This window comes from Phocoena phocoena, chromosome 14 (assembly GCF_963924675.1).
Source record: "Phocoena phocoena chromosome 14, mPhoPho1.1, whole genome shotgun sequence".
NCBI lineage: Eukaryota > Metazoa > Chordata > Mammalia > Artiodactyla > Phocoenidae > Phocoena > Phocoena phocoena.
The window spans coordinates 17,212,878-17,284,966 of record NC_089232.1 but is presented as its reverse complement, the minus strand read 5'-3'; positions in this window follow the sequence as shown (position 1 = coordinate 17,284,966).

Here is a 72,089-nt window from a genome sequence, read left to right as displayed (position 1 = left end):
GGTTTAAATGAGAAGCCACTGAATTTTGTAGGTTCATTCTTCATATTAAAATATTGCACATTGATATGCATTTATTATTGTGTTTTCACAGATGTGTTGTCCAATACTAAACATGAACAATATAATGTTTTCAAAATAAATATCAGGTTGTTTGAAAATACTTTAAGGCATATTTTAAAATTTGACTTTTTCATTACAAGAATCTTTGTTTTCTAATTATGTATTCATTCATCATTCATTTAGCGATTAATATTATCATAACAAATCACAGAAGCAAACTCACTTTGTTGACTTCACAAAGTAAAATTGAATGATGTTAAAAAGTTAAGAATTGTTGTTATTTGATTTAGAAAATAGGAAAATCAAAATGTCTATCTGTTTACATCCAAGTTCTGGCAGAGAGGAACAGAAAGATGATGAAAGAGGTTTTTTTTGGATCACAGAGATCACAGAACTCTAAAAACGTTATGTAGTGCTGGAGTTGAGAGAAACATCAAGGACTTCCTTTAATGATAAACTAGTGGTTTGGGAATATCTAAGTCAAAATACATGGAGCTAAAAGTAGTGGTGTAGTTATTTTCCTTTCATAAATTCTCAGTCTTGAAAGTTTTTATCCCTAATTTTCATATATTATTTATACTGAAAGTTACATCTACATATATATTAATAAAAGTTTTTTTTTACATTGGTGGAGAAATAAACAACTTTATATGCAATAAATGATCAACACTTGCAGAGTAACTTGGATGCACATGATGTTTTCTTGACTTGACCAGGCAGTAGTGCTACCACTGGAAACAATGGAAATTATGTGGGGAAGACGAAGTTGAGCTTTGTTTGACACACATCAATATAGGAAAATGTGAAGTTATTATTGTTTAATTTCATATTATGTTGTGTTAATAATTAAGGAGGTTTGTCATTTTATCACCTTTATTAAATTAAAATGGATCACAAATCAATTGAGCTACAAAGGGTATAAAATATGTAAAAATTACATTAAAGATAAGCAGGTTTCAATTATTTTCTTCTTCCATGATTATCATCTTGTATTCTGCTTTATTTGGAATATGCTCATCCTAGTTGCCAGAGGAAGGAGGATATATTCCAGTTAGAAAAGTCAAAGTTCTAAAGCAATTCAGAAATTCTTTATATGATGAAAAACTGAAGAAATACGGAGAGTTTAGATGAGAGAAGATTGTGAAGTATTATAAAGATCTCACTGAGAAAAAAAAAGGGACAGAAAGATGTTAATCATGTAGAACCTTCTCTTACTTGAGAATTTTCCACATTTCTATCATCATTTAAAGCTTTGCTGATATCATCTCCTCTACATTGCTTTACTTGATCATTTCTTCTTGGTGGGAGAGGGATGTTCATTAATGTGTGTATTATGTTTATAAATATACCTATAAAAACACTTTTTATCTTTATGATCTGATGATACTATAATAAATGAATCAGTGAGTTTTTCAGAGACAAAAGCTGTATTTTTTCATTAACTTATTGCAGGTAGAGAATGAATTGTTAATAAGTACACATATAGGGAGTAATTGAGTTGATAAATGAATGACAAGATTAATTTCTATTTGAGACATAAAATAGATTGCCAAGAATCACAAAGACTTAACATTTTAAGTGAATTTTCTATTGTCCTCTTGTTGGATGCTAGTTTTTTGTGCATCACTCTTCACTATATAGAAAAATATGTGGAGGAAATTCAAATATTTGCAGATGCAGATGCAGCAGTGTATGGAAAGAGGCAGCAATAACCATACATGCTTCCTACACTGGGGTGAGAGTTGGCAAACTGAAAGTAGAACTGAAGGGAGATCATTGTGACTATAGGGTTTGGGGCAAATCAGTCCAGCAGATGTTATCAGATCTGAATCAAACATCAACTTCATTTGCATATGTCTATAGAATACTTCCTCTGGGGGCTTCCCTGGTGGAAAAGTGGTTAAGAATCTGCCTGCCAATGCAGGGGACATGGGTTCGAGCCCTGGTCCGGGAAGATCCCACATGCCACGGAGTAACTAAGCCCACGTGCCACAACTACTGAAATTCATGCACCTAGAGCCCGTGCTCCACAATAAGAGAAGCCACCTTAATGAGAGGCCTGTGCACTGCAACAAAGAGTAGCCCCCACTTGCTGCAACAAAAAGAAAATGTGTGCACAGCAACCAAGACCCAACATAGCCAAAAAAGAAGAAGAAAAAAAAAAAAACAAAAAAAACACTTCCTTTGGAAGATGTCACCAACAAGGATACTTCACTTAGGGAGAAAAAAATGTGAAAACACCCAGAAGTCATGCCTGAAATCATTAAGAAGCACACAAAATTGGGTGACAGAGGAAACACATACAAAACTCTACAAAACGTTTAAAAGATGGAATATCACAGAAACAAAGTTATATTGGAATAATTGTAGGAAGATATTGGACTCTGAACTTATGCATGTTACCCATAAAAATTATGAAAGAACTAGGTGCACTCTTTCCATGCTTTTCTTATCCTTCTGGGAGTTCTGTCAATCTGAAGCAAGACAAAGCCAAGTTTGACTGTACTATGTCTTAATGGCACCAGACCTCATGTTGTTATCAGCAAAGAAACTGAGAATTTACTCAGATGAAGTAACTCACAACCTTATATATACAGATATTCTCCTTTCCCTAAATGTACAGATCACTTCCCACCTCTGCCAGCACCTCAGCAAATGTCAGCCATTTATATTTTATTTTTTATACATTCAAATGACTTCTCTGATGTTTCTTTCTGTCCATTATGACAGGAATGGACATTGATAAAAACACATTTAAGTGGAAGTTTTGAGATATTCATGGCCAGGGTACAGTTAGCTCTAAGACATTTTAAAATGGTCTTAAATAAAGATATTACACTTTTAGAATATTTTATAAATAGGAATACGTATGATAACTTCTCCATATCTTAGATGTTTATGGGTTTTTTTTTTGTTGTTATATCTGATGCCATAACAATCCTCCAGTCTATAAAATTACTAGTGATTTTAACTCTTAAAACACTAAGGTAGGGCTTCCCTGGTGGTGCAGTGGTTGAGAGTCCGCATGCCGATGCAGGGATCACGGGTACGTGTCCCGGTCCGGGAAGATCCCACATGCTGCAGAGCGGCTGGACCTGTGAGCCATGGCCGCTGGGCCTGTGCGTCCGGAGCCTGTGCTCCGGAACGGGAGAGGCCACATCAGTGAGAGGTCCACGTACCGCAAACAAACAAACAAACAAACAAACAAACAAACAAAAAAACCAAGAAGGTATTTAAGAATGATAAAGACTAGTTTCTCTCCTAATGGGAGGCACATTAATTGGTTCAAAGAGAACTCAAGTATGCCAATTCAACTGACATAAATATGAGTAAAAACTAATAAAATCCTCTACTGTAATATTTCACTATCCTCTTTAGTTCAGATCTTCCAGTTCTATATAAATACATCCACTATGTAAAGACAAACGAGGAGAGATGAGAAGACAAAACATGATAATTAGATATTTGTTCCCCATTAGAAATGATGATTCTTGGAAGAGTCATATGACACTTCTGTCATTCTGCACAACAAATGTAGAACTTATTTTGTTCATTTGATTACACCTCCCCTGAAAAATGAATATTACTTGGTTGTTCCCCTCTCTAATGCAAATCAATGTTACCTAAGTTCTATGCATCACATTCAGAAGACGTGAACGTCTCCTGAAAATATTCTAAGACAGGATGGTAAAATGTTTACTACCATGTAATTTTGTCATATCAATGCTAAAATAAGTATATTAAGGCCTAATTCTAGAAAAAAAGACAAAGTTTAATGTTAGTCCATCACTACTTAACAATCAGAGAATTTTAACAAAGAGACTAAAGATTTATCCAAGACCTTCTCTTTTAACTCAAAAATCTTTCTTTCCTTTCCTGTATAATTAGGTGTTTTTTATATTGACACAATGAAATCAATCCATGCCTGTCATTGCACTAGTGAAATTTGGGAAGCAAGGAAGACATATCTGGTGACAATTTGAGTTATGTAAAACACAGGATATACTTCAAACTTGGATACACTGTGTTTACTGAAAAAACAAAAAAAAAAAACAACCTAAAAGTTGAGGGTTATATTTTATTATGTGGACAAATCTGAGATCTGAAGCCTGGGACACAACATCTCGGATAATTCTGAGAAACTGTTCTGAAGAGGAAAGGGGGAAAGCAGGATATATAGGAGTTTTTGCAACAAAACCAGGTAGTCAGAACATCAAAATATTACTATTAATAAAAGAAAACCAGATACCACAAGTTAAGGAATTTAGCTCTTTTCTACATATGGGAAGATAAAAGTGTCTGGGTGCAGTGAAATCATTCCTTCGCTATGCTCCTCAACTATCTGGGGCGAGTGGCCTGTGTTGTCTCATCCTGAGTTTCCTCAGACTGCACTGTTGAGGGCGGTTGCAGTCTGAGGACTGCTAGATGGTGGGCATTCTTTGTTTCCTTCCTGAGTTTCCTCAGGGCTCACCATCAGGGTGACTGTTATGTGCTGGCTTGATGGCTGCAATATGCTTTGTTTACTGATATGGCAGGCAGCATTCTTACTTCACAACTGTAGCATAGGCATCCTGGAAACATAGATTTTTTTTTTTTTTCAAGAAGGAACATGAAAAGGATTCAATATATCTAGTTTCATGAAGAAATTACCAATAATATTAACATATTAGAAAAAAATATGAAAACTTATTTATGTTCTTTCTTCTCTTCTTTGCATACAGGATCCTCTACTATCCCATCTGAAGACACTTCTATGTAGTGGCATGTAGTAGCATCAAGATATTCCAAGCCATGGTTCTCTACTCTGCCATACAATGCAGCACAGCTTTTACTTTCAGTTAAATTTCCAAAGTGATAAATAGTTTAAGTGTTTGTGTCCAGGGCACAAAGGTACAAAATAAATTGCTTGCTACTTAGAGATTTTCAGATTCAAAAAACAGGTCTCAGATGATGTGGGCCAAAGAGTACCTTCTTAAAAATTGCTTTTGAAGAAAAATTGCAACTAAGAACACTGTTGTGAAAAAGCAAACCCCTATAGGATTTTGAAGATCCACTAATTAAAATTTCTAAAATTATTTTAATTTCTAAGAGCTTTTGGCTATTTATAGACTACTTGAGTTCAGTACTTTCCAAATTTTCAAAATATAAAATCAAAGATATCAGAGGGAAAAAACAGCTTTCTTAAAAACAAAAATAATTGGTTAAATATGTGAAATATCTTTATTAAACAATTTTCATAGAAATCATTTTGATCAATAGAAAAATCCTGCCAAGGTATCATGAAATATTAAATGGTTTCTGTAAATCTATCAGAACAGTCAGCTAATGAAGACATTTTATACTGCTTATTAATCTTTACCATAACTTTACCTTATCTTTACTTGTAGACTTTTCTATTATCATTGCAAACAATTCTCAAAAGGGGGAAATCTATTTATTATATAATTGAGTCACTTTTTAATAAAAAACTGAAAGTAAACATAAAGGATAGCAGTCATCAGTTGTTTTCAAGAAATGCAGTTTGACTGAAAATAGCTAAATATTTGCATGAAGCTGCGATTTTCCATTTTTTTGAGATTGTACATCACTGCATGAAGGGGTAGAGAAAACAGTGACCACCAAAGTTTATAATCTCACTAAAATAATCACTAAGAATCACTAAATCTCTCTGTTTTCAAAGAAAAATAAAACATTTCCATTGTCCCACTGACTTATTTGTATTAAATAAGGCATAAAAATATAAATTATTTGGAGATTTCATTCCTCCAGACCATTTTACCTAGAGGAAACATTTTGCAGCAGCGTTTATCTTTGAATTCCTTTTTGATAAAGAAGGAAAATGTTAGATCTAGTCACTTTCAGTGACTTCTATCTGAAATTTTAGCTATTCTTTTACCTTGAGTTACTACATTGCAGCATGAATTTGTGGTTTGAATTTCCTCCAATGTGAAAAAATCAATTTATTTAACTTTTTTCCATATTTCTCAATGCAGATGGTCCCATTAAGCCATGCTTAGACTCCAAAAGCAAAGAAAGAGAAAAATAATACATTGTCATTTTGACTCACTAACTTGATCACAATTTGTTACATAGCAATAGATAAGGAATACATTCACAATCATGGCATTCCACACAGCATTTCTTCTGCCCAAATAACACATTTTACTGCAAATGAAGTGAAACAATGAGATCAAGGTCATCAAACTCACTGGTCTGATCATACTATCCATCACCTTAAATCAGTGATCTGATGAAGAGAAATGACCATTTACAGATTTAGTTATGCCATCTTGTAGGGTTGTAGTTGATCTAATTTAACCATTATTAAGAAGTCATATCTCCTATAGCCAGGATTCATGGATCCAGGAATCAAGAAAGAGAAATGGAAAAAGGTTATTTCACTGTTACCCTTAGAAAAAAATTCCTCCTCCCCTCTACTTGGGCTGTACTGGTTTAGAAATCTTAGTTCCCAAGGGAGGAATGTTTTCACCATGGGGAACCACAATGGTTGCACTGGAAGTTAAGGATGAAAGTCAAAAGGATCCCTTGGCCACTTTGGACCACTTCATCCCAGTGGAGCAAGAGATAAAGATGAAGTTTATTCCTGTAGTATAGGTGATTGATTCTGATTACCAAGAGGAAATCGGGTATAGCAACACATTTCGAGTAAAGAGAAGCACTTCTGGAATGTAGAAGAGTTCCTGGAATGTTTCTTAGTATGTCCCTGTACTGTGATTAAAGTCAATGGAAAACTAGAATAAAGAAATACAAGCAAGGTTACTAATAGCCCATATCTATAAAGAAATAAAAAATTTAGATCACCTCACTGGGTAAGAAAATTCCTTTTATAGAGTGCAAAAGGAATATAGAATGAATAGTTGAATAAGATATTTATGTAAATTACCACTACAACGACATAAACAGTTGTAGAAATAAGGACTAAAATCTTTAAGAATTTTTCATATTTCAAGTGAATACGTTCGTGCATATATTTATCTTTTATTTCCTTCCCTTTTCCCATCCCTCTTCAATCTGATATAAGATGTGTTATTAGTAGTTGATCTTGTTATATCAGTATTTCAGTTACAAAGAGCAGGTTAGGGAGAAGAAAAATTGTTAGCACTCATATACAGATACAGAGATACTTTGTCCTTTTTTGTGAAAAGGGTTAGTATAGGTTTAATTATACAAAGTGTTAATGATATAGTGTTAGGTGATAGTATGATTTTCCTATTGACTATATTTGGAAGTAACATGGGTAGAAGAGGTGTATGTGCCAAGTTAACCAGTTACAAACTATGATGGATTTATACTTATCAACCTGCCTAACCTGAAACTATGTTTCCATACAGTTCTCATTTTGTTTCTAGGCTAGATTTGGCCAAAAGGGAAATTATTACAAGATTTTTTACGCTGAAGCAGCAGCCATGGTTCTCTTTGGAAGGTCAGTGTAAGGTCAGACGTTGTTGCAGTTCTTTCATGTTGTTGCAACACCTGGTTGCTATTAGGCAGAAGCCAAGCATGCAGTTTTTCCAGAAAAGGTTGAAACTCTTTTGTCATTCTTTTTCTATCACATGGAGCATGTACGTGTTTAACTCAGAAAAAGTCACATACTTCTCCTGTAAATGAACTGTGTCATCAAAGTTGGAGGCTTGAAAATAGAGACAGACCTAAAGAGTTCCGTTCATCATGGATTCTAGTTTTCTAATTCTCTCATTCATTTCACATCCAGTTTTCCTTTCCCACTGCCTGCTCTGCAGACTTCAGGTTCAGGATGAAATGCAGTAGGAATCTCTGGACATGAGCTGTTTAATCATTTTCCACAATTGTATGACGTAAAATCTCTATAAGGCCCTTATTCTATTACCTTCTATTATTTCTGCTACCTCGATGGAACCCTAATCATTATGATCTACTACAAACTTATTCCTGATTCTAATTATTCATGAATTGAGTTAAAACTGTTATTGGTTATGCCTCTGTTACCTGCAGGAGCCTAGGCTACATATTATGGGAGAAAATCAGCAATTACATTTTAGATGTTTATGTTTTTTCTTGAGCAAATACAACATTTATACACATTATATGACTTAAAAATACCTGACCATATGTGTTAGTGGAGTCAAACAGATAGTAAAATCAACAAAAGCAAGAGGGATGAAAACTAACTGGAGGGTGGAATAATCAACAAATAATATGGAGACATGATTCTTTTGAAGAAGTAGCAGGATTCATCAGGGCTAACAGTTCTCATGGATATTACCTCCTATAGGCTGTTTGCTATCCATTTACTTGCTATGAATTTCCATGATTTGCAAGAAATTTTGACCTTTAAATTATTATTTTCATTATGTTTTCCTTACTTAAAAGGATACAAACCTATAATTCTATTCATGATTTTATAGTATCTATCTCTACTTCAAAATTTCTTTGTTTTTTTTGACATTGTGGACTTTTTAATTGTACAAAAGGTTAGTTTAGTTCTTTCTTATTTATTTATTTGAAGTATAGTTGATTTACAATGTTTTGTTAGTTTCGGGTGTACAACTTAGTGACTCAGCTATATATACAAATATATATATATATATATATATTCTTTTTCAGATTATTTTCCCTTATAAGTTATTATAAAATATTTGAGTATAGTTCTCTGTGCTATACAGTAGATACTTGTTGGTTATCTGTTTTATACATAGTAGTGTGTATATGTTAATCCCAAACTCCTAATTTATTCCTCTCCAACTCCTTTCCCTTTGGTAACCATAAGTTTATTTTCTACATCTATGGTTCTATTTCTGTTTTGTAAATAAGTCCATTTGTATCTCTTTTTTAAAAAAATTTATTTCTTGATAAATGAGTATAAGATCCAGGGGGACTATGACTTTGTTCATTATATTCATTAACATATCCCCATTCTAAGGTTAGGGAGAGGATAGGCTATAAAGTCACAGATGGAGGTGTGTGTGATGCTGGGAGTTATGGCTGTTTGCATCTGATTGTGTCAATCTTCCCACCAGAAAAGCAAGGCCAGAAGATGGGAGATGCGGTGTTAGAGGTTTGAGGAAAGAGGGAAAAGTTTGAAATATTCTTCTAGGAAAATAAATGAAAGTAAAGTATGGGTAAACGTAATTTTATAATTGTTGCATAGTTCACAGGGCCCCCTGACAACACTAGCAATCATTAATTTATAGCTATTGGTGAGAGTATTGAGTGGTGTTTTTCTCACGCTATGATAAACTGCGCAGGTTCATGTGAAGAGGAGATGAAAAGGTGGAATCCAGCATTGCCTTCCTCATGTAATGACAACAAAATTAGAAAACAGAAAGAAAGCATAAGCTGTGTGTCAGAGTGGGATTATAATAACAGGTCATGGAATTTGCAGTGAGTAAGGAAGGAGCTAAGAACATGAAGGAGAAACAAATTTGAAAAAGTGAAAGACTGAGGGACTATATGTTTGTGGAATCTTAATATTATTTAAGCTAGTGTACTAGAGGGATTCAGCTGAAAAATAGATGATGGTAGAGGTAGTAATGGCATGTGTTGCTTGAAATTGAGATTTGGAGGGTTTTAATTAGTGATAATGACCAGAATCTAGAGTATAATCATGGTATTGAATAATTGGAGGAAAATTGACAATGAATCATTGAAAGAAAGGGAGTGAAGACATTGAAGGGTCAGGGAAGTGAAAGGATCATCTAGGTGTATATGAACACAAGGAACAATGGTAAGGATAGCATTGAAGAGAGTAGCAGCAAACCAAGAGTAAAGCAATGAATGAAGATACTTCATGACTCTGGGATCATTGATATATTAGTAATTAACATATGTGAATGTACATATTCATCATTTTCATAGACCACTCCCTTCTGATGGATACTCTCTGTAAAAAAAAAAATCAGAGCCTTCTTTAATTTTGCAGGCAGTATCATGAAAAGGAGACTATATGTGTTAAAATGTAGATCCTATTGTACTTGCATGTTATTGGTTGGTTGTCCATGTCTGGTTGGTTCACCGAGGTATTTGTAGTGTCAAACAGAAAAGAAGACAAGAGCAGTACCTCTGAAAGCTTTGAATCCAAAACTATGGATTTAGGGCCTTTTTTTTTTTTTACCTCTAGTTATTGTTTTAAAATATATTTGCCTAGCATTATATATGCATTCATTCTATATTTGTGAAAATTTAGTTTTCACCAAAAAAAAAAAAACCCTAATTGCAGTAGATAATGTTTTAATTTTAGAGATGTTTAAACTGAGAATCAGATAGACAGATGCAAATTAACACATCAGCAACAAAACTAGCCTTTGCTGAAGCAAGGATTCAGAGCCCTACATTATCTAAAGGGCAGTTTCCATCTTTTCCATATATTGAAACCCTCTGAATCCTTGAAGTCTCATTGTTAACAATATCTTCTCCAGACCACTTCCTGTAAAGATTTTTTTTGCCTTTTCAAATGCCTGTTGGATTTACTCTCTTTACCACACATTTAGAAGTGATATGAGAGACAAATAATGAGTTTATGCATTTTCTCTATGGCATTTCTTGGTTGGAGTAAGCTTCCAAATTTCTGGTATAGTATTCTCAGTTCAATTACTCAATTAGATAAATAATGCCTCTATAGCAGGCTTGTCTCTGAAAGTACCAATTATATACCAGTAAATTGACACCTCATCAGGGGATATGATTTGACTCTTTGGTTAATGCCTCACACAGGTGAGTGGATCACTGATCCCAAAGAGGGCTACCAAAATGTTGACTCCATGCAACTCATATTCATCTAATTTGTACAGTGGCTCATTAATGTCATTAATATAAAAAGAAGTGTAATGTTAAAGTCATTTTCAGATTCCCTTTCTTAGCTCAGATGATAAAATGTTAAATGTTACAGAATAACACATTAATTAACAACTCCTCTCTATGCAAATCATCTACCTTAGTTATGACCATCCTGTTTTGGCTAAAGAGTTTATAGACCTACCAGAATCTCACAGATTGTTCCAGTGCAAGATTGACCCTCTTAGAAATAAGAAAGGAATGAGAGATTTATTGTAATATACATACTATTCTTATAATTGGCAAAAGAATAAATATTTTTACTCTGTCAAAACAGTATTATTTCAAGAAACTTTAGTGTCTGCTTAAATAAATCTCAGTAGTTGCCTACCTTTTATCCCACCACTAACTAAGTCTACAATTTCAAATTTTCCTAAAGATCTGAGGATGCTCATTAAACAGAAGTTGAGGAAGTAATGTAGAAGCTTCTAATTAGTAACAAATGAATTATTTATGGATGTCTAAAACTATTATTTAAATAACCCTTAAGTTAACAATGTTGTAGAATTAAATTTTAATTGGATATGGTCTCATTGTTTCTGAGATGCAGTGGCTTTTGTTGTTTTTTTAACATCTTTATTGGAGTATAATTGCTTTACAATAGTGTGTTAGTTTCTGCTTTATAACAATGTGAATCAGTTATACATATACATATGTTCCCATATCTGTGTGTCTTAACAGGAAAATACAGAAATATCACTCTGTCCAAAGTTTCTTTGCTTAAAAACACTATCCATTAGAGATCTTATTACATTTGCATGAAAGAGCTCTATGTGTGTGTGCACATGCAAACACTGCATTAATTTATCAAGAAAGTACATGTTCAAAATTATATTAACTAGATTTCTTATTTATATTAAGTACACATAGTGCCAGATGTCAAAAAGTTCAAGGACACTTACTGCATGTATTCACTGAATTGTAGAGGCTGTCCTAGTATATATATATATATATGCATCATACTTTCTTCCATCTTTCCCAATCCACCTATAATTTGTAAAAGCAAAATTGATCTTACATACTACAAGCAATGAAAAGAATACAGAATCTATTTGGCTTTCCTGAAAAGAAAATGATGGTATAACATAATTAACCAAGGGAACAACCAAAGAAAGATGAAAGAAACAAAACCATGCTAAAATGAACAAAGGACTCATTAATGCTTTGAACTAAGATTGTGACTCTGTGAACAATGTGATATAAGTTGACCCTTGTTCCAGTATTTCATTTTTCTCTTAGCAAGAAGATGTTGCCATATATATTCATTGTCTTAATCTCAAGCTTCCACTAAGCATTGTGCATTTTCTTTCATAGCACAGGATAAACACAATCCTAGATATCTTCAATAATAATATAGAGATATTCTAACATACAATGAGATATTAGATGATGCCAAAGCAGATGTTTTAATAAGTATATATCAGATTACCTTTTCCAATTTGTTTTGTGTAAGAAACTGAGACTGGTCTGTTTTCAGTGCACTGAATCCAGTTCCAGTGTAGCATTATTTTCCTTATGCTCAATTAGTAGTTTTGAGAATTTAAATAATATATGGACATATTTCCATGGTTATTAATAAAAGAGATAAATCTTTGAAGTAATATGTTTAAGCCTCAAATAAAATAATCACCAGTTAAAGGTAAGTGTGTATCTATTACAGATTCTCATCAGGGAAGTTGTTTGCATGTTAACTAAACTGTTTATCCACCTTGTTCTGTATTATCCATAGTACGTTCTTTTTTTGCTGACTTTTATTCCTTTGTACAGATATACCTAAAGAAGATCAACAGGCACATGAAAAGATGCTCAAAATCACTAATCATCAGGGAAATAATCAGGGAAATACAAATCAAAACCACAATGAAATATTACCTCACACCTTTCAGAACGGCTGTTAACAAAATGATAGCAAATAACAAGTACTGTCTAGGATGTGGAGAAAAGGGAACCCTCTTGTACTGCTGGTGGAAATGTAAATTGATGCAGCCACAGTGGAAAATAGTATAGGGGTTTCTCAAAAAACTAAAAGTAGAACAGCTTTTTTGATCCAGTAATTCTACTCCTGGGTATGTATGTAGCCCAGGAAAATTAAAACACTAATTAGAAAACATATATTCACCCCTATGTTCACTGTAGGAATATTTACAACAGCTAAAATATGGGAGCAACCTAAATATCCATCTATAGATGGATGGTTAAAGAAGTGGTTAAAGAAGTGGTATCTATCTATCTATCTATATCTATATATACACACAGATACATATTTATACCACCACTTTATATATATATATTCATAAATGGAATTTTATTCAATCATAAAATGAACAAAATATTTCCATTTCCATTGAGGACAATATCAGATGGACCTAGAGGGTATTATGCTAATTGAAATAAGTCAGGCACACAAAGAAAAGTATGATTTCTCTTATAATTAGAATCGAAAAAACAAAACAAATGAACAAGCAAAACAAGACAGAAACAGAGTCATATTTACAGAAAGAAAACAGGTGGTTGCCAGAGGGGGTTGGGTAAGTATATCAGAGAAATTGGTGAGGGAGATTGAGAGGTACAAACTTCCAGTTACAGAACAAATGAGTCACTAGTAAGAAATGTACTGAGTAGGAAATGTAGTAAATAATAATGTAATATTTTTGTACAGTTGTAAATTGTAACTAGATTTGTGTTGTGGTCATTTTGTAATGTACAGAAATATCAAATCACTATATTTTGCATCAGGAACTAGTATAGTGTTGTAGGTCAAATATATTTCAAAAACAAACAAACAAATAAGCTCATAAAAAAAGGGATCACATTTGTGATTACTAGTGATGGAGGTAGGGGAAGTGAGAATTGGATGAAGGTAGTCAAAAAGTACAAACTTCCGGTTGTAAGATAAGTAAGTACTAGGGATGTAATGTACAACATGATAATATAATTAACACTGCTGTACATTATGTATAAAAGCTGTTAAGAGAATAAATCCTAAGAGTTTTCACAAGGAAAATAGTTTTCTATCTCTTTAATTTTATACCTATATGAGATGATGATGTTCACTAAACTTATTGTGGTAATCAATTTCATGATGTCTGTAAATCAGATTATTAGGGTGTACATCTTAAACGTATGCAGTGCTGTTTTTGTCAATTATATCTCATTAAAACTGGAAAAAACATACATGGGAGTATCGTGTAGGTTATATGCAAACATTACACCTTTTTATATAAGGGATTGAGTGCCTGAGGATTTTGGTATCTGTGGGGAGTCCTGGAACCAATGCCTCATGGATACTGAGGGACAACTGTTTATAAATATATACAATTTTATAATTGAAATATATATGTCCCAGATTCATGGTGAAAGGGAGAAGGAGGAGATGCCTGTTCCCACTGCCCTGCTTGTGAGTGGGATGGAGGAAGCTATATATATTTACTACACTGGCCCACTGTATTAATACATATTTTCTAGCTAACAGTGCAATATAAATTTCCATGCTATTAAATATTATACTTTATCGTGTTAAAACATAAGGCTGATATGAACAATCACTTGAAAATAAGTTTTTATTTGGATATATGCTTTCCTTTCTCTCACATAAATTCTTTGGAGTAGAGTGGATGAGTCAGATAGTAGTTATATTTTAGCTTTTGAAGAAACTGTAAATAAAATATTACTCAATTACTCCATAATAATAGAGAACAAACCATTCATATATTATTATAACATGGATCAAAGAAAAAAAAAAAGAAATCAAAGAGAATATAGTTTATAGTTCCAATTATGTCAAACTTTAGAAAATATAAATATTATCCTTTTTGTTAGAAAAAGTAGCTATTTGGTTGCCTGGGCTACTGAAAAGCAAGGATGGACTGGGAAGAGACCAAACAGAACTTTTGGGGAGACAGTAATATTTTGTATTTTCGTTATGTTTATAGTTATAATATTATATGTAGTTGTCAAAATGTATATATAAAGTATGTATATATAAAACTGTATAGGTAAAATGGATGAAATTTGTTTCATTTAAGTTATACCACAAAATGGTAATTTTTTAAATGTTGCTTTAAGCTGTGCCTTTATTTATTTATTTCACTTTAAAACTTAGAACTACTTTAGTGAACTTTGTCTCAATGAGATCTAACCACCTAAGTCCTAAGTTTACTTGGTGATCTTCTGTATATTCTGTAAAATAAGAATATTATAAATATTCCATAAAATGATTTGGAATATTATTTTAAACTATGCCTTCATAAAGGATATTATAAGTATCCCAAATATCATTATATTTTATAAAATAATAATAAGTGCCTCTAATGTAGATTTTGTTTAAGATATAGTGTGAGGTAAAAAGCTGGGGAAATAGTTTAATAAGTTTCAAGAAACATCTTACATCTGACCATCTAAAAATATGCTCAGATGTGTTACTTGGGTGGAATTTAGGTAAGGCTGTGTATGCAAATGTGAACATCCCTACTAAGAAGATATAAATATTTTTCTTATTTATTTGGTTTTAACTTTAATGCATCAATTCCTCGGTGCACGGTCACATAGAGATAAGTGACTACCAAATATCTTTAAACTGTATGAATCATCTTCTGCAATATCAGAGTAATTCTATAAGATGTTACAAGATAATTGCGAGAGGAAGACACACACATTGGGATTAAATACATCTGTCTATGGTCTGTGTACAAATTAAACATGTTAGATGTGGCTATAACCATCATGTGGAGTGACTTGGGAATATATTAAACTCATATTTTTGTGCCATTGTCATCCACACTATTAATTTTGTAGTTTTTTTAGTTCAATTGGATTTGCACTTTATTAAATCACAATATTTTAAATTAGTTTGACCCCTAAATAAGCATATGATTTTGCCTACTCTTTCACCTTACTTCAACCTTAGTTTAAACTTCAGTGGCACTGTTACAGTTTCCAAATTTAATTCAACAGATTTGTGACTTGGGGAAACCATGGGCTTTGGATGTGAGTTTGGGTTTCAGGCATATCACATGTTAATATTTTGACTGTCCATTTTTCATGAGTTCTATAGCACTCAGTTCTTCATTTGCATGATACACAATAGTATACCTAACTTACAGGATGATTTTGCAGAATAAGTAATGTAAGACAGGTAAAAAACAAAGCAGAGTGCCTGAGATAGAGTTAATACCAGTTGTTATCACCACCATGACCTACATTGCTCTTAACTGTAGCTGAGAGGAATATCTATATATTATAATATATATCATACATTTATAATACATAAGATTATAAATATGTAATATATATTAGAAATATATACTATATTATAATATATCATATATGTATAGTATTATATATATGATTATAAAAGAATGTGTGAGAGTGGGCACATTTGCTAGCAAAAATACATATATGTACATGGTGTAAAGATGGGTGTTGTCAAAGAGAAGTTTGACTTTCAAGAGAAGGCACTGGAGATCTTTTAGTGTGTTTTGCTATGTCTTTTCTTTTCTTTTCTTTTCTTTTCTTGATTAGTAAGGAGACAAAAGACCAACTAGAAATAAAACAAAATTTGGGTGTGCTCCAGAGCATGAGGTAGCCATCATCCAGGCAATGAAACTGTTGGATTAAAGAAGGTTTGGATAGTGTTTTTTCATTCAGTATTTTGCCTAGAGGTAAGTTTTATGTGGTATTTTAAATATTCATCTTTTGTGTATTCTTGCTGCTATATAAATTCGTCTAAATTAACTTATTTTTTAGAGAAAAAACCCTTAAGATTTAGAAACACCAATCACATCAGTATTAAAAATAAATGTTATTTAGTCAGTTTAACAACCAAATAACTTTTGACAGATTATTCCCTGTATCCACAGTATACTTCCCAAAGATGTACCAACTCTCACATGAAATGTCCTGCAATGTAAATCTTGAAACAAGAAAATTAATTATGCTGCTAAATAAACATTGCTTTTTAGAAAACAAAAAGATAAACTCCGTTGCTTTACAGTTAATCAAGCCTGTGTAGACAGCACCGTCTTCTGTAAAATCTTTGAAATTAGGATTTCGTTTTGCTTTTTGATACATAGGTGCTCTGAGCTAAGTTGCAATAAATGTGAACTCCCTGAATAAATGCACTGTGTGCATTCTGGCCTGGTTAGTTAAGTTAATGGAAGTGTGGGGTACAGGAGACAAGTCAATGATTTTCTCCCTACATTGTCTGAGCCTCACATAGTTACATATTAAATATTAATCTTATGAAACCGAGTAATCCATCTTACAAATGTATGTAATTGGTGATAAGGATGATAATATAGATAGTTTTTTACTCATCCTAATATCTAGGGGAGAAAAGAATAGTCATTCAGTCAAAACATTTCCTGATTTTCCATTCTAAGGAAGAATGTTTCTTATGTATCATGTGGAAAATTGTGAGGAAACACTATAATATGGTGCACTCTTAGTGCTCTGTAGTGTGTGTGCATGTGTATATACACAATCTTACATATGTACTCATAAGCATATATATTTCTTACAAAATTTTGTGGGCACATATTAATACCCATGTTTTTAAATCAGGAAATGAAATATCAGTGCCAGAAAATACTTATTTTTCAAGGTCATTTTTTTTGCAAATTTGGGGAAAAAAGTATTTTTGTTGAGATGTCTGTATGATCAAAACAATCAGAAAAAATAATGCCACAAAGTTGAAAGTGGTAACTAGTTTTCTCATTTAAAGATGTTTCTGGATTTTTGCTTTCTAGGACTTGTAGTTAAGTCCAAAACAAGTGTATAGATTAGCTTTTCCTATTTTATCTGTTTTGAGTATCTTTGAATAAAAAACTGTTGAAAAATAATTCCAAAGTCTTATAACTGCATAGCTTTGGAGGCAGATTTTTTTTCCAGATTTATTTAATGACATTATCTGTGTTTTTTTACTTTTATTATAAAGTCATGGTTCCCACCCTAACTGTAGGTAGCAAAATCTATATAACATTAATTAATTATAACACAAGATCAATAAAAACAGCAACAAAAACTATATAAATATAGTGGTATATTTGTATATGTGCTGTATATGTGTGTATTTTAGGGTGCAAGCCAGATTACTTCTATTTGAAGGAGAATTGTGGAAATCTTCATAAACTAGTAAAGGAGGTAGCAGATGAATTTGGTTTTGATGGATACATATGAATTAAGCATGTGGAAAATAAGGGGATACCTTTCCTGGTAGGAAAAACATGTGAGCACATCTATTGTGTAACCTGTGATTACAGGTAAGAAAAAACACCATGCCATTTTGATTCCAGATGTTAGTAAATAGGAAGATTTGAAGCTTGTTTAGGATGTTTCGGAAAAATGACTCTATATCAAAGATGTCATTCATCCAGAAAGGGTTTAAGTTCTGGGGCAGAGAATAAGGACTAAGGAGATGGATCTTGAAACACTTTGAGGAAACAGCTTTCTTTTCTCTGTTGGTCTGGAAATTAACGGACTTCAGTTCAGGGTTTTCAGTTTTCCAGTAGTGGAGACAGAGCCTTATGCAGACATAGTTTACCTCGGTGCGATACAGTCTTCTTAAGAGCAACAGCCCTATCTCAGTTTTCTGAAGATAATTAAGAAGAGAGAGAACTATTCCTTCTTTGTGAGGGAGTTGAAGAAGCAGCGGCAGGAGCTAGGCACTGATTGTAGACCGTGGCGTACAATCTGCCTCACGATGGTTATTAGCAGGAGCAGGAGTCATGACCGGGCAAGTCAAGGAGGCAAAGCAACAAGAATCTGCAGAATCATTTTTTTTCTAAAACTGTGTTTCAGAAACAGTGAGTGTATAACTTAATTTCTATCAATAAAGGTGATGTGGCTTCATGCCATCCAAGTTTGAGTTAGACAAAAAGACTAAATCTGGAAAATCGTATTCAATAAAGGATGAGCATTTAGGTCTTTTTCTAGATGCACTTCCTTCCCACTTCACTTGCTGTTGTCAGATACACAATTGCCACATTTCTTATCAACTAATTTTATGATAAATTAAAAATATGCCTAGAAAAATGGATATAAAGGTTCTTTATTACAAAATTCTCCAAACCATTTCTATACAAAGAGGAACTATGAATTTCAAAGAAAGGAGTATGGCATGGGGTGGGGGTGGTGTCTCACCAACTTAATTGAACACAGAACTTATCTGTAGAAATTGTATTTGTCCAGAACATATTTTGGGCAGCACAACCAATTCAGGAATAAGTTTCTTTGGATGATGAATAGGATTTTACAGTTTCTGATCTAAGGTTCTATCTCTAACTCTAACAAAACAATTATGTGATTTCAAAAAATTCCTCTTACTCCCAATATTTCTGGGTTTTCCTTCCCTTATAAAATAGAGCTCTTATTGTATGCCTATAATATTACTTCTAGATTTAAGTCTGAAATTCAGTGTGTGTAGACTTGATGTGTATGTATCTACTTTATCAATTTAAAAACATTATAGAGTATCTATGCAACACCATGAATCAAACTTTTCTGTAAAAATATTAAGATTTCCCCATTATTGTTGAATGCTGCTCTCTAATTCTCACCACAGTTTTATAGCCCTATACATATTGATGAGAAAGCATCAAAGTTCAATAACACAGGAGTCACAATTCAGTCAGTTCAATAAAACCAAGAAAGAATTAAACTATGGAAACAAGACCATAAATGTCAGATTAATTCACTCTCTCTGATATCTTAGGCATTAAGTATTTTAATAAGTGATTTTTTTCTTATAGACTCAATATGGAAGAACTAGATAATGAAAATTGGTTTATTGAAAAAGGTAACATTTATTCTTATGCATGTACTGATTCTAGTCTTACATACTATGGAGGCTTTATGAACTTTTTTGAAATCCTCATTACTGTCTGGAAATTACTTTATGTGTTGGAACATAGGAACATCAGCTCTCTTTTTGTAAGAAAACTGAAGATAAAAAAAGAAAAAGAACACCTATATTCTTGACAAAAGTTTTTTTTTTTTTTTTTCTTGAGTAGTTGATAGATAGTTCTGGCAAGTTAACTCATTAATTTAGAACTAATACTCATGAACCAGGGTCATTGGTTCATCCTGTTAGTTGTTCTGCTTCTCTGGCCACAAACCTCACTGATAACCTTGATCTGACATCCTGAATATTTGCAACTTTGTTAGAAGAGGATTTAAGTACTTGAGCCTTAAAAGCTGGGCCCAGGGCTTCTCTGATTGTGCAGTGGTTGGGAACTTGCCTGACAATGCAGGGGACATAGGTTTGAGCCCTAGCCTGGGAAGACCCCACATGCCACAGAGCAACTAAGCCCATGAACCACAACTACTGAGCCAGCACTCTAGAGCCCGAGAGCCACAGCTACTGGAGCCCATGCTCTGCAAACAAGAGAAGCCACCACAATGAGAAGCCTGCACACTGCAACAAACACTAGCCCCCGCTCATTGCAACTAGAGAAAAGCCCACTTGCAACAAAGACCCAACACAGACAAAAATAAATAAATAAATAAATAAATAAATAAATAAATAAAAAAGCTGAGCCCAAACTATGATGTTATTGATATACAAGTGAGAGTGCATGCACCGCTGACTGTGAGGAAAGAATATCACTCTCACATGGGAAAGACAGTATATTTTAAAGCTGAATCAGGGCACTGGTGATTTAGAAAACAACACAACTTGTAATTTCTTGTCCAAAATGGAAGTAGCATACAAGTTTTAGCTTAGGTGACACATAAAAAGATAGAAAATTAGAAGAAAATAATCTATAAACATAGAACTATTGGCCAGCCAGTAGAGGAGCTAGGAAAAATGTCTTATGAGAAAGGTTTGGTATCATATCCTGGTGTGGAACAAAAGTACTTGTTTCCTCACACATGTTCTTATAATCATATTAATAACTGCACTATGGCATTTCCTCTTGTGAGAGCACCAAAATCATAACTAACTGCTGAACAATCATCGACAGGAAGACACTGGAACTCACCAAAAATTTACCCCACATCCAAAGACAAAGGAAAAGCTGAAATGAGACGGTAGGAGGGTCGCAATCACAAAACTCAAATCCCAACCACTGGGTGGGTGACGCACAAAATGGAGAACAATTATATAACAAAAGTACACCCACTGGAGTGAAAGTTATGAGCCCCACGTCAAGCTTCCCAAACTGGGGGTCTGACAATGGGAGGAGGAATTCCCAGGGAATCAGACTTTGAAGGTTAGTTGGATTGGTTGCAGGACTTCAACAGGACTGGGGGAAACAGAGACTCCACTCTTGGAGAGCACACACAAAGAAGTGTGCACATCAGGACCCAGGGGAGGAACAGTGACCTTATAGGAGACTGAGCCAGACCTACCTGTTAGTGTTGAGAGTCTCCTGCAGAGGTTGGGGGTAGCTATAGCTCACTGCAGGTACAAAGACACTGGCAGCCAGAGTTGTGGGAAGTACTCCTAGGTATGAGACCTCCCAGAGTCAGCCATTAGCCCCACTAAAGAGTTAGTAAGCTTCAGTGCTGGATTGCCCAAGGCCAAACTACCAACAGGGAGGGAACTCAGCCCCAACAATCAGCAGACAAGCAGATTAAAGTTTTACTGTTCTCTGCCCACCAGAACAACACCCTGTTCTACCCACCACCAGTTCCTCCCATCAGGAAGCTTGCAAAAACCTATTAGATAGCCTCATCCACCAGAAGGCAGACAGCAGAAGCAAGAAGAACTACAGTCCTGCAGATTGTGGAATGAAAACCACATTCACAGAAAGACAGACAAAATGAAAAGGCAGAGGACTATGTGCCAGATGAAGGAACAAGATAAAACCCCAGAAAAACAGCTAAATGAAGTGGAGATAGGAACCTTCCAGAAAAAGAATTCAGAATAATGATAGTGAAGATGATCCAGGACCTCGGAAAAAGAATGGAAGCAAAGATAAAGAAGAAGCAAGAAATGTTTAACAAAGACGTAGAAAATTTAAAGAACAAACACCTAGAAGGATTAAAGAACAAACAAACAGAGATGAACAATACAATAACTGAAATTAAAAGTAAACTAGAAGGAATCAATAGCAGAATAACTGAGGCAGAAGAATGGATAAGTGACCTGAAAGACAGAATGGTGGAATTCACAGCCACAGAACAGAATAAAGAAAAAACAATGAGAAGAAATGAAGACAGCCTAAGATACCTCTGGATAAACATTAAAAGCACCAACATTCACATTATAGGGGTCCCAGAGGAGAAGAGAGAGAGAAATGACCCAAGAAAATATTTGAAGAGATTATAGTTGAAAACTTCCCTAACATGGGAAAGGAAATGGCCACCCAAGTCCAAGAAGTATAGAGAGGCTCAGGCAGGATAAACCAAAGGAGAAACACACCAAGACACATAGTAATCAAACTGACAAAAATTAAAGACAAAGAAAAATTATTAAAAGCAACAAGGGAAAAACAACAAATAACATACAAGGGAACTCCCATAAGGTTACAGCTGATTTCTTAGCAGAAACTCTACAAGCCAGAAGGTAGTGGACCGATATATTTAAAATGATGAAAGAGAAGAAACTACAACTAAGATTACACTACCCAGCAAGGATCCCATTCAGATTCAACAGAGAAATCAAAAGCTATATGGAAAAACAAAAGCTAAGAGAATTCAGCACCACCAAACCAGCTCTACAACAAATGCTAAAGGAACTTCTCTAAGTGGGAAACACAAGAGATGAAAAGGACCTACAAAATCAAATATAAAACAATTCAGAAAATGGTAATAGGAAAATAAATATTGATAATTACCTTACATGTGAATGGATTAAATGCTCCAATGAAAAGACATGGGCTTACAGTATGGATACAAAAGCAAGACCCATATATATGCTGTCTACAAAAGACCCACTTCAGACCTAGGGACACATACAGACTGAAAGTGAGAGGATGGAAAAAGATATTCCATGCAAACGGAAATAAAAAGAAAGTTGGAGTAGCAATACCCACATCAGATAAAATAGACATTAAAATAAAGAATGTTACAAGAGATAAGGAAGGACACCACATAATGATCAAGGGATCAATCCAAGAAGAAGATAAAACAGTTATAAATATTTATGCATCCAATATAGAAGCACCTCAATACATAAGGCAGTTGTAAACAGACATAAAAGAGGAAATTGACATAACACAAAAATAGTAGGGACTTTAACACCTCAGTTCCACCAATGGACAGATCTTCCAGACAGAAAATTAATAAGGAAACACAAGCTTTAAAATGACACAATAGACAAGATAGATTTAACTAATATTTATAGGATATTCCATCTGAAAACTGCAAATTACACATTCTTCTCAATTTCACATGGATCATTATCCAAGATAGATCACAACGTAGGTCAAAAATCAAGCCTCAGTAATTTTAAGAAAATTGAAGTCATATCAATCATCTTTTCCGACCACAATGGTGAGAGATTAGAAATAAATTACAGGGAAAAAATCGTAAAAAACACAAACACATGGAGGCGAAACAATGCATTATTAAATAACCAAGAGATCCCTGGAGAAATCAAAGAGGAAATCAAAAGAAACCTAGAGACAAATGACAATGAAAACATGATGATCCAAAACCTATGGGATACAGCAAAAGCAGTTTTAAGAGGGAAGTTTATAGCAATACAATCCTATCTCAAGAAAGAAGCAAAATCTTAAATAAACTATCTAACCTTACGCCTAAAGAAATTAGAGAAAGAAGAATGAAGAAAACCCAAAATTAGCAGAAGGAAAGAAATATTAAAGACCAGAGCAGATATAAATGAAATAGAAACAAAGAAAACAACAGCAAAGATCAATAAAACTAAAAGCTGGCTCTTTGAGAAGATAAACAAAATTGATATTTTTAGCCAGACTCATCAAGAATAAGATGGAGAGGACTCAAGTCAATAAAATTAGAAATGAAAAAGGAGAAGTTAAAATGGACACCGCAGAAGTACAAAGCATCATAAGAGACTGCTACAAGCAACTCTATGCCAATAAAATGGACCACCTGGAAGAAATGGACAAATGCTTAGACAAGTGTAGCTTTCCAAGACTGAACCAGAAAGAAATAGAAAATGTGAACAGACAAATCAGAAGTAATGAAGTTGAAACTGTGATTAAAAATATTCCAACAAACAAAAGCCCAGGACAACATGGCTTCATAGATGAATTCTATCAAACATTTAGAGAGAGCTAACACCCATCCTTCTCAAACTCTTCCAAAATATAGCAGAGGGAGCAGCACTGTCAAACTCATTCTACAAGGCCATCATCACCCTGATACCAAAACCAGACAAAGATGTCACAAAGAAAGAAATCAACAGGCCAATATCACTGATGAACATAGATACAAAAATCCTCAACAAAATACTAGCAAACAGAATCCAACAGCACATTAAAAGGATCATATACCATGATCAAGTGGAGTTTATCCTAGGAATACAAGGATTCTTCAATATACAGAAATCAATCAATGTGTTACACCATATTAACAAATTGAATAATAAAAACCATATGATCATCTCAATAGATGCAGAAAAAGCTTTTGACACAATTCAACACCCATTTATGATAAAAACTCTCCAGAAAGTGGGCATAGAGGGAACCTACCTCGACATAATAAAGGCCATATATGACAAACCCACAGAAAACATCATTCTCAATGGTGAAAAACTGAAACATTTCCTCTAAGATCAGGAACAAGACAAGGATGTCCACTCTTGCCATTCCTATTCAACATGGTTTTGGAAGTCCTAGCCATGGCAATCAGAGAAGAAAAAGAAATTAAAAGAATACACATTGGAAAAGAAATAAAGCTGTCACTGTTTGCAGTTGACATGATACTATTCATAGATAATCCTACACATGCCACCAGAAATCTACTACAGCCAATCAGTAAATGTGATAAAGTTGAAAGATACAAAATTAATGCCCAGAAATCTTTGGCATTCCTATATACTAACAACAAAAAATCACAAAGAGAAATTAAAGAAACAACCCCACTCATCATTGTAACTGAAAGAATAAAATACCTAGGAATAAACCTACCTAAGGAGGTAAAAGACCTGTACTCAGGAAACTATAAGACACTAATGAAAGAAATCAAAGATGACACAAACAGATGGAGAGAGATACCATGTTCTTGGATTGGAAGAATCTATATTGTGAAAATATTCTACCCAAAGCAATCTACAGATTCAATGAAATCCCTATCAAGTTATCAATGGCATTTTTTACAGACCTAGAACAAAAAAATCTTAAAATTTTCATGGAGATACAAAAGACTCCGAATAGCCAAAGTAATCTGGAGGGGAAAACATGGAGCTGGAAGAATCAGGCTCCCTGAATTCAGACTATTCTACAAAGCTACAGTAATCAAGAAAATAGGGTAGTGGCACAAAAATAGAAATATAGATCAATAGAATGGCATAGAATGCCCAGAGATAAACTCCCACACATATATGGTCTCCTTATCTTTGACAAAGGAGGCAAGAGTATACATTAGAGAAAAGACAGTCTCTTCAATAAGTGGTGCTGGAAAAACTGGACAGCTACATGTAAAAGAATGAAATTAGAACACTCCCTAACACCATACACAAAAATAAACTCAAAATGTATTAAAGACCTAACTGTAAGACTGGACATTATAAAACTCTTAGAGGAACACATAGGCAGAACTCTCTTTACATAAATCACAGCAAGAGTTTTTTTGACCCACCTCTGAGAGTAATGGTAATAAAAACAAAAATAAACAAATGGGACCTAATGAAACTTAAAAGCTTTTGCACAGCAAAGGAAACTATAAACAAGATGAAAAGACAACCCTCAAAATAGAAGAAAATGTTTGCAAATGAATCAACAAAGGATTAATATCCAAAATATATAAATAGCTGATGAAGTTCAATATTTAAAAAAAAAAAAATCAAAAAAAATGGGCTGAAGACCTAAATAGACATTTCTCCAAAGAAAACATACAGATGGCCAAGAAGCACATGAAAAGCTGTTCAACATCACTAATTATTAGAGAAATGCAAATCAAAACTACAGTGAGGTCTCACCTCACATCGGTTATAATGGGCATCAGAAAATCTACAAACAACAAATGCTGCAAAGGGTGTGGAGAAAAGGGAACCCTCTTGCACTGTTGGTGAGAATGTAAACTGATACAGCCACTATGTAGAACAGTATGGAGGTTCCTTAAAAAACTAAAAATAGAATTAGTGTATGACCCAGCAATCCCACTACTGGGCATATACCCAGACAAAACCATAATTTAAAAAGACACATACACACCAATATTTGTTGCAGCACTATTTACAATAGCCAGGTCATGGAAGCAACCTAAATGCCCATGGAGAGATGAATGGATAAAGAAGATGTGGTATGTATATTTAATTGAATATTACTTAGCCATAAAAAGAACAAAATTGGGTCATTTGTAGAGACCTAGAGACTGTCATACAGAGTGGAGTAAGTCAGAAAAAGAAAAACAAATATTGTATGCTTATGCATATATGTGGAATCTAGAAAAATGGTACAGATGAACACGTTTGCCAGGAAGAAATAGAGACACAGATGTAGAGAGTAAACATGTGGAAACCAAGGGCAAGTAGCATGGGATATGGTGGTGGTGGGATGAAATGGGAGTTTGGGACTGACATATACACACTAATATGTATGAAATAGATAACTAATAAGACCCTGCTGTATAAAAAAAATGAATAAAATAAAATTAAAAAATAAATAACTGCACTATGTTCTTTAAAACTAACATAAATTTATTTTAACAAAATTTTACATATAAACATAAAGCATTATTTGATTATATGCAAGACAAAATATTTTAATATGTATCTATGTTTTATAATTTCAGCATAGTTTTTTCATCAGAGTTTGGCATTAGATCAGGAATTACAGGATAGGGAACTGGTAGTGGGTAGCCTACCCCAAGTTACTTTATTCATTAAGAGAAAAATGCTTAGATGCTTTTATTAGGCCCCTCTTCTTGGATCTTTTTGCCTTACATGAGTACCAGGATTCGTTGAGCTCTCTTTAGGTACAGGCTAATGTCCACCTAGAAGATACTGTTAGGATGAAGAGAAAGGCATCTCTCAATTCTAACCTCATAAGGCTCACCTCTGCACCTTCAGAGCTGTGAAAATCAGTGAGAATGCTTGTTTGAGTGTGCTGTTCAAGTCCAACATCCAGCACACCTCAAGCAGCTTGCAATAAACCAGATTTAGTATCATTTTAAAAAAAGGCAACAAACAATTAAAACAATTGAACTAAAGCTTTAACTTAGTTTCTCCTCTAAGTCCAGGCTGAGAAACTAGGTTATTACAGCTCTGTCCTCTCATCCCCATGACACTCCTAGGGAGCATGGACCATGTTCATTGTTTTAAATTCTATTGCCCACAACATTGCCTGGCAGAGCAGGCAGTGTTTGATAGATGCTTTTTAAGTGTGTGATAGAAAGAAATGATTAATGAATAATTAAATTATTGATGTTATAGTAATTATACATGCATGTAGAACTATAAAATTGATTCTCACTTAATATGATCAAGAAAACAATTTTCATGTACATAAAGATACAAATGTGAATTTAAAAATCTATGAATGTAGAAGAAAATATAGAACATACTTTTAACTTTATAACTGGATGGATTTAAAGATTAAAAACACAAACCGAGTAATGGAACTTGATTGTCAAAACTTTTAAATAATTTTAGAATAGAGATATTATTTAGCAAAATGAAAACCTGAGATATAGACTAGAATAAATTACCTACAAAATATTTAAACAAAAATACAGTATCCAGTGTATATATATGGGGGATGAATCATATTTGCTTTTATATCTTATGCATGGCAAGAATTCAACCTCATAAAAACAGCTGAACTGTAAATTAAAATAGCTTCACATTTGAATAGCAGCTGGTTATGTACAAAATATACAAATTTAAAAAGTAACTTGTATCAATAAAAGCTGGTGAATAAATCATTAATACTTCATTTACTTATGCTACCATATTATTCTTCAGATATAATCATAAAAGCAATAGCATTCACAAGGTGGCACGCAGAAAATGTGGTTCAAATTTCTTTTTCTGAATATTCAGGCTCCTACTGACAAAGAGAAGCTTTGACATCTTCTTATTCTATTCTGTCATCAAGGTTTTTCCACAGACGTGTTTGAAAATATTCTTTCCACTGCAGCAAGTGGGAAATTAAGTGTATGTAAGAACTGAATAATTGAGTTTGTGATCTCTGATTACCAGAGTCAGGGCTAGAGATGCTCCTTCAATTGAGGCCATATCTATAATGAAATCACTAATTGAATCTTCTACATATACCTCTCTGCTTCAAATATAAAACATGTATTAATAGACCTCTAATAATACTTATACAGCCAGGAAGAAATCAAATATGGCAAAGATATTAATATTCTAAACAATTTAATACTGTTGTTCCCACATTGGATAATAAGGAAAATTTCTTTCATTTGTCGAAGTCCTTTATTTATTTAGTACTAATTAATATTAATTCCTTTAAAGTTTTCCTCCTTTTTTTGTACCAAGATTTCTAACAGTTCTTTTCTCAGGCAGTCATACTTACCATACAAAATTCTCAAAAACAGACCATGAGACAAGAAATTGAATGAAGGTGGTTTTTATGGGCTGTGACCTTAGGAAGAACCAGTGAAGATCAGGAAGAGTGTGACAGGAAGGGAGGATATACAGTCATTAGTTACTACTTAGCAGGTTACCACTGTGGGGCCCTGGGACTGAATTCTGTAGGTGACCCCAAGGAGCCAAGTAAAACCATCTCAAGATCAGCTTACCAAAGGATGTTAAAGTAGGAGTATATATTTGGGATTCCAGTACTTATTGCTTGCTTCTATGCCATTCATTTTTCATCAAATCAGGGAGTCTTGCATGCACTGAGCAAATTCCCATGGCACCAGAGGAAGACCTTGTGTCAAGAAACAGCAAAGAGACTTGAGTGCTTGAGAAGGGAAAATATGAGCAAGCAAAGCAAATGTCCACCAGCTTTGTACATAAGGGTGAACTCCAGTGTATAGGAGGAAGTGGAGTTAGGCACTAGCTGTACCCACTGTAGCCAGCCTCCCAATCTTCCTCAAATCTATTCCTTAATTTTCCTATTTTTCAGACTTATCCAATTTCTACACTTCCAACATTTTTTAACTTTCTTCCATTTTTTAAAAATAGGATTTCCTGAATGGCCACAGTAAATTACAAGATAAAAGAACATTCAAAAATTTAGAGAAAACTATATATTTCTCTGCAGTAAATGCTCTGCATTGTTTTAACACCACTGAAGTTTGGAGTCACATTATGTTTTTGGTCTAGAGAATCTTCATTGTGCAAATGATATTCAGTAATTGAAAGGACGTGAAAAACTATGGATTCAGAGGTGTTCATCCTACAGGGTCACAGCCAAGAGGCTTATGTATGCCAAATATTGAGGTACATACCCAGTGTACTGTAAATTCAAAATCCTTTCTATGGCTTAAAAGGTGCTCATTTACCTGTTTCACAGATGACTCTCTAATTTTCTTCCTAATATCCTTTCTCCCTGGTTTACTATACTCAAGCCAACCAAATTCCTTGTTGTTTCTTAAACATATAAAAAATGCTTCTGCCTCTGTGATTGCCTTTTTCCTTATACATGGAACTCTCCTTCCAAGAACTTTGTAAAAATCCTTCCAGTTCATATACGTTATTCAGAACATTGCTCAAAATCATCACTGCTTCAGGGAAGTCTTCCTTGATTCTACCATTAAAAAATAGCACTACCAGATGACTCTATATTCACTTTACCCTGATTCATTTTTGTCTACAAATAGATATCAAAAATATTAATTTTTAATTTCTTATTAGCTATGTCACCCATCTTGAAAACAAGCTACTTCATAAGAAAGATATTATCTCTATTTACTGCTGTATTCCCAATACCTAGTAGAATATCTTGAATGTGGTTACTCAATAAATATTTATTAAATAAATAAACATAAACTTATAAAAATAAAAATAAGCTTTCTAATTAGTCCCTTAATTGTTTTAACTTATACCACCAGTATATTTAATCTTCCTCTAAGGAGGGTAATTGTTTAATTTGTTTTTAGCCCCAAGACATAATATAGACTCAATTTACTTAATGTTGAACACATTAATCAAGACCCTATAAAGGTAACAGATCTAAGCTGCCCATATAATTGAGGTCAATATATTGCAAACTATCATTAGGAGCAAGTTTCAGGTGATTCTACTGGGTGAGCTGTCACTTCTTTCATTAAATGCAACCTGTTCTTGGGTATAATAAAATTAAGTTAGAATAATAAAACAGAATTGTTTGATTGTTTATACAGGAAATATTATCCTCCAAATTCATAAAGACATTGATTTATGTTCTGAGGTTCTAAGGTTTTGTTTCATTTTGTTTGGTCTTGCATTGAGTTCTAAAAATACTAAAAAACAGCTATCTGCAGTCACAATAAAAATAAGATGGTACTCTATGTATCAACTAACTGATTATAAGGTTTATATGGAGAGGAAAAACAACCTGAATAGCTAACACAAAATTGAAGGAGAAAAACAAAGTTGAAGGACTGACTTACTTCAAGACTTATATAAAGTGGCAATGATCAAGACAGTGTAGTATTGCTGAAAGTGTAGAAAACACAGCAGTGAAACAGGGCAGAGGGCCCAGAAATACACCAACATGTAGTTAAAAAATACACTGGTCTTTGACAAAGTAACAAAAGCAATACAATAAAGCAAAGATAGTATTTTCAATATATGGTGCTGGAAAACTGGGCATCCACATGGAAAAAAAAGGCACCTTGTACTCTTCACAAAAATTAACTTAAAGTGGATGGTAGATATAAATATAAAATGCAAAACTCTAAAACTCCTTAAAGGCAACATTGGAGAAAAACTGAATGAGCTTGTGTATAGCAATTACTTTTTAGATATAATACTGAAGCCATGATCCATGAAAGAAATAATTGATTAGCTGGATTTCAATAAATTAAAAACTCCTTCACAGTGAAAGAAAATATAAAGAGAATGAGAAAACAAGCCACACGCTGGGAGAAAATTGTTTGCAAAAGACACATTTGATAAAGTTCTGTTATCCAAAATATAAAAAGAACACAAAATTTAACAGTAAGGAAATAAACATCCTGATTAACAATAGACCAAATATCTTAACAGACATGTCACAAAAGAAGATATACAGATAGAAAATAAGCATATGAAAAGATGCTTCATATTGTATGTCATCAGGGAAATGCAAGTTAAAAAAATAAGATACCACTACACATCTATCATAATGGCCAAATTCCAGAACACTGACAACAGAAAATGCTAGTGAGGATGTGAAGCAACAGGAAATCTCATTCGTTGCTGGTGGGAATGCAAAATGGTACAGCCACTTTGGAAGACATTTTTAGAAAAGTGAACTTATTATAAAATCCAGCAATTTTACTCCCTAGTATTTGCCCAAATGAGTTGAAAATTTATGTTCACACAAAATCTGTACACAAGTGTTTATAGCAACTTTATTAATAATTTGTCAAAACTTGGAGGCAACCAAGATGTATTTCAGTAAGTGTATGGATAAACAGTGGTATGTTCACACAATGGAATATTTTCAGTACTCAGAAGAAGTGAGCTATCAAGCCATGAAAGTACATGGGAGAACCTTAAATGCATTTTACTTAGTGAAAGAAGGTAATGTATACTGTATGATTCTAACTACACAACATTCTGGAAAAATATGAAACTATAGAGACAGTAAAGATATCAGTGGTTGCCAGTTGTGGGTAAAGTGGGCTTTGAGATAAATAGGTAAAGCACAGAAGATTTTTAGGGTAGTGAATGTATTCTGTATTATACTATAATGGTGGATACACATCACTATACATTTTCCAAACCTATAGTATGTATAGCAATAAGAGTGAACCATAATGTAAACTATGATCTTTGAGTTGTTATGATGTGTCAACGTAAGTTCAACAATTGAGAGAAATGTACCACTCTTGCAAGAGATGTTCATAATGGTGGAGGTGATGCATGTATGGGGAAAGGAGATATATGGGAAATCTCTGTACTTCTACTTAATTTTTCTGTGAACCTAAAACTACTTTAAGAAAATGAAGTCTTACCAAAAAAATAATTAAAAAAAACTACCAACTTGTCATAGGGGTGGGATTTAGAATTTATCAAAGTATCTTGAGCCTGTGAATTCCCAATTGATATACAAATTGCAGGAAAGTTTTGGAAATCTGAATGAAATCATTGATAAGGATGTACAGAAGCTTAAGGGGCAGTGATAAAAGGCACATATCTCTCCAAATGTAAGTAATGGGATTTAAAAATGTGTCCTCACAATTGCTGAGGCTAATATGAAAATTTTTATTTAATTTTTAAAATTTGAAATCCAAGAAAGATTTGGCATCTCACTGGATCAGGAAGTTAACAAATTCAGGGCATTCAGACAGCATCTACAAAAGGGTCACCCTCGGCCCAAGTGTGTTTCCTGATAGGCTGTGTATCAAAATCAGTATGTTGTTGTTCTTCCATCTAAATTGCCATGAGAATTTCTTTTGCCTCTAACAGAGTCACTTTATGAATGCTATGCTCTCTTAGCTCTAATTATTATCTGAGTTCTTGGATGTCTGGAAGGGTAAATTAACAAAAACAAAACATGGAGGAGATTTGTGTAAATTTTGAAAGGCTAGGGATAGATCCTTGGTTTGGGAGACACAGATTTAAATTAGTCCAAAAGAAGAACTAAAGCTTTATTTAGTAGCTGTGGCATGTAACTTAATCTGAGGGTTGGGAGTGTAACCACGAAGCAAATACCTTTTCCATAACTCAGTGAAATCAGCATTGAAGAAGATGTGACTGTATCTAGTGGAATTCAGCTAAAGGGAAAGGGAAGCATACATCAAAGCCTAGAAGTCCACATAGTAGAATATTTTTTAAAATTACTTTTAAATGAATGAAGTAAGAACTGTATGAAAGGTAAAAACGGTTGTTTACAATATTATAAAAAGTCAGAATCTTGTTCATACAGAATACTCTGTGTTTAGCAAATAGGAGCATGACTAGGATTGATACATGCCATTTGGCAATGAGCAGCTTTCCTTATTTCATAAGAAGACAATGAGAGGCTGGGGGCCTACAATCAAGCCACATGTTTGTTAATTATAGTGTGAGCTCAGGAAAAATCGCTTCACCTTTCTGGTCCTGTTTAGTTTTCTGCAAAATGACAAGATATAATGAAGTTCCCTATGTTCTCACATGCCCATCATACCCACTCCTGTCAATGAGGAGAAAATAAAAGAAAAAAATTGAGTAGCAAGGTCAGTGGTTTGGTCTCTACAATGATTGCCCATTAAATTGATATAAGATTTGGTGGGATGGACAACATTAACACATAAACCCTCTAATCTAGACTCTAGAAAATCAGTCTACTTGCTGGCTTTGAAATACTGTTTCTTTTCATTCATCTTTTTCACCCCCTTATCCATCCATCTCATTTAGCTCTCTTCTGTTTTCATTGCCCAAAATGACCTGAGTGTAGTGCTTCCAGTCACAGTGTGTCAGAGATTATTGTTTATCCTGGAAAACTATGGGTAAAATTGCAAGCGTGAGGTGGATAAACAATAGTTGTTGAAAAAAAAAAAGAAAACAAACAGTAAAGAGAGGAACAGAAACAAAAATTACAGACAGAAAGAATAGTTTTCTCTCTTTTTCAAAAATATATTTCTAAGCATTGGATGTACTACTTCAAGTTTTGCTAAAGGAATATAAAGTTCAGTGGATTTATTGAAAAGTTCTATGTAGAATTTTTAAAGTTCATTTTTCAGTATTTTATTTTTATCTTTGAAAATTAGTATGCTCAGAATTCAACTTGCTACACATTTTCACAACTTCTTACATCCAATTATATCACATGCACACTTTTCTTCTCCTTAATTGCAAAAGCATTTTTTCCTTCTTAAGTTCATTTACTAATGTAGTTTGATATTTTTTCCTCCTCCCTATGTCCTCTTTTAAGATACTGAAATTGGATCTCTTAAAATAGATTTGGCTAAACACTTTCATTAACAACTTAAAATATATATTTCAACATCAATATTTTAACAACTTAAAATATATATTTCACTTTGTTTTATTTAAAATTTCTTAGTTTTAAAAAGTCTCGATAAACTTGATAAGTATAAAAATGCCATAAATAATATTTGTTGTTTTACGATAGTAATATTTTTTTATTTGTTCATTTCTCTCTACTTAGCATACCCATATTTAGATTAGCTTTTCATCAAAGTCATCTTTTATAAAGTCATTCTTGTTATCCAATTATAAGATGTAATCTGATATGATCAAGGAACATATTATTGTTTAGGAAAGTTTTTCTTAACAGGTTTATTTAAAACATCCATGAGAATAAATAATGTGAGCACAAATGTTTAAATCCAACACTCATGAGTAGGACTGAAATTAGCAGGAAAATATGAATACAGGGAAACACCTCTTTTAGCATTATAAATAAGGAAGAGTGAAATTCTGTGCAACAATCTATGAAGGATTTTATTTATGAAATACAGAATTGTTAAGACTTTAGGAAGTTATCAAATATCAAGTGATGAATTACCACTCTGAAGAATAATAATATCAAAATGAAAATGTGTTAGAACTTCCCTAATGTATGCTTGTATGATCAAAGTGCAAAAGAAAAGGTGGGCTATGTTCAAATCATAACCACTCCATTTTGGACAACTTTCCCTTTTAACTGCCTCAGTATTTCAATAGAGTAGAAACAGTGAAACCAAAAAACAAACATCATCATACCAACCAGGATGAGGTAGGTAACAGCCTTCCCTCTGTAAGTTATTTCCATTATTTTGCATGTAAGCATTAGAGCAAAAGCCAATCTACAAATTATATGATACCATTGCCATATTTAAAGGCTTTCAATTGTTATCCATTACACCTAGAAAAAGTTTTTTCTTTCTTATCAGTTTTACCATATGCTATAACCTCATATAATGTGCCCCTTCCTTTTACTTCAAAATTATTAACTAATACCACTTTTTAGCCATCCTCAAACACATCAAGCCATTCTTACCCCTAAGAATTATGAATTATGTTTCCCTTTTCTAGAATGCTTTACCCTGATATTTTTTTTCTTTCCTCAAGTCATTCACCTATCTACTCAGACTGTAATAGCAAATAATTGGGAACAACCCAAACAAGGGGAATGACTGAGTAAACATGCTTTATTCACACAATGGAGTAACATGAAGCCATTTTGAAGAGAGATTCAATAGCTATAGTTTAAATGAAAAAAAAAAAAGATGAAAAGGTAACTATATGGTGTGAAATTTTTGTGATAGAAAAGTTGGGATAAACTATACACAATTGTTTATATTTACAAAAGGAAATACTGGAAGTATAAAAATAATTAGGACAGGTTGATGGAGTATGGAATCAAAAATTCTTGATGTATACTCTATGTATTAATAGTTTTAATTTTGGAATCATATAAATGTATCACATGTAAAAAGAAACCTAAATTAGAAAAATTGAATTGAATATAGCAATCAAAATACTGGAGTTCATCTTCCAACTCAGGTGCAAAATGCTAAAAAAAAAAGTGTCAGTTCCAATGTAATTATAAGAAAAACTCACTTAAACTTCAAAATTAAAACTTTCTTGAATCCAACAAAGATAATAGGGAAATCAAGAAGTGTAAATTCCAAGAGTGAGCAGGACCATCCATGAAAGATGGAACACATGCAATTTCCCACCCAAAGCAGAGCACAGGACAAAAATGTTACCAAATACAAGTTGGTAAGTACAACTCAACTAGAATTTTAAAATGCTGCTAAAAATGTACAGTGGACTATCATGAAGTATAGATTCTTGGGGAGCCTTATTCAAAGGAAGAATTTACAATCCTTATAAGATCTTTTTTAGAGCCTTCACAGGTGCTTCTGAGAAATATTGGATGCAATGTAGAAAAAAGATAGAACTTTTCTTGTTGGTGAAGACATGGAGAGGAAGATGGCTCCAGTTCCAGAAAAGGTAAATAAGCTCTGCCACCCTCCCTGGAATCATGCATTATAGAAGGCAAAAGTTTTAAGCTGCTGGAACTGGGGCACCAAAAGCCATTGTTGCTGAGGTAGGGTAGAAGAAAAAACACTATAAACCCAAAGAAAGACAAGAAATATGTCAATATTACTAGAGTACTGTCTTTAACACAAAGATACAAGGCAAATTTTGGCTGCCTTGAGAGTAGTAGGACCACACAGAACTAAATAAGATGAGTCTTTATAATTTCATAGTGCCAAAAAACTAAGGAAGTACTTAACAAACTACACAATGTTGGGGGATATGTCCAAGGGATCAAGAACCAACTGAAAGTACCCAATGAATAAACCTGGAACAATATGAGCAATAGAGTATATTGTATATATTGTATATAAAGTAACAGTAGATTATAAGTGAAATAAATATATATTTATTTTTATAAATAAATAACCACTACTCTATAATCCTGGATATATGGATATGTTTAAATGATTGTATAAGTAAATACATGGTAAAAAATAGACAAATCTCTTGGGCAGAATTCCAAATCATTTATGTAGACACTCTGTTGTTAAGGAGGTGGAGCATAATCCCCACTTCTAAATTAAGTGTGGGATGCACAAAAAGACTTCCTTCTAAAAAAGTACAGTATAGAAAAAGAGAAAAAGAATAAGTTTATAGTGCAGAAACCTGACAAACACTACAACAGACAGATGATCAATGGCTATAACCAACGAAGTTTGTATGTTTATGAAACAAGTAAATAAATTCACAAGTATATACAAATACAGACAGACAGCAATGTGTTTGCACCTACTAGAATTGCAATCATTAAGAGGTATGACAACTTTGAGCATTGTCAGGAATGTGGACGTTAAAGTGAAATAGCCCAAAATATTAATGTTTATTAATTATTCTGTGCATATATCATTTTTTCTCTGCAACTAGTTTGAGTAGCAGGGATAAGCAGTTTTGTCAAAATACTAAATTAGGGAGAAGGGTCAAGATGGTGGAGTAGGAAGATCCTGATCTCACCTCCTCCCACACCAAAACTACAACTACATATAGAACAATTCTCTCTGAAAATAACACAAAGAATAGCAGAACAGCTATTCTACAATTAACAATACAGTGAAAAAACACATCAAGGTGGATATGAGGACAGAGATGCAATCTAATCAAGACGCACTCTTCTGGTGAAGCAACCCACAAAGTTGAGGGGATCTCACGAATGTGGAGGTCCTACCTAAGGAGCAAGGGGTAGGACCTTAGGCTCATACTGGGCACCCCATCCCTGGAGACTAGAACCAGGAAATGAGTCCCTATAACTGGATTTGAAAGCCAGTGGAGTTTATATCCAGGAGAGTTGGAAAGCTGTAGGTACCCAAAACTCCACTTTTAAGGGTTTTTGCACAAACTCACTAGCTCCAAGTTCTAGTGTAAAGGCAACAATCTAAAAAATTCTTGTTACTCTAGTTGGCCTGCCAAGGCCACCCCAGCATATCCCTGGCCTGAACCTACTCTAGTTCCAGCTGTCCTGCCAAAGCTGTTCAGAACACATGGTCTACACGGGGGATGCTCCTACATAAGACCATACCTTCAAGACTGGGAGAGGTCACTGTTTCACCTAATTCATTGAAACAAACAGAGAAAGTCAAACAAAATGAGGAGACAGAGGAATTTTTTCTGAATGAAAGAACAACATAAACTCTCATGGGAAAAAAATAAAAGAATGAAATGGAGGTAAGTAATTTACCTAATAAAGAGTCCAAAGTCATAAAGGTGCTCACTAAACTCTGGAGAAGAATGAAGGAACATAGTGAGAATTTCAACAGTTAGTAAAAAATAATCAGAGCTGGAGAACACAATAACTGAAATGAAAAATACACTAGAGGGAATCAACAGCAGATTAGATGAAAACAGAAGAACATATAAGCAACCTGGAAGACAGAATGGTGGAAAACAGCCAACCAGAACAGCAAAAGGAAAAAAAAAATAAAATGGGATATTTTAAAGAACTTCTGGGACAACATCAATCTTACTAACATTTTCATTACAGGGGTCCCAAAAGGAGAAGAGAGAGAGAAAGGAATATAAAATTTACGTAAATAAATAATGGCTGAAACCTTCCCTAACCTGGGGAAAGAAACAAGTATCCAGGCCCAGGAAGCATCAAAAAGAATAAAATACCTAGAAATAAATTTAACCAAGGAAGTAAAAAACTTGTACACCGAAAACTATAAGACATCGATAAAAGAAACTGAAGATGACACAAATAAATGGAAAGATATACAGTGCTCATAGATTGAAAGAATTAATATTATTAAAATTCCCATACTACCCAAAGCAATCTACAGGTTTAATGGAATAATACTCAGCCATAAAAATGAATGAAATCTTGCCATTTGTGACAACACGGATGGACATATAGAGTATTATGCTAAGTGAAGTAACTAAGACAAAGAAAGCTAAATACCATGCAATTTCACTTATGTGTGAAATCTAAAAAATAAAAAGAGTAAACATAACAAAACAGAAACAGATTCATATATACAAAGAACAAACTAGTAGTTGCCAGAGAGGAGGGAAGTGGGAGAATGGGTGAAATAGATGAAAGGTATTAAGAAGTACAAACTTCCAGTTTTAAAATAAGTATTGAGAATGCATTGTGCATCATAGGGAATATAGTCAATAATATTGTAATAACTTTGGTGACAGATGGTAATTAGGCTTATCATGGTGATCATTTCATAATGTATAAAAATATCAAATCACTATGTTGTACACCTGAAACTAATATAATAAGTCAACTATACTTCAATTTAAAAAGTAATCATTTTTAATGAGTGTACACTAACCTAGGAATAATAGTCAATAACTACATTTCCTGTTTTTAAACACTTGGAAATGTGAGTGAACTCTGCGATTTTAACCATTTCACCTCTTGATGTCATTAACCTATTTTATTCATTCGCCATTAGATGTCAGATCCCAATATAAGAACCATGCCAGTTCTGTTTAGATTTCCAAACATGCCCAGCTCTGTAGTGGAATCAAATTAGTCCAAGTCAACCTGCTCAAGCTATTTTCTTGCTAACTATTATGGGTCCAAAAGTAGTCATATAACCTAAAATGTGGTCATATAACCTAAAATGGTCATATAACCTAAAAGTGGTCATATAACCTAAAATGATCCAGTACTATCGAGAGGAAGAACTTACATTTGATGTTTCTGACAAGGTTTTTCTTTCCTTTTTTAAACCAATGTTCACAAAGAATTATGCTCTATTTATACTGTCCATCTCCAGACCGCTAGATTGACCAGGCTTAGGATGAAGTCAGGGATGGCATAGTAAAGAAACAATAATAATGTAGTTAACAATGAATGACATCATTAGGAAACAAGATTTATGAAAATAAGTATCAGAGTTTGGGAGAATTTAAAGAGAATAATGGTGAATTATTAGGAGGATATATATTGCTAATTTCATTTTTCTGAAAAATTGAAGCAAAAGAGACCAAAGTCTTAGTCTTAAGAACAATTCCTTGTTGTTTACCTGGTCTATATATAACAGTTTTCATCTGCTAGTCCTACTGTATAGCACAGGGAACTATATTCAATATCCTGTGATAAACCATAATGGAAAAGAATATGAAAAATAATGTGTATATATATATATATATATATATATATGTATAACTGAATCACTTTGCTATACAGCAGAAATTAACACAACATTGTAAATCAACTATATTTCAATAAAATAAATTTTAAAAAATAATCAATTTTTACATTTATTAGATAAAAGAATTGAGAAATATGTAGGGGTAATTATTGAGGTGTGTCAAACTGTTAATGGTGCATTCTATCCTGCCACAACTCATGAGACCATTAAACAAACACATCTGGATACAAATAGAGAATTTTCCTTTAATAATGTTGAATAATGCAGCTTAAGTAAATATTATTCAGAACTTTACATATCTGGAGACTACAAGTTGATTTTCATTTTTTGAGTCAAAGAGATAGTTTAATTAATCTCTCCCTTTGAGTCAACAGGAACACAAAATCTGTTAGATTATAATATTTTAGAAGTATCTATTAAAGAATAGAATAGTAGATTCCCTTATTTTCTATCTCTGTGCTCCATCATACTGAAAGCCAATATAAGATAATATCTCTATGCAATTGCATACGGAGCATCTGTTATTAGCTTTGAATTTTGTAGTTTAGAAATGTGATTTATATTTGTCTTTGAAGTTCGTATCTCATTGGGCTACATTGCCATATGTTTCTTTCTGCCTTCCCAAATCAATTTCAAATTCTTATCATAAACTATGCCTTGGACTTTGGTAACAGTTGAGCACATGGTGCAAGACTTCCCATAAAAGAGATTCTTAAAAACAATGCAACATGACAACTAGGCACAAACTAGGTTGAAAAATCTGAACTTATCATGACAATCACCACTCACTTATGAACCACAAAAGGAGAGAGTAAAATCAAATATATTTTTTCTAACACTATTATTTTTTTTCAACATCTTTATTGGAGTATAATTGTTTTACAATGGTGTGTTAGTTTTGGCTTTATAACAAAGTGAGTCAGTTACACATATACATATGCTCCCATATCTCTTCACTTTTGCATCTCCCTCCCTCCCACACTCCCTATCCCACCCCTCTAGGTGGTCACAAAGCACCGAGCTGATCTCCCTGTGCTATGCGGCTGCTTCACACTATCTATTTTACGTTTGGTAGTGTATATGTGTCCATGCCACTCTCTCACTTTGTCACAGCTTACACTTCCCCCTCCCCATATCCTGAAGTCAATTCTCTAGTAGGTCTGTGTCTTTATTCCTGTCTTGCCCTTAGGTTCTTCATGACCTTTTTTTTTTTTTTCCTTTTTCTCTAAGATTCCATATATATGTGTTAGCATACAGTATTTCTTTTTCTCTTTCTGACATACTTCACTCTGTATGACAGACTCTAGGTCCATCTACCTCAGTACAAATAACTCAATTTCATTTTTTTATGGCTGAGCATTATTCCATTATATATATGTGCCACATCTTCTTTATCCATTCATCTGTTGATGGACACTTAGGTTGATTCCATGTCCTGGCTATTGTAAATAGAGCTGCAATGAACATTTTGGTACATGACTCTTTTTGAATTATGGTTTTCTCAGGGTATATGCCCAGTAGTGGGATTTCTGGGTTGTATGGTAGTTCTATTTCTAGTGTCCTAAGAAACATCCATACTGTTCTCCATAGTGGCTGTATCAATTTACGTTCCCACCAACAGTGCAAGAGGGTTCCCTTTTCTACAAACCCTCTCCAGGATTTATTGTTTATAGAATTTTTGATGATAGCCATTCTGACCAGTGTGAGATGATATCTCATGGTAGTTTTGATTTGCATTTCTCTAATGATTAATGATGTTGAGCATTCTTTCATGTGTTTGTTGGCAATCTGTATATCTTCTTTGGGGAAATGTCTAGTTAGGTCTTCTGCCCATTTTTGGATTGGGTTGTTTGTTCTTTACATATTGAGCTGCATGAGCTGCTTGTAATTTTGGAGATTAATCCTTCGTCAGTTGCTTCATTTGCAAATATTTTCTCCCATTCTGAGGGTTGTCTTTTGGTCTTGTATATGGTTTCCTTTTCTGAGTAAAAGCTTTTAAGTTTCATTAGGTCCGATTTGTTTATTTTTGTTTTTATTTCCATTTCTCTAGGAGGTGGGTCAAAAAAGATCTTGCTGTGATTCATGTCATACAGTGTTCTGCCTATGTTTTCCCCTAAGACTTTGATAGTGTCTGGCCTTACATTTAGGAATTTAATGCATTTTGAGTTTATTTTTGTGTATGGTGTTAGGGAGTGTTCTAATTTCATACTTTTACATGTACCTGTCCAGTTTTCCCAGCACCACTTATTGAAGAGGCTGTCTTTTCTCAACTGTATATTCTTGCCTCCTTTATAAGGTGAGCATATGTGCGTGGGTTTATCTCTGGGCTTTCTAACCTGTTCCATTGATCTATATTTCTGTTTTTGTGCCAGTACCATACTGTCTTGATTACTGTAGCTTTGTAGTATAGTCTGAAGTCAGGGAGCCTGATTCTTCCAGCTCCACTTTTTGTTCTCAAGACTGTTTTGGCTTTTCAGGGTCTTTTGTGTTTCCATACAAATTCTGAAATTTTTTGTTCTAGTTCTGTTAAAAATGCCAGTGGTAGTTTGATAGGGATTGCATTGAATCTGTAGATTGCTTTGAGTAGTAGAGTCATTATCACAATGTGGATTCTTCCAATCCAAGAACATGGCATATCTCTCAATCTATTTCTATCATCTTTAATTTCTTTCATCAGTGTCTTATAATTTTCTGCATATAGGTCTTTTGTCTCCTTAGGTAGGTTATTCCTAGATATTTTATTCTTTTTGTTGCAATGGTAAATGGGAGTGTTTTCTTAATTTCACTTTCAGATTTTTCATCATTAGTGTATAGGAATGCCAGAGATTTCTGTGCATTAATTTTGTATCCTGCTATTTTACCCAATTCATTGATTACCTCTAGTAGTTTTCTGGTAACATCTTTAGGATTATCTATATATAGTATCATGTCATCTGCAGACAGTGACAACTTTTGTTCTTCTTTTCCAAATTGGATTCCTTTTATTTCTGTTTCTTCTGTGATTGCTCTGGCTCAAACTTCCAAAACTATGTTGAATAAGTGTGGTGAGAGTGGGAAACCTTGTCTTGTTCCTTATCTTAGTGGAAGTGGTTTCAGTTTTTCACCACTGAGGAGGATGTTGGCTGTGAGTTTGTCTTATATGGCCTTTATTATATTGAGGTAAGTTCCCTCTATGCCTACTTTCTGCAGGGTTTTTATCATAAATGCATGTTCAATTTTGTCAAAAGTTTTCTCTGCATCAATTGAGATGATCATATGATTTTTCTCCTTCAATTTGTTAATATAGTGTATCACATTGATTTGCATATATTGAAGAATCCTTGCATTCCTGGAATAAACCCCACTTGATCATGGTGTATGATCCTTTTAATATAATGTTCAATTTTGTTTGCTAGTATTTTGTTGAGGATTTTTGCATCTATGTTCATCAGTATTATTGCCCTGTAGTTTTTTTTCTTTGTGACATCTTTGTCTCGTTCTGGTATCAAGGTGATGGTGGCCTTGTAGAATGAGTTTGGGAGTGCTCCTCCCTCTGCTATATTGTGGAAGAGTTTGAGAAGGATGGGTATTAGCTCTTCTCTAAATGTTTGATAGAATTCGCCCATGAAGCCATCTGGTCCTGGGCTTTTGTTTGTTGGAATATTTTAATCACAGTTTCAATTTCAGTGCTTGTGATTGGTCTGTTCATATTTTCTATTTCTTCCTGGTTCAGTCTTGGCAGGTGGTGCGTTTCTTAGGATTTTCCATTTCTTCCAGTTTGGCCAGTTTTAAACATAAAATTCCTTGTAGAAATCTCTCATGATCCTTTGTATTTCTGCAGTGTCAGTTGTTACTTCTCCTTTTTCATTTCTAATTCTATTGATTTGAGTCCTCTCCCTTTTTCTTTTTGATGAGTCTGGTTAATGGTTTATCAACTTTCTATTTTTTATCTTCTCAAAGTATCAGTTTTTAATTTTATAGATCTTTGCTATTGTTTCCTTTATTTCTTTTTCATTTATTTCTGATCTGGTCTTTATGATTTCTTTCCTTCTGCTAACTTCGGGGGGGGTTTTGTTCTTCTTTCTCTAATTGCTTTAGGTGCAACATTAGCTTGCTTATTTGAGATGTTTCCTGTTTCTTAAGGTAGGCTTGTATAGCTGTAAACTTCCCTCTTAGAACTGCTTTTGCTGCATCCCATAGGATCTGGGTCATCGTGTCTCCATTGTCATTTGTTTCTAGGTATATTTTGGTTGCCTCTTTGATTTCTTCAGTGATCACTTGGTTATTAAGTAGTGCATTGTTTAGCCACCATGTGTTTCTATTTGTTACAGATGTTTTCCTGTAATTGATATCTAGTCTCATAGCATTGTGGTCGGAAAAGATACTTGATATGATTTCAATTTTCTTAAATTTACCAAGGCTTGATTTGTGACCCAAGATATGATCTATCCTGGAGAATGTTCCATGACCACTTGAGAGAATGTGTATTCTGTTCTTTTTGGATAGAATGCACTATAATTATTAAGTAAGTCCATCTTGTTTAATGAATCATATAAAGATTGTGTTTCCTTATTTATTTTCATTTTGGATGATCTGTTCATTGGTGAAAATGGGGTGTTAAAGTCCCCCACTATGATTTTGTTACTGTCGATTTCCCCTTTTATGGCTGTTAGTATTCGCCTTATGTAATGAGGTGCTCCTATGTTTGTTGCATAAATATTTGCAATTGTTATACCTTCTTGTTGGATCGATCCCTTGATCTTTTTGTAGTGTCCTTCTTTGTCTGTTGTAATAGTCTTTATTTTAAAGTCTATTTTGTCTGATATGAGAATTGCTGCTCCACCTTTCTTTTGATTTCCATTTGCATGGAATATTCTTTTCCATCCCCTCACTTTCAGTCTGTATGTGTCCATAGGTCTGAAGTGGGTCTCTTGTAGACAGCATATATATGGGTCTTGTTTTGCTATCCATTCAGTGAGTCTGTGTCTTTTGGTTGGAGCCTTTATTCCATTTACGCTTAACGTTATTATCGATATGTATGTTCCTATTCCCATTTTCTTAATTTTTTGGGGTTTGTTATTGTAGGTCTTTTCCTTCTCTTCTGTTTCCAGCCTAGAGAAGTTCCTTTAGCATTTGTTGTAAAGCTGGTTTAGTGGTGCTGAACTCTCTCAGGTTTTACTTGTCTGTAAAGGTTTTATTTTCTACATCAAATCTGAATGAGATCCTTGCTGGGTAGAGTAATCTTGGTTGTAGGCTTTTCTTCTTCATCACTTTAAATATGTTCTGCCACTCCCTTCTGGCTTGCAGTGTTTCTGCTGAGAGATCAGCTGTTAACCTTATGGGGATTCCCTTGTGTGTTATTTTTCCCTTGTTGCTTTTAATATGTTTTCTTTGTATATAATTTTGATAGTTTGATTAATATGTGTCTTGGTGTGTTTCTCCTTGTATTTATCCTGTATGGGACTCTCTGTGCTTCCTGGACTTGATTAACTATTTCCTTTCCCATATTAGGGAAGTTTTCAACTATAATCTCTTCAAATATTTTCTCATTCCCTTTCTTTTTCTCTTCTTCTGGGACTCCTATAATTCGAATGTGGTGTGTTTAATGTTGCCCTAGAGGTCTCTGAGACTGTCCTCAGTTCCTTTCATTCTTTTTTCTTTATTCTGCTCTGCAGTAGTTATTTCCACTATTTTATCTTCCAGGTCACTTATCCGTTCTTCTGCCTCAGTTATTCTGCTATTGTTTCCTTCTAGAGAATTTTAAATTTCATTTATTGTGTTGTTTATCTTTGTTTGTTTGCTGTTTAGTTCTTCTAGGTCCTTGTTAAACGTTTTTTGTATTTTTTCTATTCTATTTCCAAGATTTTGTGTCCTCTTTACTATCATTACTCTGAATTCTTTTTCAGGTAGATTGCCTATTTCCTCTTCATTTATTAGGTCTGGTGGGTTTTTACCTTGCTGCTTCATCTGCTGTGTGTTTTTCTGTCTTCTCATTTTGCTTAACTTACTGTGTTTTGGGTCTGTTTTTCACAGGCTGCAGGTTTGTAGGTCGTGTTGTTTTTGGTGTCTGTCCCCAGTGGCTAAAGTTGGTTTGGTGGTTTGTGTAGGCTTCCTAGTAGAGGGGACTAGTGCCTGTGTTCTGGTCAGTGAGGCTGGATATTGTCTTTCTGGTGGGCAGGTCCATGTCTGGTGGTGTGTTTTGGGGTGTCTGTGGCCTTATTATAACTTCAGGCAGCCTCATTTAACAAATGGGACTGTGTTCCTGTCTTGCTAGTTGTTTGGCATAGGGTGTCCAGCACTGTAGCTTGATGGTCGTTGAGTGAACGACCATCTTGTTGTTGAGATGGGTCTTGTTGTTGAGATGGAGATCTCTGGCAGATTTTCCCTGGTTGATATTACGTGGTGCTGGGAGGTCCTTTGTGGACCAGTGTCCTGAAGTTGCCTTTCCCACCTCAGAGCCACAGCACTGACTCCTGGCTGGAGAACCAAGATCCTTTCGTCCACACAGCTCAGAATAAAAGAGAAAAAAATAGAAAGAAAGAAAGAAAGAAAGAAAGAAAGAAAGAAAGAAAGAAAGAAAGAAAGAAAGAAAGAAAGAAAGAGGATAAAATAAAATAAAAGGCTCTCTGACGGGTTGGAAGATGGCGGAAGAGTAAGACGTGGAGATCGCCTTCCTCCTCACGGATACACCAGAAATACATCTACACGTGGAACAACTCCGACAGAACACCTACTGAACGCTGGCAGAAGACCTCAGAGCTCCCAAAAGGCAAGAAACTCCCCACGTACCTGGGTAGGGCAAAAGAAAAAAAGAAAAAACAGAGACAAAAGTATAAGGACGGCACCTGCACCAGTGGGAGGGAGCTGTGAAGGAGGAAAAGTTTCCACACAGTAGGAAGCCCCTCCACGGGCGGAGACTGCGGGAGGCGGAGGGGGGAGCTTCGGGACCACGGAGGAGTGCACAGCGACGGGTGCGGAGGGCAAAGCGGGGAGATTCCTGTACAGACGATTGGTGCCGACCAGCACTCACCAACCCAAGAGTCTTCTCTGCTCACCCGCCGGGGCGGGCGGGGCTGCGAGCTGAGGCTCCGATTTTGGTTTTGGACGGAGCGCAGGGAGAGGACTGGGGTTGGCGGCTTGAACATAGCCTGAAGGGGTTGGTGCTCCACGACTAGCCGGGAGGGAGTTCGGGGAAAAGCCTGCACCTGCCGAAGAGGCAAGAGACTTTTTCTTCCCTCTTTGTTTCCTGGTGCGCGAGGAGAGGGGTTGAAGAGCGCTGCTTAAAGGAACTCCAGAGACGGGTGCGAGCCGCGGCTAAAAGCGCGAACCCCAGAGACGGGCGTGAGCCGCGGCTGAGGGCGCGAGCCCCCGAGACGGGCGCGAGCCGCGGCTGGAAGCACGAAACCCAGAGACAGGCGCGAGCCGCAGCTAGAACCGCGGACCCCAGAGATGGGCGGGAGACACTAGGGCTGCTGCTGCCGCCACCAGGGGGGCTGTGTGCGAGCACAGGTCACTCTCCACGCCCCTCTTCCGCGGAGCCTGTGCAGGCCGCCACTGCCAGGTTCCCAGTTGTTCCGGGACAACTTACCCGGGAGTACGCACGGCGGGTCTCAGGCTGGTGCAACGTCACGCCAGCCTCTGCCGCAGCGTCACGCCGCCTCTGCCGCCGCAGGCCCACCCTGCACGCAGTGCCCCTATTGCCCCTCCTTCCCCCATTCCCCAACACCCGGCCTGAGTGAGCCGGAGCCCCCGAATCAGCGGCTCCTTTAACCCTGTCCTGTCTGAGCAAAAAACAGACACCCTCCAGTGACCTGCGCGCAGGGGCAGGGCCGGGTACAAAGCTGAGCTCCTGTGAGCTGTGAGAGCAGGGAGGAGAGGGGGAGGTCTCTCCCGGCAGCCACGGAGGCGGCGGATTGAAGCTCCACAATCAACTTGATGTGCCCTGCATCTGTGGAATACCTGAATAGACAGGGAGTGATCCCAAATTGAAGAGGTGGAATTTAGGAGCTAGATCTGTGATTTTTTTCCCTTTTCCTCTTTTTGTGAATGTGTGCGTGTATGCTTCTGTGTGAGATCTTGTCTGTATACTCTTGCTTCCACCATTTGTCCTAGGGCTCTATCCATCCATGGTTTTTAAAAAAATTTTTTTTTCTTAATAATTAATTTTAATTGTAATAACTTTATTGTACTTTACCTTCGTTCTTTCTTTCTTTCTTTCCTTCCTTCCTTCCCTCCTTTAGATAGCGAATCACCCCAGGTTGAGGAGGTGGTCTCTGGGAGCAGGATTTATGATTTTTCCCCTTTTGCCTCTTTTTGTGAACGTGTATGTGTATGCTTCTGTGTAAGATTTTCTCGGTATAGTTTTGCTTCCAACATTTGTCCTAGGGTTCTATCCGTCCCTTTTTTTTTTTTTTTTTTTTTCTAAATATTTTTTAGTTCAATAACTATATTATACTTTATTTTATTTTTACTGTATCTTCTTTCTTTCTGTCCCTCCCTCCCTTCTTTCCTTCTTTGCTTCTTTTTTCCTTCCTTCCTTTCCTCCTTTCCTTCTTTCTTTCCTCATACTTCTACTAATTCTCTCTACATTTTCTCCTTCTTTCCCTCCTTACTTCCTTCCTTCCTTCCTCCCTCCCTCTTTTCTTTCCTTTACTTATTTCTTCCTTCCTTCCTTTCCTCCTTTCCTTCTTTCTTTCCTCATACTTCTACTAATTCTCTCTACTTTTTCTCCCTTTTATTCTGAGCCGTGTGGATGAAAGGCTCTTGGTGCTCCAGCCCAGGAGTCAGGGCTCTGCCTCTGAGGTAGGAGAGCCAACTTCAGGACACTGGTCAACAAGAGACCTCCCAGCTCCACATAATATTAAATGGTGGAAATCTCCCAGATACCTCCATCTTAACACCAGCGCCCAGCTTCACTCAATGACCAGCAAGCCACAGTGCTGGACAACTTATGCCAAACAACTAGCAAAAGAGGAACACAACCCCACACATTATCAGAGAGGCTACCTAAAATCATAATAAGGCCACAGACACCCCAAAACACACCACCAGACGTGAACCTGCCCACTAGAGAGACAAGATCCAGCCTCATCCATGACAACACAGGCACTAGTCCCCTCCACCAGGAAGCCTACACAACCCACTAAAACAACCTTAGCCACTGGAGACAGACACCAAAAACAACGGGAAGTACGAATGTGCAGCCTGCAAAAAGGAGACCCCAAACACAGTAAGATAAGCAAAATGAGAAGACAGAAAAACATACAGCAGATGAAGGAGCAAGATAAAAACCCACCAGACCTAACAAATGAAGAGGAAATAGGCAATCTACCTGAAAAAGAATTCAGAATAATGATAGTAAGGATGATCCGAAATCTTGGAAGTAGAATGGACAAAATGCAAGAAACAGTTAACAAGGACCTAGAAGAAATAAAGATGAAACAAGCAACCATGAACAATGCAATAAATGAAATTAAAAGTACTCTAGATAGGATCAATAGCAGAATAACTGAGGCAGAAGAAAGGATAAGTGACCTGGAAGATAAAGTAGTGGAAATAACTACTGCAGAGCAGAATAAAGAAAAAAGAATGAAAAGAACTGAGGACAGTCTCAGAGACCTCTGGGACAACATTAAACGCATCAACATTCGAATTATAGGGGTTCCAGAAGAAGAAGAAAAAAAGAAATGGAATGAGAAAATATTTGAAGAGATTATAGTTGAAAACTTCCCTAATATGGGAAAGGAAATAGTTAATCAAGTCCAGGAAGCACAGAGAGTCCCATACAGGATAAATACAAGGAGAAATACGCCAAAACACATATTAATCAAACTGTCAAAAATTAAATACAAAGAAAGCATATTAAAAGCAGCAAGGGAAAAACAACAAATAACACACAAGGGAATCCCCATAAGGTTAACAGCTGATCTCTCAACAGAAACCCTACAAGCCAGAAGGGATTGGCAGGACATACTGAAAGTGATGAAGGAGAAAAACCTGCAACCAAGACTACTCTATCAAGCAAGGATCTCATTCAGATTTGATGGAGAAATTGAAACCTTTACAAACAAGCAAAAGCTGAGAGAGTTCAGCACCACCAAACCAGCTTTACAACAAATGCTAAAGGAACTTCTCTAGACAAGAAACGCAAGAGAGGGAAACGACCTATAATAACGAACCCAAAACAATATAGAAAATGGGAATAGGAACATACATATGGATAATTACCTTAAATGTAAATGGACTAAATGCTCCCACCAAAAGACACAGATTGGCTGAATGGATACAAAAACAAGACCCTTATATATGCTGTCTACAAGAGACCCACTTCAGACCTAGAGACACATACAGACTGAAAGTAAGGGGATGGAAAAAGATATTCCATGCAAATGGAAACCAAAAGAAAGCTGGAGTAGCAATTCTCATATCAGACAAAATAGACTTTAAAATAAGGACTATTAAAAGGGATAAAGAAGGACACTATATAATGATCAAGGGATCGATCCAAGAAGAAGATATAACAATTGTAAATATTTATGCACCCAACATAGGAGCACCTCAATACATAAGGCAAATACTAACAGCCATAAAAGGGGAGATCGACAGTAACACATTCATAGTAGGGGAATTTAACACCCCACTTTCACCCATGGACAGATCATCCAAAATGAAAATAAATAAGGAAACACAAGCTTTAAATGATACATTAAACAAGATGGACTTAATTGATATTTATAGGACACTCCATCCAAAAACAACAGAATACACATTTTTCTCAAGTGCTCATGGAACATTCTCCAGGATAGATCATATCTTGGGTCACAAATCAAGCCTTGGTAAATTTAAGAAAACTGAGATTGTATCAAATATCTTTTCTGACCAGAACACCATGAGACTAGATATCAATTACAGGAAAAGATCTGTAAAAAATACAAACACATGGAGGCTAAACAGTACACTACTTAATAATGAAGTGATCACCTAAGATATCATAGAGGAAATAAAAAAATACCTAGAAACAAATGACAATGGAGACACAACGTCCCAAAACCTATGGGATGCAGCAAAAGCAGTTCTAAGGGGGAAGTTTATAGCAATACAAGCCCACCTTAAGAAGCAGGAAACATCTCGAATAAACAACCTAACCTAGCAACTCAAGCAATTAGAGAAAGAAGAACAAAAAAACCCCAAAGCTAGCAGAAGGAAAGAAATCATAAAAAGCAGATCAGAAATAAATGAAAAAGAAATGCAGGAGACGATAGCAAAGATCAATAAAACTAAAAGCTGGTTCTTTGAGAAGATAAACAAAATAGATAAACCACTAGCCAGACTCATCAAGAAAAAGAGGGAGAACACTCAAATCAATAGAATTAGAAATGAAAAAGGAGAAGTAACAACTGACACTGCAGAAATAAAAAAAATCACGAGAGATTACTACAAGCAACTCTATGCCAATAAAATGGACAATCTGGAAGAAATGGACAAATTCTTAGAAATGCACAACCTGCCAAGACTGAATCAGGAAGAAATAGAAAATATGAACAGACAAATCACAAGCACTGAAATTGAAACTGTGATTAAAAATCTTCCAACAAACAAAATCCCAGGACCAGATGGCTTCACAGGTGAATTCTATCAAACGTTTAGAGAAGAGCTAACACCTATCCTTCTCAAACTCTTCCAAAATATAGCAGAGGGAGGAACACTCACAAATTCCTTCTACGAGGCCAACATCACCTTGATACCAAAACCAGACAAGGATGTCACAAAGAAAGAAAACTACAGGCCAATATCACTGATGAACATAGATGCAAAAATCCTCAACAAAATACTAGCAAACAGAATCCAACAGCACATTAAAAGGATCATACACCATGATCAAGTGGGGTTTATTCCAGGAATGCAAGGATTCTTCAATATACTCAAATCTATCAATGTGATAAACCATATTAACAAATTGAAGGAGAAAAACCATATGATCATCTCAATAGATGCAGAGAAAGCTTTCGACAAAATTCAACACCCATTTATGATAAAAACCCTCCAGAAAGTAGGCATAGAGGGAACTTTCCTCAACATAATAAAGGCCATATATGACAAGCCCACAGCAAACATCATCCTCAATGGTGAAAAACTGAAAACATTTCCACTAAGATCAGGAACAAGACAAGGTTGCCCAGTCTCACCACTCTTATTCAACATAGTTTTGGAAGTTTTAGCCACAGCAATCAGAGAAGAAAAGGAATCCAAATCGGAAAAGTAGAAGTAAAGCTGTCACTGTTTGCAGATGACATGATACTATACATGGAGAATCCTAAAATGCTACCAGAAAACTACTAGAGCTAATCAATGAATTTGGTAAAGTAGCAGGATACAAAATTAATACACAGAAGTCTCTGGCATTCCTATATACTAATGATGAAAAATCTGAAAGTGAAATCAAGAAAACACTCCCATTTACCATTGCAACAAAAAGAACAAAATATCTAGGAATAAACCTACCTAAGGATACGAAAGACCTGTATGCAGAAAATTATAAGACACTGATGAAAGAAATTAAAGATGATACAAATAAATGGAGAGATATACTATGTTCCTGGATGGGAAGAATCAACATTGTGAAAATGACTCTACTACCCAAAGCAATCTACAGATTCAATTCAATCCCTATCAAACTACCACTGGCATTTTTCACAGAACTAGAGCAAAAAATTTCAGAATTTGTATGGAAACACAAAAGACCCCAAATAGCCAAAGCAATCTTGAGAACGAAAAAAGGAGCTGGAGGAATCAGGCTCCCTGACTTCAGACTATACTACAAAGCAACAGTAATCAAGACAGTATGGTACTGGCACAAAAACAGAAAGATAGATCAGTGGAACAGGATAGAAAGTCCAGAGATAAACCCACGCACATATGGACACCTTATCTTTGATAAAGGAGGCAGGAATGTACAGTGGAGAAAGGACAGCCTCTTCAATAAATGGTGCTGGGAAAACTGGACAGGTACATGTAAAAGTATGAGATTAAATCACTCCCGAACACCATACACAAAAATAAGCTCAAAATGCATTAAATTCCTAAATGTAAGGCCAGACACTATCAAAGTCTTAGGGGAAAACATAGGCAGAACACTCTATGACATAAATCACAGCAAGATCCTTTCTGACCCACCTCCTAGAGTAATGGAAATAAAAACAAAAATAAACAAATGGGACCTAATGAAACTTCAAAGCTTTTGCACAGCAAAGGAAACCATAATCAAGACCAAAAGACAACCCTCAGAATGGGAGAAAACATTTGCAAATGAAGCAACTGACAAAGGATTAATCTCCAAAATTTACAAGCAGCTCATGCAGCTCAATAACAAAAAAACAAACAACCCCATCCAAAAATGTGCAGAAGACCTAAAGAGACATTTCTCCAAAGAAGATATACAGAATGCCAACAAACACATGAAAGAATGCTGAACATCATTAATCATTAGAGAAATGCAAATCAAAACTACAATGAGATATCATCTCACACCAGTCAGAATGGCCATCATCAAAAAATCTAGAAACAATAAATGCTGGAGAGGGTGTGGAGAAAAGGGGACACTCTTGCACTGCTGGTGGGAATGTGAATTGGTTCAGCCACTATGGAGAACAGTATGGAGGTTCCTTAAAAAACTACAAATAGAACTACCATATGACCCAGCAATCCCACTACTGGGCATATACCCTGAGAAAACCAAAATTCAAAAAGAGTCATGTACCAAAATGTTCATTGCAGCTCTATTTACAATAGCCCGGAGATGGAAACACCCTAAGCGCCCATCATCGGATGAATGGATAAAGAAGATGTGGCACATATACACAATGGAATATTACTCAGCCTTAAAAAGAAATGAAATTGAGCTATTTGTAATGAGATGGATAGACCTAGAGTCTGTCATACAGAGTGAAGTAAGTCAGAAAGAAAAAGACAAATACCGTATGCTAACACATATATATGGAATTTAAGGAAAAATAATGTCATGAAGAACCTAGGGGTAAGACAGGAATAAAGACGCAGACCTACTGGAGAACGGACTTGAGGATATGGGGAGGGGGAAGGGTAAGTTTTGACAAGGCGAGAGAGAGTCATGGACATATACACACTAACAAACGTAGTAAGGTAGATAGTTAGGGGGAAGCAGCCGCAAGGCACAGGGGTATTAGCTCGGGGCTTTGTGACAGCCTGGAGGGGTGGGATGGGGAGAGTGGGAGGGAGGGAGACGCAAGAGGGAAGACATATGAGAACATATGTATATGTATAGCTGATTCACTTTGTTATAAAGCAGAAACTAACACACCATTGTAAAGCAATTATGCCCCAATAAAGATGTTTAAAAAATAAATAAATAAATAAATAAAAGAAAAGAAAATAGTAAAGTAAAATAAAATTATTAAAATAAAAAATAATTATTAAGATAAAAAAATTAAGTAAAAACAAACAAACAAAAAACTGGATGGACAGAACCATAGGACAAATGGTGAAAGCAAAGCTATACCGACAAAAATCACGCACAGAAGAGTACACATACACAGTCTCAAAAAGAGAAAAAGGGGAAAAATATATATATATTTGTTCCCAAAGTTCACCTCCTCAATTTGGGATGATTTGTTGTCTATTCAGTTATTCCACAGATGCAAGGTACGACAAGTTGATTGTGGAGCTTTTATCCACTGCTCCTGAGGCTCCTGGGAGAAATTTCCCTTTCTTTTCTTTGTTCACACAGCTCCTGGGGTTCAGCTTTGGATTTGGACCCACCTCTGCATGTAAGCCACCTGAAGGCATGTGTTCTTCTCTCAGACAGGACAGGGTTAAAGGAGCAGCTGATTCGGGGGCTCTGGCTCACTCAGGCCAGGGGGAGGGAGGGGTACGGATGTGGGGTGAGCCTCTGGCGGCAGAGGCCGGCGGGACGTTGCACCAGCCTGAGGCATGCCATGCGTTTTCCCAGGGTAGTTGTCCCTGGATCACGGGACTCTGGCGGTGGCGGTCTGCACAGGCTCCCCAGAAGGGAGTTGTGGATAGTGACCTGTGCTCGCACACAGGCTTCTTGGTGGCAGCAGCAGAAACCTTAGCGTCTCATGCCCATCTTTGGGGTTTGTGCTGTTAGCCGTGGCTCGCGCCCATCTCTGGAGCTCCTTTAAGCAGCGTTCTTAATCCCCTCTACTCGTGCACCAGGAAACAAAGAGGGAAGAAAAAGTCTCTCTCCTCTTCGGCAGGTCCAGACCTTTTCCAGGACTCTCTCCCAGTTAGCCATGGTGCACTAATCTACTTCAGGCTGTGTTCACGCCGCCAACCCCAGTCCTCTCCCTGCGATCCGACCAAAGCCTGAGCCTCAGCTCCCAGCCCCTGCCCATCCCGGTGGGTGAGCAGACAATCTTCTCGGGCTGGTGAGTGCTGGTCAGCACCGATCCTCTGTGTGGGAGTCTCTCCGCTTTGCCCTCTGCGCCCCTGTTGCTGTGCTCTCCTCCATGGCTCTGAAGCTTCCCTGCTCTGCCACCTGCAGTCTCTGCCTGCGACAGGGCTTCCTAGTGTGTGGAAACCTTTCCTCCTTCACAGATCCCTCCCACTGGTGCAGGTCCCATCCCTATTCTTTGTCTTTGTTTTTCCTTTATTCTTTTGCCCTACCCAGGTACGTGGGGATTTTCTTGCCTTTTGGGAGGTCTGAGGTCTTCTGCCAGCATTCAGTAGGTGTTCTGTAGGAGTTGTTCCACATGTAGATGTATTTCTGATGTAACTGTGGGGAGGAAGGTGATCTCCACGTCTTACTCTTCTGCCATCCTGAAGCTGCCCTCTCTAACATTATTTGTATCAATTCATTGAATCTGAAATAGACTCAAATTCCTTCCATTTCCAATATGAGCTGCTTTTCCTAATGTTTCTAAATCTTTCAGGTAAACAACCTAATCTCATAGTAAGAACGTTATGCAGTTGATGGTAAATTCAATAGACCCTTCACGATTAGCACTGTCTGATTCTATAAAGAAGGTAAACGTAAATCTAATCATTTGAAGTTAAACATCAATAAAATGATATTTAAATATGATTAGTCAAAGTACACAATTCATCTGTTAAAGATGACTAAATTAATAAAGGATACAGGTATAATATGAAATAATTAGGCTGAATCTTCCCAGTATAGACCTCATTAATTAAATACACAGAGAAGATATTAATCCATTAATTCAATCATATATCTAAATTTATTAACATGAAATATATAAGGCTATGAAAAATGCTTTATGAAATATTTGAACAGGAGGCGAGTCTGTGCAACTGTATGTTTTATCTTTGAGCAACTGAGGGAAGAAAACATTTAATGACAGAGAGAGAATACTTTTTCAAATAGAACATGTATATCTCCTCCCAGCCTTACATTCAGTTCAGAAGTATCTTCTGACATCCCTCCAATATTAGGCTATTAATTCAAATGCCACAGCAAAAAATGTGTAAATTTAAAATTAAATCTCCAAGTCAAATTTATTCCCTAGTTATCCATGCACTGTTCTTCATGCATTTGTTTGTGTTTGGTACTTAAATTGTGATTGGTCTCTCTTTTCCCAACTCACACATCAGTTACATTGTCATTAAAGAAGATATCTTAGAATGAAATAATGTTATTTGTACCAACATAGATGGAATTAGAGATTATCATACTAAGTGAAGTAAGTCAGACAGAGAAAGACAAATATATGATATAGCTCATTTGTGGAATCTAAAAAAATGATACAAATGAACTTATTTACAAAACAGAAACAGACTCATAGACATAGAAAATAATCTTATGGTTACCAAAGGGAAAGGCAGAGAGAGATAAATTGGGGATTTGGGATTAACAGATAACACACTGCTATATATAAAATAAAGAACAAGGACCTACTGTATAGCACAGGGGACTATAGTCAACATCTTTTAATAACCTATGATGGAAAATCATCTGAAAAAGAATATATATATATATATATATGTAAATATACATGCATATATATATCTGAATCACTTTGCTGTACATCAGAAACTAACACAGCATTGTAAATCAACTATATTTCAATAAAAAAGAAGATATTCAGATGAATAAAGTAAAAGAAAAATATTTAGAAATCCTGTTTACAGTTTATGGATTACAGCTAAATGCAAAAATAAGGGTGGGGATGATCTTGGGTTGCCTTGGCCTGCAGTGGCTTGAAGCAGGTTTTCGGCTCCTGGCCAGTGATTGAGGTTGGGTCATGGCAGTGAGTGAGAGCACTGAATCCTAGCCACTAGACCAGTGGTCAGTGACAAGGCCCTCGCACTACGGCTTTGCAGAAAAAGAATTCCCACAAAGATGGAAAGTAGTGAAAAAAGTAAAGTATTTATTAAGAAAAAAAAAAAAAGAGTATGTGTGGATAGACACATGGGTGGGCTCAGAGAGAGAGTTGTACCATCCTGGCAGTTTAAATCACTTTTATGGGGCATTTCTTCCATGTTTCCTTTGACCGATCATTTTGATTTACCTGGTTCAAAGTCCATATTTGGTATAGCTCAGGATTTTCCCATGTGTGCACGCAAATCTCTTAGCCAAGGTGGATTCTACTGAAGAGGCCTATGGGTAAGTGAGCATCAGTTGGCCTCACTCCCCTTTTGACCTCCAAGGAGTCTTTCTGCACATGTGTAGTTGGGGAGGTCTCCTGACTTCAAGAATGAGGAATATATGGTTGCTTGTCTTCTATCTGGGCAGGGCCCAGCCTCCTCTCTCAATTGTCCTCTTATTCCCATCTTGGAGTATCAGTCCACAAGGAACAAACTCAAACCATTTTCCCTGGGGGCACATCTGCCTCCTGCCTTAGGGGGGACAAGAACGAGAGACAAGATGCAGTTAACAACTCAGTAAATATAAAAGGTATACAGATGTACAATATACATAACAGTTAAGACATTTTCACAAAGGTTTTAACACATCAGACACCTGTCACCTCTATGTGCCATTGTCAGTGGAGTGCGGCCTTTGTCCTCATGATCAGAGGTGGGCTTTTTATAGCAGTAATATTTACCATACTGGATAGTGGTTTCAATCTTAAGCAAGATTATAAAACAGTTAATCAAAGGGATGATTTGCAGGTCACCGTTAGCATTGGCAATCACCATGCAAGATGTAAAATGGAAAAAGTGGTAAAAATCAAAGATATTAAAAATGACATGTTTGTAGATCAAGATCTAGAAAGATATTTATTGTATTCCAGGAACTAAAAAAAAATGTCAATCTAGCCCAGAAAATAAGTGAATTATTGATATCAGATGTGTGAGAGAGAAGGGACTGACTTACAGGACAAAATAATGATTCTGTACATTATCTTAAGTACAATGAAAAGCTGAAAAAACTTTTCAGAAAAGAAATGGTAAAATTAGTTCTGAGTTTTTACAAAAACCTTACTTGTCATAGTATGATGAAACTATTAAAACAAATACATTTCTAAAGCAGGAGATCCATTAGAAAGATATTATAGTAGTCCATCTTGTCTACTAAAAAATTATGCACAACCTAAACGTTGAGAGTTATGTTCTATTTGGCGGAAAATTTTAGGACTCCAAGCCCAGGAGGCAGCACCTCTAGTAAGGAGGCAAAGTGGGGAGCCAGGATATATAGGAGTTTTGCAACAAAGTGCAGGTAGTCTGAAAGTCAAAAGATTATTGTTAATGAAAGAAAATCAGATACCACAAGTTAAGGAATTTAGTGCTTTTCTATGTATGGAGAGATGCAAGAGTCTGGGCTCACTAAACTCGTTCCTTTGATATGCACCTCAGCTATCTGGGGCCAGTATCCTGTATTTTCCTATCCTGAGTTTCCTCAGTGCTCACTGTGAGGAGTGGCTGCAGTCTGGTGGCTGCTAGATGGAAGGTATTCTATTCTTTTCTGAGTTCCCTCAGGGCTCACCAGCTCACCTTTGTGGTGGCTGCAATTGCTGACTGTGACATCCTTTGTTTACTGACATAGCAGTCAATATTCCATTTATCAATATAAATAATGCAAGTAGTAATGGCAATGTTGGCATTAAGTTGTCAGATTCAAAAGAGATTCCAGCAGTACAATCACAGGTCTTAGTAACTGGATGCATTTCAATGTGAGGGAGGGGATGTCAATCACTTTTCTCAGCTTTAGCAACGGTCTCTCTCCACTGTAACTCTTGACATCACCCTTATTGATTTTAATACCTGAATGAGAAACATATTCAAACACCTAAATCCTGAGTAGCTTGACCTTGTTTCCAATGAACTTCTCTTGATTTTAGCAAATAATTTAGCAAATAATTTTAGCAAATAATTCTCTGCACCTAATACTTTGACATTCACATCATACTAATCAAAATGTAATTACTTAGTTCCAGAATCCTACTCTATGAAGGCCACCTTTCATAGTTATCCTCCTGATAAAGAGTTCTGGTTTATTTACATGCATAGTTATCTTTATACATTAACTTCTTCCGTCTTCCATTTTTCGTACTTTGTCTATCTGGTTCACCATCTCAATAATTCTTTAATCAATATTTAAAACTCACATGGGGATTCTGTTCATTCCTTGCCCTCTCCTGGCATTCTGGTTGCACTCAACTATTGTTTTATCCATATTGTGCTTGAGCTTTGGTGTTTCCCTGGGTCTTTATGAGTTTGTTACCACTTCAGACTTGGTTTCCTATGTTAAGTAGGCATTAATATTGTCCAGGAAACATTTCATCTTTTAAAGTTATCTTTTTCATTACCTCCAACGTTTATTCCAGAATGTCTCCACCTTCTTAAAGTCTCCTACCCATATGTCCTTCAAACATATGAGCAGAAAACTTCACAAAAGAAATAGAAGGTGTGAAATTGAAACTGGTGACTTCCAGTTTCCAATCCATCATGCAAAGAGATAACATACTAAAAAACTGAGAAATAAAGACAACAAATGAAAAGGTGAACAAACTAACAAATCTAAATTTCCTCTTAGATCCATAAAGGAAGTGAGATTATAAGGTAAACTGCTGCACCCAAATTAGAAACACACACAGGGAGTTACAGATAATCACAACTTATGGCAGAAACCCAAGAGAAGAAACCTCTGAAGGAACTAGTTCTGGGGTAGAAAAATACAAACCATAATAGTCAAATTGCTAGAAGGTCAATGTGGACAAATCTGATAGTTAAAAATTCCCAGGTGGTGGAGCGGAGCCATACAGGGCCCTCAGATCTTTGTGAGCTTTACTTTCAGGGTCTTTACTAGGTTGTCATGTTGAAAAGCAGAGAAAAATTCCCTAGTGCTTCTGGCAGGCAAAGGGGAAAAGAAACCATTTTGAAATATGCCAGAGTGTTCTATTCTTCATAACATGCTTGCCCACAAAAAAAATTATTTTAATGGAGTCTAACCTACTGGTTCTTTCTTAGAGTCTAATAAACCTGGGGCGAGATAAATACCCAACTCTGTCCTCACCACAGACAATTATTCCACTGATAATAGAAGGGAAATTGAAAAGTATTCTTGAAGTTCACAACTCAGGGCACAGGCTCAAAGAAACCCCAAAATTGAGACCTAATCATAGGACTGTAGAATGCTTCTTGTTCCCCCACACCTAACCAAGTTACCACAATACCAATACAAATAAAATGTCTATATACTAGATTTCCTTTGAAACAGTACCTCATGTTTGGTTTACAACAACAAAAAAAGATGTACTAAAAAACACTGATGAGACAGATCAAGCATCAGAACCAGAGTCAGAAATGGCAGAAACGTTGGAACCATCAGAAAAGGAGTTTAAAACAACCATAATTAATATGCTAAGTGCTGTAATGGATAAAACAAACCAGAAAAATCAAATTGGCAATGTAAGCAGAGAGATGGAAATCCTAAGAAAACTCAAAAACAAATGCTAGCTAATCAAACACACTAAAATATAAATGAAGAATGACTTCATTAATGTACTGGACTTGGCTAGGGAAAGACTCTCTGATTATATATATGTATATACATATACACACACAATAAATGGAAAATCAAAGAAGAAAGAATAGAGAAAAAAAGAGCAGAATATTCATGAAATATGGGACAACTACCAAAAAGTGTTACATATGTGTAATGGGACTACAAGAAGGAGAAGAGAGAGAGAGAAAGAAACAGAAAAAAATGTACATAATGATAATGTCTGAGATTTTCCCCAAATTAACGTCAAACACAAAACCACAGGTTCAGGAATCTCATAAAATACCAAGAGGATAAATGCCAAAAACAAATAAACAAACAAAACCCCCAAAACATATCACTTTTTAACTACAGAAAATCAAAGATTTTAAAAAATCTTGAAGCTAGGAAAAAAAAAAAGAAAACAGACAAAATCTTTACTTCTACAAGAGTAAGATAAGAATTACATCTGACTTTTGAGAAACCAAGTAAGCAAGAAGAGAATGGAAAGAAATATCTACAGTATTGAGAGAAAAACCACCAACCTAGAATTCTTTACCCTATGAAATTATCCTTCAGAAGTGAAGGAGAAATAAAGGCTTTATCACAAAAACAAAATTTGAGGAAATTTGTTTCCAGTTGGTCTGCCTTGCAAGAAATGTTAAAAGAAGTTCTTCAGAAAGAGGGAAAATGATGTGTAAGAAACCCAGATATCCATAAGAAACAAGAAAAGTACTGGAGAAGAAATAAGTGAAGGTAAAATAAAAACATTATTTTTCTTATTCTTAATTAATCTAACAGATAAATTTTGTTCATAATAACAACAAATATTTATGCATACTTACATATACATGTGTGTATACCTATATACACTTATGTATAATTGAAAGGAGTGACAGCAATAGTACAAGGGACAGGAGGAGGGAATTCTTTTTTTTATTATCAGGTACTTGCACTAACTGTGAAGCAGTGTAGTGTTTTTTGAAAATGGACTTGAATTAGTTGTAAATGTGTATTTCTCATTCTAGGGCAACAATTCGAAAAAAAAAAGAAATAATAATTGATATACTAAGAAAGAAGAGAAAAACGGAATCATAAAAAGACTCAATTAAAAACATAAAAGACAGGAAAAGAGTGGAGGACAAAAAGAAGAACAAAAAACAAGGGTGAGAAATAGCAAACAGTAACAAATATGGTATCTATTAATCTAATTACATCAGTAATCAATTTAGATGTCAATGGTCTTAATGCACTAATTTAACACAAAGATTGTTAGAGTAAGAACAAAAAACAACACCCATCTAAATGTCGTCTAAACAAAACCAATTTAAATATAAAACCACATATAAATTGAAAGTAAATGCATGGATAATTATATACCATGCTAGTAATAATAATAAAAAAAAAGAAAGAAAAACCAGAATAGGAATATTGATTTCAAATAAAGCAAAATTCAGAGTTAAAATGTTATCAGAGATAGAGGATATTGCATAATGAAAAAGGGATTTATTATCCAAGAAGATATAACAATCCTTATACACCTAACAATACAGCATTAAAATACATGAGGAAAAAAAAACTAATAGAACTGCAGAGAAAGGGATGAATCCACTATCTAAGTTGGAGATGTAAATATCTTTCTATCACAAGTGGACAGATCTAGGAGGCAGAAAGCCAGTAAGGACATAGTTGAACTCAATAACATCATCTACGAACTGGATATTATTGACATCTATAAAGTACTTCATTCAACAACAGAAAAATAATAATTCTTCTCAAGCTCACGTAGAACATTCACCAAATTTGGCCAAATTCTGGGTCATCAGAAACACCTCAGTAAATTTAAAAGAAAAGAAATCATATGATGTCTTCTGCTATCAGTCCAAAAATAAATTAAACTAGAAATCATTAATAGAAATATAGCTGAAAAATCCCAAAATACCTGGAGATTAAATAATACATTTCAAAACAACACATGGGATAAAGAAGAAATAGTAAAACAAATTGAAATATTTTGAACAAAACAAAAATGAAAATACAATTGATCAAAATTTGGGGATGCAGCAAATAAAGTCTTAGAGGGAAATTTACATAATTGAATGCATATATTAGAAAAGAAGAAAAAGTCTAAAACCAATAATCTAAGATTCCACTTTAGGAAACAAGAAAAAGAAGAGCAAATTAAATTCCAAAGTAAGGAGAAAAAAGGAAACAATAAATATATGAGCCAAAATCAGTTAAAGATAAAAAAATCAACAAAACAAAGTGTATTCTTAGAAATGATCCATAAAATTGATAATACTTTAGCCATGCTAACTAAGAAAATAATGGAGAAGCTACAAATTACTAATGTGAGAAATTAAGAGGGGACATCATTATAGATCCCATGGACACTAAAATTAAAATAAAGGAATAATATGAAATATTCTATGTCCACAAATTTGATAACTTAAAGTGAACCAATGCCTTGAAAACCACAATGAAAAATTCACAAAAGAAGGAATAGGCAATTTGAATAGAGATATAGCTACTAACATATAAAATCAGTAATAAATAACCTTCTAAAACAGAAAGCACCAGGTGCCGAAGAAATTATACCAGTTCTCCACAATCACTTTCAGAATACAGAAACAGAGGGAATAATTACTCATTCATTCTAGGAAGCCAGCATTACCTTAATTATAAGCCTGACAAAACACTACAAGAACAAAAATATATATCTCACATGAACATAGGTGAAATGAATCCTCAAAAAAATTAGCAAATCAAATCCAACAATGTATAAATCCAACAATGTATAAAAAGAAATATACACCATGACCAAGTAGGATTTCTCCCATGTATGCAGGGTAATTTTGACATAGAATGTCAATGAATTTAATCCATCACATAAGGAGGCTAAAGAAGAACAATTACATGATTATATCAATACATGCATAAACTTTGATAAAATTCAACACACATTCATGATAAAAAATATCCCAGCAAACTAAGAATACAGTTGGAATTTCTTTAACTTGAAGAAAACATCTGGCAAAAACGTCTATTGATATAAAAAAATCTGTAGCTGACATCATACTTAAATCATGAGAAAATCAAAGCATTCCCACTAAGACCAGAAACAAGGAAAAATATCCCCTTTCACCACTTCTTTTCAACGTCATACTGGAAGTCCTATCTAATGCAATAAGACATGATAAGAAAATATATACAGACTAGGAGGAAATAAAACTGTTTTGTTCTTAGATTACATAATTGTCTATGTCAGAAATCCAAAAGAATAAATGACAACAAGAATAAAAAAAGCTTCAGGAACTAATATGTAATTACTGCAACGTTGCAGGATACAACAGTAACATACAAAATTCAATTATGGTTCAACACCAAGGCACAATTCATGAAAGAAATAATAAGCTGGACTTTATTAAAATGAACATTTCTGTTGTGTAAGTGACATTCAAGAGAATGAGAAGAAACCACACAACAGGAGAAAATATTTTGAAAACACATGTATGATAAAGGAGTGTTACACAAAATAAAAAATAAACTCAGAATTTAACAATAAGAACACAAATAGCCCAAATAAAAAGTGTGCTTCATCCTGCATCAGGACCTGCTTCCATTTTCTCTCTTCCATTCCCATTAACATGCTGGGTGAGACTTCCCAGATATGAAATGAGACTTTATTAGAAAAGGCATCATATACTGATTGGTACCTGTATGGATTTTAGTACTTCCTGTTAAAACCTACACACTAGTGTTACTTGTATTTATTTTTATTACTGTATTTATTATTTATTACTTGTATTTATTATAACAGTTCTCATTATAAAATAAATACTTGAATTGTTTTAAACTTTAAGCTCCATAAGCACAATATCCAACAATGTTTTAAACTGTACCCCTGATCATATTTTATTATTCATAAATATTTCTGAAATAAATGAGGGACAATTACTGTTTCAGCTATAAACATCAAAAGAAATGGTGGTGTTACATTTGATGGGAAGTAAATTTGGGGGGAGTAAAAAATCATAACAAGATTTTTTTAATAGCATTGTATGTAATTTAGAAAAACAAGTAGGAGGTGGCTAGTGTTTTGGAAAATATTGATCAGAAAATAAATCTATACTGGAAGGAGGAAATATATATTTAAAGAATGGATATAAAGTCAGTCAGTAAACTCAGAAAAAAAATTAAGTGGAAAGATACAGAAAAAAAGTCCATAACTGGCTAACAAAATTGATATGAATGATAACAGTTAATTTATTGTTTTATACTGAATAACCTGAAAGCAAGACAGGTAAGAACCAGTAGGAAATCTGCCATGTAGCAAAACAGTCTGGCTTAGCAAGTGCTGCTCCAAGGTGTCTTGCTTACAGAGATTTCTTATTTAATAACATTATATTAAGAAAAAGCAAAGACAAAATTTGTAGTAAGTAAAAGTAAAGTTAGTCTTTCTATCTTTGAGGAAGATATCATCAAGTTTGGGTCCAATATAATGGAAAATAAATGACATTGAAAGGATATAGTCTTGGGTTAGAAATTAAGATGAATAAAGATAAGCCTACAATCTAGGGACATCTTAGGGATACCCACTTGCTAGTGACTACTATATTGGACAACAGAGATTATATAACGTTCTATTACCTCAAAGTATTCTATTGCATATCGGTTTTGTAGACCGGTGGTTCTCAAAGTGTGGCTTTGGTCAGCAGTATCAGCATTTCCTGCAAACTCATTTAAAAGCAAATTCCCATCCCTAATCAGAAATTTAGGGTTGGAAGAAGAGGCAATCTGTTATAACAAGCCCTCAAGGTAATTGTCATGCATACTAAAGTTTTAGAACCACTGTATTAGATCTTTTCTCTCTTTCTCTTTCCCTCCTGCTCTTCTCTCTCTCTCTTACACACACACCCCACACCATACCCTCTACATAACCCACGGCTCTTGTAAATTACCCAAATATATGTGTCTCCATATCACCACATCTGTTCTACTGAGAAGGCACTATTGCACCAAAGCAGAACCCAGGATTGGAAAATTACGGAGTCCATCCTGTTAATCTGGTAGTTTTGTGATTTGATTTAGTGTTAAATTTCACGTTGCTGCCCTGATGTGTCTTTTTATATGTTGTTGCCACACAAAAAGGTCAAGTGATCTCATAGTGTTAGGTATGCATAAGCTGAAGCCTGCCTCACTGGGTAAGATATATGTCTTAAGTCACATTTCTTAGAAGCATAAGATGAGACAGCGGTTCTTTTGTGGGTGGTTTGTTGAGGAAGAACTTTTTGATGAAGCCTGTTTGAGAGTAAAGGAATCGAAATAGGACAAGGGAGAAAGCAAGCAAAGAACTGTGTTCAGGTGAAATTGAGGCTCAAGTCTGATCCCACAAGAAGCTCTGAATCATTAATGGCAATAGTGAACCACCAGCTTGAAGCAGCAGGGCCAGAATACTGTAAGCCCCCCATGTACAAACCTTCAAGTTGCAAACTTTCAAAGATGCAAGCATGTGATCCATCAATATCAGGCGTGAGTGAAATTTCAGCTTGCCCTCTGTCTCCTGTTGCTGACGATCCTTCAGCTCTACCATCTCCCACCTCCTTTCGCTCCTCCAGTCAGTAACTCTTCTTGCCTGTTCACTCGATATCAGCCCCTGTATGCAAGCTGTGGTACTGTAGTACTGTACTTTTCAAGGTACTGTACTGTGAGCTTAAAAGTGTTTTCTGTATTTTTTGTGTTTGTTTTATTAATGTATTAATTTTTGTGAAAAAGTATTATAAACCTATTACAGTAGAGTACTATATAGCTGATTGTGTTAGTTGGGTTACCTAGGCTAACTTTCTTGGACTTAGATGAACGTGCTCTCAGAACTCAATGATATGTAGGGACTTACTGTATTATACATTTTATGAGTCTGTCATTGGCTGTGGGTTACCCGCAAAGATGAGGACATTACCTTCCAAGCATTTCTGGATAATTTGGCTTGTGCAGGCTGAGGGTAATTCTCAGGAGAGGGGTATAGCTCACAGCAGTTAAGGAATGTGTGTTCCTGGGTGGTAGACTGGTTCTGGACAGAGCACCAGCAGTGTCTACTACAGATTCCAACATTGCAGAAAGGTGGTTGGAGAGAATGGTCAGAGTTCAATGCTATTAGTGTTGATTCCATTGGAAATCCCCCCATGCTAGGTTTTATCCTTATGCTAGATTTTATCTTCTTTGTGCCTTGCAAGGTGGCAATTAGAAGTAATAATGTACTAGAGTAACAGATCTGCAATGAATATTTGGGGAGAATTAAGCCATTCTATTCTTCTGAATAAGTCATTGGAAACAATTGGTCAACCTTCCTTATTTTGTACTTGATGAAAATGAGGCTTAGAAAGGAAAGTGACAAATACATATATAAGATTAGGGATTTAGAGAGGCACTATATATGCACCAAGATCAAAGTGATGTCATTTTCCAGTATTAAACTACTCAATCAAACTAAAATAAGGAGCTACTGAAGATGAAAAAAAAAAAGAAAAAGAAAAAAGGACCTCTTTCAGTTAAAGTATGTGATCTTGATAGCAGCATTCCGGAAGCAGTCTTTCTTACTTGTTCCACTAGTGAGTCTAAAGAAAAGAATCTAATTTGACTATGAGTGCAGACTCTTTCTACTTCTCAGTTCTTACTAAAGCTGCAACAGCTAAATCCATCTACTTATGAGGCTGGCCTTAAGGAGCCATGTGGGGAGTAGTGAGGGAAGTAATTTGTCACCTACTACATCAAGTCACCATGGAATATTGACTCCCTCATTATCACTCCACGCTAGTCATCCTGGTGCCTAAATGAACACATTTATCATAGAGCCCTGTAGGGAAAGCAACATTTTTGCTGTGGAATTTTGAAATTTCTTAGATCCTTTACACTTAAAACCATCTACAGATGTTAATATATTTCCCAATTTCCTAAAGGTTCAAACTGCTGTGAAAGAGTGCTTTCGCTGGGAAGTATGCATTTTTGTGAACAAAAATAAAATGTTATGTTTGATAAGCCAAACAGAGAATCTTGGTGAAGTTGTAAGAGCAGGTAAGCAAAAGGGCCTAGAAACTTAATCTTGTTCATTCTCTCCCCTCCATTTGCTCTGGTTATTTTATTTAATTTTGTATACCATTTTAACTATTTTTTAACAGTAAGGAAAAACATAAATATAAGTTAATATAGTTATTGGTGAAGAGATTTATTTGTTCTCCTTATCTGATGATTGCTGTTGTAGATAATGATAAAATTTAGAAGAAAATTTTCAATTATTCAGAAGGTGGTAAAATGAGCTGTTATTCTGTTTGCCTGAATAAAGTGGATATTGGCTTTCTTCGGTTTATAACTTCTTTGAGAGGACAGATAGATGAATTTATAAGACAGAAGAACTGGAAACATGAAGTTTTTGATAGATTTGCAGCCATTCAGGACTATCCACTGCCTCTGAAACTTTACAACTTTCAAGCCCACTTATGAAAGTTTCCAAATATGTAAGGGTTGAGTCCAGTTACAGAGTAAACTCAGATATTGATAAACATGATAATGTGGCAGTTGGGAAAAGAGGCTTAGGTCCAGTATAAACCCTTTGAAGCTAGTTGTGAAACACAGGCAAATATTCCTGTTTCCAAGGGCATGATTTGTTTCCTTATATAACAAATAACCAGATACTGCTCACTCCTTTAACTTACCACCAGTTTAAACTCATTTTGGTTAGTATAACTTTGATTACTTATTTATTTAGTCATAAAAAGACAGCAGAATAACCTATATTCTGTCATCAACAGTGAGCTGACAAAAGTGAAATAGTCCAAATGCTCTGTGAAACATGGTAAAAAGTTGAAATTCAGGGGTATGTTCCCAGGCAGGTGAATTTCTGTGGCAGGATGTTGTTTGTGTATAGATAATTCAGCAAGCATATAAACATTTCTGTGATTGACAGATGAGGAGTAGAGGAATGGAAAAGGGACTGAAGAAGTTACAGAAATTCATTTCCTCTCCTAACCTTCTCTTCCTCCCTCTAGCAGTCCTTATGGGAGACTATGGAGAAATGCATTCAATCTAAAGGACTCACATGTTATATTTGTATGTATTATAATGTAAGCATTACAATGAGCACACTAGGCAAGAGCATTGCTATTGCTCTCTACTTGTTTGAAGTCTATCTAGAGCAGTAAGAGGATACATAAATAAATAGAGGAAACAGGTGGAGGACTGTGTAAATGGTGGAAATAAGTAGCACATAGATTTAACTGGTAGAAAAAGGCTCTACCCTTACAGGTTTACACTAGACATACCAATCCTACTCCTTTGCATTACAGAGAGATACTAGCTGTGAAAAATGCTCACCTGGTCTTTTGATCTATTCTAGACTAGATTAAAAAATATGTGTCAGATATCATGCTAGACTTGAACAGCTGAATTGTCAATCAGTGTTAAAAGACAGGCTTTTAAAATACTATAATGGTGTTACGGACTTAATAATTGTGTCCTTCTCCCCTCTTCCCAATTCATTATGTTCAAGCCTTAATGTCCAATGTAATAATATTTGGAGGTGGAGCCTTTGGGAGGTAATTAGAGTTAAATTAGTTCATTAGGGTGGGATCCTCACGATGAGACTAATACCCTTGTAAGAAGAGAAAGAGACAGGAGAGAGCACTTTGTCTACAGGAACAGGCAAAAAGGAAAGGCCATATGAGCACACAGCAAGAAGGCCACAATCTACGAGCCAGGAAACTGGCTCACACCAAACACTGAATCTGCCTGCAACTTGAGGGTAACCTCTCAGCCTCCAGAACCGTAAGAAAAAGTGTTTGTTGTTTAAACATCCCAGTCTATGGTATTTTGTTTTAGCCACCCAAACTGACTGAAAACAAATAGATATTGGGAAAGAGAAATAATTGGCATGGAGCTTTGGATTTGTTCCACTACCTCCGCATCATCCTAGACTTTAAAACTCTATTCCTCCTTGATGTTTAATATGGACCCATATAAAGAAAATTTTGTGCCAGTGATATTGTGTAAGGAAACGGTGAGGTAGCATTAAGGCAAACTTTGAAGCATATGTGGAATTACAATTAAAATGGAAAGATAGGACTTCCCTGGTGGTGCAGTGGTTAAGAATCTGCCTGCCAATGAGGGTACACGGGTTCGAGCCCTGGTCTGCGGAGATCCCACATGCCACGGAGCAATTAAGCCCATGTGCCACAACTACTAAGCCTGCAGTCTAGAGCCCACATGCCACAACTACTGAAGTCTGCATGCCTAGAGCCCATGTTCCACAACAAGAGAAGCCACTGCTATAAGCCCACACACCGCAATGAAGAGTAACCCTTGCTCGCGGCAACTAGAGAAAGCCCGCACACAACGAAGACCCAACACAGCCAAAAATAAATAATAAATAAATAAATGAGTAAATAAATAAGTAAATAAAAAGCAGAAAGATAGAAAGGTAATTAAAATAATGTACATTAAAAAATTGGGTTCTGAATATTTATACATGGGAATTAATGTATTCATTGTGAATATTGAGTACATTTAAAATATAAAGAAATAATAAAAACTCTCATTCTGGATGGTGATTACCATTTTCTTTTTGAGTGGAAAGAAGATAGAATTTGATTACCATTTTTTATCTAAACTCTTTCTTTATAATTGTTTTAAAGGTAAAACAATTCACAGAAATAAAAATAGTTGTTATTAGGTAATAAAATACAAGGTGTATTTTAGTCTTCTATTTATATTCTTTCATGTTAAAAAAAATCTAAAATGTGTCTATATTTCTTCTCATATTTCTATAATTAGAAATGAACAAATCACTTAATCAGGCTTTTAGGCTGCTCACATATCTGGATTTTCTGCTTTCAGGATCACTTATCCTGTTCCTCAAAGTAATATTAGGTTTGAATAGTTCTTTGATATCTGCAACTTGTCTCATTGGTTCCTTGGAGATAGAGACTATGACCATACCTTACTTAACCTTGCTTGTATTTTCAGTGGTTAATTTTCAATAATTGATGAATAAAGGAATGAATAATTACAAACACTTATGTTTTTATTTTTCCAGTCTAAAACCCAGCATTTGTTTCTTGTTGCCCACAGGCTGTAAAGTCCATCTCTTCCAAACAGCCTGGACTTCCTTGCTAGATTTCCACTCCATGGTTAAAACTAAATTTTACTCAGATTGTGGTGATTAGTTAATGCTCTGGTATGTTTGTATTTTACTGCTTTGGGGAACATCCTATGTGAGAGTAATGCTAGTGTGTCTCAATAGAGTATTATGGAATGCTCTCAAAATACCAATTAGTAGAAACAAAAATCTCATCTCAATACAGAGACTCTAAATATAGTCCCCCAAAGAAAATTTCTTTCCAGGTGAAGAAAATTGTTACATATATATTTCCAACTGTTCCCAGTCAGTACGACTTAAGAGGAAGTATAGAAATTTTTAGCTAAAGCATGTATCCTGAAGATGCAGAGAAGTTAAAATCTAACAATAGTGCAGGGATTTATATGTGGTCTTTCTGTCTTTCACCATGAACAAAACTGGCTGTTTTCCTTCCAAAAGTGTTCAAGACACTGGTCAGGAAATCTCAACAAGCAGCCTCTAATCTCTTAGTGGAAACTCAATATTCACATCCAGTCCTGTCTGAGACAGATATCCTCAACCACAGTGTAAGTAGCAGCCCAAATCTGACAGCCACATATTTCCATAATTTGTTCAAAAAAGGCAATTTAAAGTTGATTTCCAACTTTGTAAGAATATTAAACCCCACTGAATATCATTTTTTCTTTCTTTTACTTCTTCATATGTCTGTCTGTAAAAGAGGTAAACAGCAGGATTCAATCGCTCAATACTGAAACAATAGGTGTGTACAAGTTGGTATGGGCCAGGAAAAGTAGTCAAGATTACTTATCGTACATATTAATTTCCTTCTTTTATGCTTTTCTCAACCTCAGGCTTCCTTGTTTTTTCCTAAAAATTATCCACTGTTTTTCAGTGTCTGCCTAATGAAACCACCTAACTCTGTGTCCTACCCTTCCTAAAACTAGTCTTTCCAAAATTATCATGTTTTAAATTAAGGCTTAACTATTTATTTAGAGAACAGTATTGATATAATCAATACTAAACTGCTAACATCTCTACAATTAATCTGTGACCTGTTTGAAGAACATCAAAATTTCTAAAGAAAAAAACTTTGCATTATATACAAAGATCCATTAAAAAGTTTGGCATTTTCACACAGCAATACCATTCTACAAATCTGTTAAAAGAATATTTATATAGTTAAAAACTCATGCAAATACGTATAAATATGTAATTCAGTACTGTTTATAATGTTTATATAAGAAATATAATTGCCCAGGAATAGCTAAATATGTTTCAGGACAATGGGACCATGTGCAATTATGAAAAATTATGTAGAATTATGCAGCT